The sequence below is a fragment of the Peromyscus maniculatus genome, chromosome 11 (genome assembly GCF_049852395.1).
Source record: "Peromyscus maniculatus bairdii isolate BWxNUB_F1_BW_parent chromosome 11, HU_Pman_BW_mat_3.1, whole genome shotgun sequence".
Classification (NCBI taxonomy): domain Eukaryota; kingdom Metazoa; phylum Chordata; class Mammalia; order Rodentia; family Cricetidae; genus Peromyscus; species Peromyscus maniculatus.
Window position 1 is genome coordinate 21,761,280 of NC_134862.1, and position 72,089 is coordinate 21,833,368.

The window sequence follows — 72,089 nt, forward strand, 5'->3', positions numbered from 1 at the left end:
TCTTCATGCAGATTTCTCATTTTTTAGGTTTATTTACAAAACAATTTGAAATGCTAGGTACTTTGAGGAAGGAAAGAGCTCACTCTTTTTAAGGCTTCCTTTACTTTATTTTATGTATATGGGTGCTTTGTCTGTTTGTACATCTGTGCACATGTGTGTACAATGTCCATAGAGACCGGAAGAGAGTGTTGTTGGATCACTTGGAACTGGAGTTACAGATGGTTGTTAGCTAGCATGTGGATGACAGGAACCAAACCCAAGTCCTCTGGAGAACAACAAGTGCTCTCAACTCCTGAGGCATCTCTCCAGGCCTAGGAAGGATTTGCCAAGACTGACTCCCTAGAGACAGAAAGAACCTTCAGATCAGTGGACTGGGTAACTGCTAGGACACAAGTAGGTCATGGCAGCCACGGTTATTAGTTCTTCCATTTTCCAGTGCAGTTCCCTCATCCAGCAGTGCTGACAGGAGGAACAGATGGAGTGATGCAGCTTTCTGGTGATGAGAGTGTTTGGTAAGGAAACTCTGGATACAGAGGCCATAGTCGGCCCTCTACTGATGCCCCAGACTCTCCATGATTTTATTGTGACCCATCTCCGCTTTCTGATTCTTGTTTTGTCTACTGCATCTTTTCCCCATCAAACACCTCAAGTTTTTTTCTTGAGCTGGGCAAATTGGAACTTGCCACTTCATGTAACTGCTGTTTATTTCTTTTGCATGTGTAGTACTTTGAAAAACACCCTATCATTAGCTCGAGGCTATTTCAACCTGGGCAACAGAGTGGGAAGATAGGCAGTTGGCTCAGTGGATATCTTAGATCTGCAGTTGAGTGCCAGTCTCAAATATAACCGAACTCATAAACTGTACTAAGATATTAAAACTGCTAGAGAAATAACACTGTAATGTAAGACTTAATAATTTTTAAAGGTGAGAAAGAGGCAGCATTGGTTTCTCAGTGGTAGAATTCTACACAGGAGGCCCAGGGTGGTTTCCCAGCCAATGCACTTCTGAATTTTCCTAAAACAAAAAAAAAAAAAAAAAAGGAAAGAAAAATAATTCACTGGAAAATATGACTAGTGAAATAAGTCAAGTAAGAATGTTACTCTTAGAATTTATGGGAAATAGTAGGAGTTGTAGATATAAAAGGAGGGATGAGGGTTGGGGAGATGGCACCACTGGATAAAGCACATTTCATGGGAGTGTGAAGATCTCCAGAACACACAGTGAGCTGGACACACAGCAGGTACATCCAGATGAGTTCTACTGCACAAGGGGAAATGGAAGAGAATCCCGGAAGCTCTCAGGGTAGCTAGTCTGGTGTATGCAGTGGGATTGTTGGTTGTTGCTACTTTAATCTTTTGGGAAAGGAGTGCTACCAAGCTCCCAAACAAATCACATGGAGGCTTATTCTTCCTTATTAATGCCCAGCCTTAACATGGCTTGTTTCTAGCCAGCTTTTCTTAAGTTAAATTATCCCATCTATCTTTTACCTCTGGGCTTTTACCTTTTTTTTTCTATTCTATATACCATTCTTTCTTTCTTATTTCATTGCTGGTTGTGCTGCTGGCCCCTGATGTCCTCCTCTCCTTCTCCTTTTCTTTCCTTTTCTTTTCCTTTTTCTTTTTTTGAGACAGGGTTTCTCTGTGTATCTTTGGAGCCTGTCCTGGAACTCACTCTGTAGCCCAGGCTGGCCTTGAACTCACAGAGATCCACCTGCCTCTGCCTCCCAAGTGCTGGGATTAAAGGCATGTGCCACTACCACCACCCAGCCTCCCTCTCCTTTTCTTGCTCCTTCAATCTTTCTTTCAAGATTTCTCCTTCTATTTATTCTCTCTGTCTGCCAGCCCCACCTATCCTTTCTCCTGTCTGGCTATTGGCCATTCAGCTTTTTATTAGACCAATCAGGAGTTTTCAACAGGCAAAGTAATATAGCTTCACAGATTTAAACAAATGCAACATAAAAGAATGAAACACATCTTTGTATCATTAAACAAATATTCCATAGCTTAAAAATATATAACATATCTTCAACTAATTCTCTGCAACACAGTGGATAACAACAAAAGATCCAGGCTCAGAACAGCAGGAGGGAGATGACCAACACTTGAAGTTGCCCTTTGATCTGCACGCTCGTGCACACACACGAGAGAGAGAGAGAGAGAGAGAGAGAGAGAGAGAGAGAGAGAGAGAGAGAGAGAGAAAGAGACAGATAAATGGACACCAGGAAGTAAATCTAAGAATTATGATGTTCCTGAAAAACAGACATGCCAAGAAACTTTACAAACAAAAGTTTGAGAAAGATATAAGGATGTGAACAGTGACCAAAATATTTTATATATAAAAGATAAAAATCGTATGGGCCTAAACATATTTTTACTTATTCTCTGAGAATTTCATACATGTTTAAAATAAATTTTGATCATACTCAGCCCACTTTCTCCCTTCAAGTTTTGTCTGACTACATCCACAGTTCAAAACATTTATTTTGTGTTGGATTTTGGAGAACAAAAAAAAAAGAAACCCTAGTTTTGAAGAGGAAACACATGTTTAAAACTTTTCACAGCCAAGTTGACTTTTGTGTACAAACCAATAGAAAATGATTCTCTTATATTTCTGTGTATGTAAATGTGGGTATGACTAACCCTAACACCTGTGCTGTAAATATCAGGGAAATTAAAACAAAATACGTGCTGTTTGAGTGGACTCTAATGTAGTAAAAGACTAAAAACCCCGCCAAGAAATTGGTCCAGTAAAAATAAATCCTCAGTTTACTCTCACAAGAAGAAACCCCTTATTTAGAATTTTTACCATCCCTAAAGTTGTCAGCAGCCACGACTCTTCCCATGAGCACCCATATTTTTTTTTAGATGTTTGCTCCATGTTTGAGATGAGTTTCACATTTCAGAATAATAGTGCAGCCACAAACTCTCTGAATTAGGGATGTGATAAGCCTAATACTTCTTGGGTTATTTGTGTGGCAGTGTTGGTGACCCCCATTCTATCAAACTATCAGTCACTCACTCCTTTCCCTCATTCTGAGATTTGGTCACTCTTATTATTCACATTGAACAGGTGGCAAACTGAAGTTCAGAGAGTCAATAACTTGACCAAGATCATGCAGGAAGCAAATGTTTGAGTCTAGATTTGGACCAGGTTGGCCGTTACTCAGTTTATAACCACTACTCTATGCATCCTACTAAGCAAAAATCAAGGCTGCACGGAGTCATTCATTTTCATCTCTTTATTTTAACTGTTTGACCTGTGAGAACTCAGAACTTACCCTCAAATTTTGGGTGTAGGAGTAGAATCTGGGGTTAGAGTGCCAGTGTTTTTGAAGCTCAGTATGGAACATTCAGGAAAGTGCAGAGTACCATTGTGATGGCCGGTTTCAGGGCTGCAGTTGAAGTACTGCAGTGCATCAGACAGAGAATAGCACAGGCCTTTGTGACAAGGTCGGATCAGTGTGTCTGCTGGAGCGTGGTGGTACAGTGGTACCTGGCAATCTCAAGGGAGAGGAGAAGTTCCCAAGAAAATTTATGAGACAATAATACACTTAAATGGAAGCACATACAGTCTCTCCCACTCTTAAATTTCTAAGGCAGGCTGAGGCCAAGCCCCTAAGGGTATTCATCCAGTTTGATGAGGGATTACACATGCAAAGATCAGCCTATCCCCTAGACTTACCCAATATTGGAGGGAAATAGTAACAGAAGGAAATCAACAGAGTTTATAGATGAAACAAAGGACTTAGAAATATAAAAGTGGCAGTCATAACATTCACTAAGGATTCATTCTTACTATGAATTTTATTAGCACAGATGGACAGTGGCCTGAGCAGCATAACAGAATGGGCTGAAGTGTAAGCTGAATGAGTGCTCAATGGACATCTATAAAACACAGAGCAGGAAGCTAAGTAAATAGAAATGGAAAGAAATCAGAAATGGTAGCCAGGCATTGTCGTTCATGCCTCTAATCCCAAGGCTTAGAAGCTAACACAGAAGGGTCACGGTAAGTTTGAGGCTAGTCTGAGCTACATAGTGAAACCCTGTCTCAAAAAAAATGTTAAGTCATTTAAGATATATAACCATCCATTATAGAGCATTTCAGGAATAAGGGAAGAAGGAACTGAGGGCAAGTAAGAAAAATATATCTGCATGGCTGGAGGCTGAGCTCAGTGGTAAGAACATTTGCCCAGAACTGGCCTATCAGGAACCCACACTTCCATACTGTGGCAAAATCACACAGATCAAAGAAAAAGAAAAAGCTAGATTCTAAAAGCATTGATGGTTAAGAGAAATAATTCATAAAAGAGAATGAAAATCAGGATTTTCTTTGGTCCTATAAGACTCAGAACAGTATTTGGAAGTTCATGTTCAGGGCTGGAGAGATGGCAAGGAGGCTGAGTGCTCTGGCTGCCCTTCAGGAGGACCCAGGTCTGATCCTGGCCCCCACATGGCAGGCCACAACTGTCTGTAACTCCAGGCCCGGGGAATCCAGTGACCTCTTCTGGCCTCTGAGGGAACTACATGCACATGCTATGCAGCTATACATGCAGGCAAAACAACCACACACACAAAGCAAAGCAAAACAAAAGCCAAACTCAAAACTAACATGTTTGCCATATAAACTGTCGTTCAAGGTCGAAGGCACCAAGGAAGGCCTCTGAGCTAACTATTTGCTAACCCTAACTTTCCAAAGTATCTAGAAGTTTTATTTTAAAAATATAAAAGTTATGAAAAAAGAAGAAACATGCAGTAATGATGAAAAGAGCAGCTATGATTTTAAATTGGTAGAATTAACAATTACAAGGAAGGAATTACAAGTAATTAACAATTACAATGATATGATCTGGACATGAGAGGTGACGTATGGGCAGTATTAATGGTGTGCAGGAAATGAGAGAGCAAAGAGAAGGAAGAATAACCTTTGGGGTTATTGTTCTATTTTGAGAGGCAACAGGAAAATAATTTAGCCCTGGAAATTAATGGAAAATGACGTGCAGGATTTGTTCTACACTATGGATAACCATCTAAAGAACTGAGATAATTTCCCAAGTCATTAGAAAAAGAATACTGGAAACACTTCAAGTTAGAGAGACTGAAAAAGAAGGATGCACGCAGACATGCCGTGGTCAGTGCATTCGCTCGGCACTGGCTTAGGAAGTGAGGTGAGCTGGGCAGCTAAAAGACGAGCTGCGTGAAAACGACAAGGATCCAGCAACCAAGTGTGCACAGGAGACGATGAGTTAGTCAGGGTCCTCCAGGGAAAAGGACCAAGAGGACGAAGACAGAGATGCACAGATAGTTATAGAAAAAATGCCCTGTGCAGAATTGCTCCAGAAGTCCCATGAACTGAAGAGCCGGCTAAGCACCTCTGCCATAGGCCTGCAGCTGCACACAGTACTCCCACTGCCACACCTCTGTTCCTACAGCCGCACACAGTACTCCCACTGCCACACCTCTGTTCCTACAGCTGCACACAGTACTCCCACTGCCACACCTCTGTTCCTACAGCCGCACACAGTACTCCCACTGCCACACCTCTGTTCCTACAGCTGCACACAGTACTCCCACTGCCACACCTCTGTTCCTACAGCTGCACACAGTACTCCCACTGCCACACCTCTGTTCCTACAGCCGCACACAGTACTCCCACTGCCACACCTCTGTTCTTACAGCTGCACACAGTGCTCCCACTGCCACACCTCTGCCATAGGCCTGCAGCTGCACACGGTGCTCCCACTGCCACACCTGTCATAGGCTTACAGCTGCACACAGTACTCCCACTGCCACACCTGTCATAGGCTTACAGCTGCACACAGTGCTCCCACTGCCACACCTCTGTTCCTACAGCTGCACACAGTACTCCCACTGCCACACCTCTGTTCTTACAGCTGCACACAGTACTCCCACTGCGACTCTTTTGCTGAAGTTTCTGCAATCAGTTTTTTGAAGTTCATCTGATAAATTTGGGTCAAAAAGTATGTTCTCTAAATCACTGACAGTTCAGCATTCCTCTATGGGCTTCTTCTTTCAAGGACATGTGTTGGGATGTAGAATCCTTGGTTTAGAGTTTCTTGAAATATATTGTTCCACAGAGGGGTTGGGGGTGTAGTTCAATTAGTGGAGGGCTTGCCTAGCATGCATGAGTGCCAGACTCGATCCCCAGAACCCCATAAAGCAGACCTGGTATATATATATATATATCTGCAGCCCCAGCACGTGCACCCACACAACACAAGGATAATATTCATAATATTCATGTATTCCATTGATTTACATTTTGCACTCAAGAATTCTAAAGTCACTTTTCTGCACTTTAAAATGGACGATCCTCCCTTTCGTCCTTTCTTTGGAAATGTTGAAGAACCAGCCTCCTGTGATTATCTTAGTCTTCATCACTTACTGTCAGGTTTCCAGGTACATATCCCTAGGCAATTTCAACATGTAGAGTCAAGATTTTTTTTTGAAATACTTTTTGGATCACAGGTTTAAATAAAATTTCTACACCACTATTTATTCTTGTTTTTCAGAGACTACAATTGCACATTTTTAGACTTCCTGGCCTTCTCTATTTCCATTTTATCTGGCCTTTTCACTCCATGTTTTGTTTTTGTTCACTAGGCTATTTTATGTCTTCTCTATGCCCCCTATGGCAACTTGTTTAGTCTCATTTCTGGGAAGAATTAGTTATTTCTATAATTTTGTTTCCTGGTTCAAGACAACTATAATTATATACTTTTCTTTTTATTGTTATTTTGTTATCCACATCTATTCCAAATCACGGTTGAGGGATCTCCCACATCCCCAGTCCTTGTCAGATGTCACTCAGTAGTGCTGGGCTGTGGGCTTGCCTCCGTGGTCCACTTGCTGGGCAGGTTCCCAGAAGCTGAGAAGTGCTGGTTCTGCTTCCCTCCTGCCAGTTTTCAGAACCCATTTCAGACTTCATTATTCACTGTCACATTTTCCCAGGGCCATATTCTCAGGCTATTTCAATGTCTCCATTTAGCATTTATTTTATTTTTGAATTTTTAACAGATTTTAAAAGCACCCTTGCCTGTGTGTTCTAAACTATGTAAAATATTCAGACTGAAAGTGATGTACATATTATGAAAGTGATGGGTGCTCTATTTTGTTTTTCTTGGTTCAAGACTGCCCTCTTCTGTTTGTACAGATAAGTGCAGTTTTAGAAAGGATGCCTTCAGCAGAGTTAAGCACCAGAATGTGTGAGGTTCAGAGTTCAATCTTTTGTGCCAATTCTATCTATCATATCTATCTATCTATCTATCTATCTATCTATCATCTATCTATCTATCTATCTATCTATCTATCTATCTATCTATCTATCTATCTATCTATCTATCTATCATGTATGTATGCATCCATCCATCCATCCATCTATCTATCTATATAAATATATATTGTTGCAGGGTACAGACACAGAGACCAGCCAGGACAACCAAAGTTCAAATTTAGAGTCGGTATTAAGCCAGCCAGGGACTATCTGGAGAGAAGCACAGTCTCATGGATCATATGTGAATGCCTTTTACAGTGATCCTTTAAAGGAAAAGAACACAGAAAAATCACGTCCTGGCTGGCAGTTGCAGGGGGAAGTAAAGCTAGCCAGCAGTTTAACGGAGAAAAGCCTGAGCTAGGGCATCTCTACCCCGAGATTCTAGAACAGGGTTGGTATTTTCCCACAGGACTTTTCATAGCAAGGGTAGAAAAGTCTTGTGGGTCAGTTAAACCAAAGAAGGCTCTAGCTGAACAATATGGAGGAATCTTAGTCCCACCTCCACATTTATACAAACTGTGTGTGTGTGTGTGTGTGTGTGTGTGTGTGTGTGTGTTTCCTCAGTACTGCTGTTGTTATTGAAGTATGTCAACTGAGATTTGAAATTAAAAGCTTCAGTTCTGTCACAGGAATAAATATTGATAAAGGGACATTAAGATGCCATTTGATAATTTTATAATTGTTTTTAAAAAATCCTTATGAATAAGTTGTGAATTTAACAAGAGAGAATTACTCAAAATGGTTAGTTAGCTATCCCTTGCAAAAGATTACTCATCAGCAATAATTTTACAAATTCAATCCTTCAATTAATTCATAACACACATTCTATTAGAAACTGTTGTGAATTTAATGATAAAAGACCCTTGAGTCAGGTCCATTGCTGTACTTTAGTGGCTCTTACTGTGGATCTAACACAGAGTGGATGCTCAAAATTTGTTGAGTAAATTCCCAGTCTGATTCATAAGATTGAAAAAACAAAACAAAACAAAACTGTAAAGTGCTTGCCAATGAATCTAATCAAGCTTTTGGTATGAGTGTCTTAATCATGTTCTGCTGCTGTGAAGAGCCACGCTGACCAAGGCAGTTCTTACAAAGGCAAACATTTAGTTGGGGCTTGCTTAGAGTTTAGAGGTTTCGTCTGTTATTAGCACGACAGGAAGCATAGCAGCACGCAGGCAGATGTGGTGCTGGAGAGGGCTTGAGAGTTCTATATCTGGATCCACAGGCAGCAGGGAGAGAGAAACTCTGGGCTTGGAATGGGCTTTTTGAAACCTCAAAGCCCACTACCAGTGACACACTTCTTCCAACAAGGCCACACCTCCTAATCCTTACAAATAGTGCCACTCCCTATGAGCCTATGGGGCCGTTTTCATTCACACCTATTGGTGAAATTATTATGGCCACTCCACGTAGTCAAAAGGATATTTATTTAATGGCGTAACTCACAAATTAAGGGATAGGTAGGTCGCAGGGTCTGGGGAAGGTGTATTGCAGTCCAGTGGTGTTCTCTGGAGCTCTGCTCGGTCCACCTCCACTGTTCAGCGTCCCAGCACCAAGAGAGTGCTCGCCCATCCAGCTCTTGGGTCTCCAGGCGCCTCCCCTGGCCCCGCCTCGTAGGCGTGACAGTTGCCAGAGTCTCAATGGGGGTTGGAACTTCCAGATCCAAGCTGGAATGGCTACTCACTACATCTCCCCCTTTTTGTCTAAATAAGAAGTTTCTAAACTAATACAAGACTATATACAAAGGAATGGTTATCAAATATTGTCCAGGAATAATGAGGGATAATGACCTAGATAAGATGGAACTACAACCAATGCAAACAATATCAAGCAAGAAACACATACTAAAATCCAGAGAAGTATAGAGCATAGGTAAATGGCATGTTATAAAGATCATTCCAAAAAGTGTCCTATCTAAAGAACCTGAATCTAATACTTAATATGTTCTACATGAGATATTATATATACTAAGTTGTAACGATAACTGCTAGTCTTCAATCCCATCAAAGACCTGAGAAGGAACATAATGGTACCTGAGAAATGGTAGATGGATGCAAGCAACTTTCGGGAATCTTGCAAGAGTAGACTGAGACAGCTGGCAGCCTGGACAGTAACCTAATGTTTCTCAGCATTGTTGGCGCATTCAAATTGGCTATAGGCCTAGAGTATCTGACAGACCATTTTCAGAAGCAGGAATTCTGAAAGACCATCTTACCCTGTCTTGGCAAAGTACAGTGGTCACTTTCCTTGTGTCCCGCTTGTTCAGAAAGGACAGCATTGCATTTTTACTGTCAGCCATCAAGGCAAGGGCAGTTCTTTGCCCAGTAGGCCATTTTGTGCCAAAAAGACAAACTTCTAATGTCTTAGAAGCCCAACATTCTCTCGGGATCAAATTGGTGCAGCCAGGAGCAATTGTGTCTCACGTCAACAGAATTCTAAGTTATTTAAATGCCATATTCTCTAGGTCTGTGAAATGTTTGAAGATTACCTGTCCATTTGACCTATGTATCTGTAAATCTGGATAACCTAACTAACATAGCTATAGAGATGACAGGCATAGGTGACTGACGATAAATCTATAAGTCTTATCTACCAAAATAACCTAAGGACTACGGTTTCATGTAAACAAGGTAAACAGTCTATAAGCAAACGTATGGTGAAGAATGATGACTTCAAAATTGTGACAATACACAAGATATTTATAACAGAGGTAGGAATATATAGTGCAATATGCAATATGACAATAATCTTAAATATATATCAATATACTGAATATCCTAAACAGAAGTAAAACATACATAAAGTATGACAGATATAAATTTACATTTGTATCAATATAGAAATATTTCAAATAAGAGTAGAAATATATGTACATTATAACAAATATAGTTCTGTATTTGTATCAATATACAAATTATCTTAAACAGGAATATAAAAATAGTTTACATTTGTATCAACATATAAGAATCCATAACAGTACAAATTACAGTGCAAATTATCTAAGGTTGCTATTTTACTAAATTTGTTTACTAGTCTATACAATGATCTACCATCATATCTTATACCTATCCATTTCATTTTTTCTCCCCCCCCTTTTTTTAGAATACTGAGTCTAATATTTTCTTGCACCCCCAACCCTATAACTATCATCCATAACCCTGAGAATTATGAAACCTAAGGGAGAAGGGGCATCGTTTTCTTAGAATTGCTTCCTGCTGTTTAGGGGGTGATGCTATCTCTGTTGGGTACTGTGAGAAAGCTCAGATAGTTAAATCTCAGTTAGACTAACTGTAGGTTCTGCAGCAAGTTTTAGAGTAATGGGTAAGATTGTCTGAAATTCTGGCAAGAAGTGTAGTATGATGATGATTACCATGGCATCATTCTGGATTGGGTAGAGTTGTTGTTGTTGGGACCCCATCTTCCTTCTGGAGACTTCTGAGATTGCTACTGGAAAAACTTACTTGTTATCAAAAATGGGAGGTTTGGATTTAAAGAGAACATAGCATGTAAGAAAGGATTCTGAGAAATCAAGAGTAAGCATGGAGAGAATTAGAATTTAGAAGACAATGGTCCCTTTTTATTGGTTTCCTTCTGTCTCACACCAGAGGGCTCTTCTGATATGGGACTGAAGAATCTCTCAAACTTTTCTTTTAGCAATATGCTTGGGTCCAGAGAAGGAGTGAGCCAATTCCATCTCCAAAGCCAGCTTGGCTTATAATTGAGTTGGGACCACAACTTTTCTAGATTGATAGAGAAATAGATGTTAGACAGTGAGATTTTACTGTGTGTAGATTGGTACCAATAGATTCTTTCTTTCTGCTGTAAACATCTGGATATCCAAGGCCTTATGATTTTTGGAAGATGGGTATTTCCATTATCCTGGAAAGACAAAAACAGAACCCTATCCCACCCTTTGATTGTTAAATTTTTCTTACAACTTGTAGAGATGTCACATTGGTGGATGATCTTTTACTTCTCTTCATCAAGGGGTTTTTCCTGTTTGAATCAAATTTTTATTAATTTTGTTGATATCCATAGCTTTTCTTCTCCTGCAGAAACAGAAGCAAAACCCCTTCCCCAATGTAGAACATATCCAGGTTTCCATTCTGAGGTCAGCACATCTATGAAATAAACTGGTTGGTTTAGCTCAGGAGTTTTGTCTGTCATCCATTGTCTCTCCGCAGCTGTTTTTCCTTTCTCATCAGCATTGAGAAAATTCAAGGTTAGTAAAGCACTATGCAGTCTATTTCTAGGAGTCATTGTTACCTGTTACTGTTTATTTAGCATATCCTTTAAAGTTCAATTGGATCTTTCTATGACTGCTTGGCCTATGGGATTGTGTGGTATACCTGTAACATGCTTTATATTGTAATAAGCAAAGAATTGTCTCATTTTATTGGAAACATATGCTGGGGCATTGTCTGTCTTAATTTGTACAGGTATTCCCATGATAACTTCTAATAGGTGTGTCATCACAGAATCAGACTTTTTAGAACTCATAGGAGTTGCCCATTGAAATCCTGAATAGGTATCAATGGTATGATGTACATACTTTAATCTTCCAAATTCTGCAAAATGAAACACATCTATCTGCCAAATTTTATTTCTGTGTATACCTTTCGGATTGCTCCCTGCAGGTAATGGAGTTTGGTTATAGATGGAACAAGTAGGACGTTTTTTCTCAATATCCTTAGCCTGTTGCCAAGTGATGGAGAAATCCTTCTTCAAACCTTTGCTATTTACATGGTATTTCTTATGACATTCTGAGGCTTCTAGCACATGATCAATCTCATCATTACCTTGTGCTAGAGGTCCTGGCAGACATGTATGGGATCTGATATGTGTTATATATATAGGATGTTCCCTTTTTCTGATGATTTCCTGCAATTGTATGAATAATGAAGTTAATTATGTATTATCAGGAATAAATTCAGCCGTTTCAATATATAAAAGAACTCTCTCTGCATATTGAGAATCAGTGACTATATTGAGGGGTTCTGTGAAGTCCATCAGTACCATAAGAATGGCATATAGTTCTGCCTTTTGTACAGAACTATATGGACTTTGTACCACTTTACTTAAGTCTCCTGATTATATCCTGCTTTCCCTGCCTCTTTTGCTGGTCTTGGGGCTAATCCAGGGAACTGAGATCGGACTAGCTCCTCCCTTTTTCGGGAATGGAATCGTGTAGGCGTTCCCTGGTTATATGGAACTTTGCAGGAGGGTTTAGGTACCCGCCAGCTAGGGAGGAGAGGGCTGGAGCCGCCTAGGCCTTTGGAATTTGCCCCACGTGAGCGTCAGATATTGGTGAAATTATTATGGCCACTCCACGTAGTTAAAAGGATATTTATTTAACAGCGTAACTCACAAATTAAGGGATAGGTAGGTCACAGGGTCTGGGGAAGGTGTATCGCAATCCAGCGGTGTTCTCTGGAGCTCTGCTGGGTCCATCTCCACCATTCAGCATCCCAGCACCAAGAGAGTGCTTGCCCATCCAGCTTTCGGGTCTCCAGGACCTCCTCTGGCCGCGCCTCGTAGGTGTGACAGTTGCCAGAGTCTCAATGGGGGTTGGAACTTCCAGATCCAAGCTGGAATTGCTACCCACTACACACACCACCACAGTGAGGAATAACATTAATATGGAGCCATTAGAATACGTATGTTTAGTTGGACGTGGTGGTGCATGCTGGAACCTCAGTCAGCCCTCAGGAGGCTTGAGATAGACAGATTGCAAAGTGGAGGACAGCCTGAGCTATGCAGAGAGAGCTTGTTTTAAAATACAAAACCAAAAGTAAAATGAAATTTCAAGTATGGTTTAAACACTATTACAATGTGCAGAGATTGTAGCCATTACTCAGGTAAAAAGACAAAACATCCCTCCAAAATGTCCTCTTTGTGCCTTTTCTAGTTATGTCTTTCCTCCTTGACTTGTAGCATTCTAGTTTAGCTTTGCTGCCTTGGAATTTCAGATAAATACAATCATGTTCTAGGACTCCTTTATACTTAGCTACTTTAAAAAATACTGTCTGTGAATCAATCCACTTTACTTTCTGCAGTTTTCTACAATGTGAACAGATCACAGTTAATTTTTAAAATACTGTTGATGCACATTTGGCTTCCTGGTATCTGGCTATTTTGAATAAGGCTGCTGTAAACCCTTGCATACATTCTTGGTGCCCTGCATGCATTTAACTGTATGCATACTTTACGTGGAATTGCCAGGTCATGGGGTACATATGTTCAATTTCAAAAGTATCTTCTGTTTAATGAAAGCGTTTAAATTGTATACAGCACAATCTGCTAATCTTGAGTATTATTGCCGGTGCTTTTGTGTGTCTTACTGTAGCCCAGTAATCTATTGATAATGGAAATTTCCATATGGTGTCTGGGAGTGTAGTCAAGATTTCTTTTTCCCCATTGGGTATCTGATGGACTCAGTATAATTTGTTGGGAAGTCCCTTCTTTCCTCATTGCCCTGCGGCAACAGCTTAAGTCAAATGTGAACATATGACTGTTCCAGCCCCACCCCTCCCTACACCAGACAGGCTTAGTTATTTAATAACAGGTCTCCTATTTGATAGGATAGCTCATCTCTCCTCCTTCTTACCCTTGAAGGGTTGCTTGACTACTCTTGGCCTCTTTCTAGTTCCTGTAAATTTGGTATCAGTTTGCCAATCTTTTGAGAAATAAACCCTGGAATTGTGACTGAGACTGCAGTGACAAGTCTGGAGAAAATGGACATCTTTAAGATACAGAATTTTCCAAACCACAAGCTGAGCACATGCTTCCACTTACTTAGTCTGCTTTACTCCTTTAAAATTGTTTGTATTTTTTTCTGTTAAAGTTTTGTACAGCTTTTGTATTACTTAGCATATGTTGATTTTTGAATTTTGTTTCACAAGTCGACAGATAAAATTGTGTGTGCTGTGTATGTTTTGGTGAGTGTGTATTGTAATGACTATGTCTAGGTTCTTAGCTACACATTACTTTTTTTCCTTTTTTTTTTTTTGAGAAAGTTTCTTTCAGTGTAGTGTAGTCAGGCTAGCCTAGACTCCTCCTGCAGCCTCAATTTTCTGAGTGTTGGGATTACAGGTATGTGTCATCATATCCAGCATTCAATAGACTTTTGATGTTCTTTAAATTGAATATTAACATTTTCTAATATATGTTGTCAGTATATTTGATTTTTATATTAATCTTGCTTTAAGTAATTTTTCTATATTTGCTCTTTATATGTTTGTTCAATTCTTTGGTGAATATAATTGTATTTTTTCTTTTGAACTATTTAGCTAATTAATCGATCAATTAATTAACATCCCTATTGTACTTCTGAGGGCCTCTGATTCAATTTTGAATGGATGCAGTGATGGTGTGCACAGCTTTTACATATCTTTTTATTGTGTATATAAATAGTATTTGTTGTCCACCAGGATCACAGTTCTTTTATTTTAGATTCTGTGTCTCAACCCTAAGTAATTCAAAGGAAAACATTTACAGTAATCAATGTTTTCATTATGATCACACTTAAGTAAAATTACAATGATACACACAAAATCTTACATTTTAGAAAAATTTTAAGTCATATATAACCTTAGTTTCCTTGTTCTGATCACAAGGAGAAAACTCTTTTCTTTCTCTATGTTTCTGTCTCCCTATAAGTGCTTCCAAGGGACATGAAAGTTGACAAACTCCTTGCACAATGTGAAAAAAAGTTGACATATTAATTTAAAAGAACCCAAATCTATATCCAAAGAGAAATTTTTATAGGTCTTGTATAGGTCTTGTTGAATTAATAATTTATGTAAAGGAAAATATATGTAAGAACCACTGAAGAATTTTGTAAATTTTGCAGAAGCAGTGGGGTGTTGGGACTAGGTATAAAAGCATTTGTCTTAGGTCAAGTACATTAGAAGCAAAGCCAAAGATACTTATTTTTGTTCTTGCATTTTTTTCAGAGGGAGGAGATGCTTTGAGAAAAGACAGTTGAGGCAAGGGGAAGCATTAATTGTTAGTATGTTTCCACTAGAGATTTGATTTTTTGATACCACAGGTCAAGTCTAGAATGAAGATTACATGGCAGTCCCGCCCGATGAGGACGATGAGGTACTTTTGTTCCCATGTAAACTCTGTTATCCAGTTTCACACATGGGTATGGTGGGTCCTAGTCATTTTACCCCCATTTCCCTTCTTCATCCCCCACTAAACCCTTCTTCCACAAGTCTCCCTCTGTTTTCATGTCTTCTTTTTGTGTGTGAGCCACTGAACTAGAACCGCTGTGTGAGCCTGGGTGGGAGACTGTTTGCTGCAGCATGAGCACTAGTTGCTGTGCCATTCTTCTCCCATTAGCCACTAACTAGCAGTGGTCTCTCAGGAAGAGGTGAGGTCTCAGACTTCTCTCCTACTCACGGTGACATGTTGATGGGGCCAATCTTGTGAAGGTCTTTTGCAGATAACCACAACTGCAGTGAGTTCATGGCTGCAATGTCCATAGCAGGCCCAAGATACTGTTTTGCTGCACATCTCCCCATCCTCTGGTTCTTATGTTATTTCTATCTCACCTGCCCAATGTTTCCTGAGCCTTGGAAAGGGGTGATATAGACACCTCATTTAGGGTCAAGAATGCCACAATCATTTATTCTCGGCACTTTGACAGTTAAGAAATTCTTGTATTAATCACAACCCCCTGAAATAAGTATCTTAGATGAAGGCTGAATATCACTAGCCTCAGGTGGTGATCAGGAATCGGATGGGAACCATCTTTTTATATCTGTTTTCTATGGAGCCATGACTGGATAGATAGATATCATTCAGATGAGAATCACTGACCCAAGTAAAGGGCAGATGTACAGGTTGGGAAAGGAATCTGGTTGAGACACAGCAGCTTCTAGAACAGCATTATAGACTTGAAGAACAGTGATGTAAGTAAGTATAAGTAATAGACAAGTAGACTCTGTAACAGAGCAGTGAGGTATGGGAGAGGATAGAGAATCCAGGGTAGCCTGCTCCAGGGCTTGCCTATTTCATCATTTTACTCACTGGCACCAACATTTTCTTTTCTAAGGCTGTTCTGAAACCAGAAAGAAGAGACTGATAATGTAGAAGAAATGGAAAGAATCTCACGATTGGGGATTATGACAATACTGGGAATATGGAATGGGAATGTGTAAGCAGATAGAGTCATTTCAGTGTCCACTAGTTTATTATAGGAGCAGGTTCCTGTTGATGGCGATGGTCAATGTATGACTGTGAGTGGGCCACTAAAGGAGAGCCAAGAAGGGCAGGAAGATGTCATGAAGACGCATAGAATCCGAGGAGTGGTGGGAGCCATTAGAATGGACAGAGAGGTCAAGTGCAGGGGACCAGGGGGACCTACTATTTGGGAAAGGGTAGTACAAGCAAGATAGTCAAAGTGTCCACAAGGGTGCATTGAAGTTAAATGAAGAGAGAGTGGCTGGGGAGTAGCAAGAGTGGGATGGAGCCATCATGGTCACTGGATATGAATGGCTATTCCCAGAGAAGGCCGTGAAATGGCTGCTCTAAGGGGAAGCCAAGTTCCCCCGTAGAAGCAGAGGAAATGTTTCTTAATAGGAGCAGAGGGCAGTTGGGAGTATCTACACAGTGGACAACAGAGAAAAGGTTGCAGAATAAAAGTGGACAGGCATATTAAAGCATGAAATAGTATTGCAGACCTGTAACGTTACTGTATCATTGACATTAGGGTTAACTATAACTAATTAAAAACCCCTAACATTTCCATTTGACTGATGTCAGGGGTAACTATAATTAAACGCTGATTCTTTCTAAACTTTACTTAATTTGCATATTTCTAGTGACAATTTAAAAAGAAGCTAATTAATAACTGCTTTGAAAATGTTTTAAAGGCCATAATAATTTTTTTAAGAAATAAAAAAAGTCAACTGTGAATACTGAGATGGGTCTGTACATGAGCTATGCCTTGAGGATGCATCTCTCAGAAGGTCCTTCAAGTTTGCTGGAGCTACATCGCCATCCCAGGATGAGTTGCTCAGCAACAATGAAAAACCCTCACACCTTTGACTAAGACTGAAGCTGAGTCTAGTCTTCAATGTTTCTCTTATTCTTTTGATGAACTGGTAATGCCAGTTGGGATGTTCCAGGGTTGGCAAAACTGGACTTTGGAGGTACAGTTTCCTACTGAGCTTTCCCCACTTCATAGATTGTTTTCCTGAACCACATGGGGTTGTTGAATATTCATGAAGTATTTAGCATTAAGCACAGTGTCTGGTGCATGGTAGACTCAATAACTGTTTATTGAATGCATTCTGATGGGATTTCTCTTAATTAGTGGACAATTATTTGGGAACAGTGATGGTTGTGTGTGTGTGTATGTGTGTGTGTGTGTGTGTGTGGTGTTTGTGTGTGTGTATGCACCTGAGTGCATGCATATGCCTGATAGTTTGAAGTTGCCTGCCTAGTTTTTTTCTCTTTTTTTTTTCTAGTTCATGCCTTGTGTAATTATGTTCTTTAATCTTATTTGCATTTGGCACCACAAAATAATAAATAGGCTTCATAGAGTGAACGGCTTGTCAGGGCCAAACACAGTTGTTCTGTGGTAAATAAAGCATGCTTTAACTGGTGTCTTCATTAGGCTACATAAACAAGTGGTGCCCAGCCTTGTCTGTGAATCCATCCTAACCACCACCCGGGTGATTAAAAGCTTTAATGCTGGCTCTCACCACAGAGAGGCTTACTCTTTCTAGGTCAGGGCTGGGGCAGAGATGCTTAAGTCCCTCAGAAGAGTTTGATGTATTTCTAAGGCACAAAACTGCTACTCTACAGAGTCTTTCCTCCCTGCTATCATTTAAGAATGAAAGGCCTCTCCTGGCTTGGTCCCCTGGCTCACAGCCATAATTCCCTTGACCTGGCCATTGCAATTCTATCCTGTAGTCCTGATCTGAACATCTGTTTTCAATCTTGTTTTGTTCTCTGGTGGATTTGAATGTCTTTATGCTTGGTTTCTAATCAGAATGTCCAAAGGAGCTTGAAGAAGCTCACTTCCTGTGTATCTGAAGCATACATTATTTGGGTTAAAGTTGAAAAGGCAGTTGGTGATAACTTTAAGTACATGACTTCAAGGCCACAAGGAAAATAGAAGGAATTAAGCTGTCAGTTTTCTCATAAACCTTGTGTGATATTTTTATTAGGGAAATTGTCATTGAGAAACCAAAGGCTGTTTCACTGGAAAGACGAACTGTAATGACGAGGGAGAGGCAGAGAGAGCTATAAATTAAGGACCTCAGCTACTCACTTTACATAGCTTCCTAGTCGCTTGTCCAGCCACTTCTGTACCTTCACAAGCCAGGTAAGTTCTTCCTCAGATCCAGCCTAAGAGCCTGTGTTTTGAGACTAATGATGCTTGAAATAAATATATTTTATTGAGCATAGACGCTTTTTGAGGTGATTTTATTTATTTCATGGCCCAAATGGTCAACGCTGTTTAACTTCTCCATCTTGTTTGATAGTGAGTTAAATCTTTTTATTTCTGAGTAAGGACTTCCTCTAAAGAAACTGAGGCTGAACCTCTTACAGTAAATGTGGGCTGGTGGGATTTCATAGCAGGGATTAGACCTAGAGTATGAGGGCTGTCAGGTTTATTCACTTTATTTTGCTTTGGGTTTCTTTCAAAGACTGTGAAATAAATGCTGAAGAAAACAGTGTATAATTGTACTCTACTTCTTGACTTCCGGTGAATATTAACTGCTCTTTGAAAATTATTTTTTAATTAATAACAGTAAGATTAGCTCATTGAATAAACCCAAAATAATGCGAAAAAAGAAAAGCACAAGAAAAAAACTACACCCACTTAATAATCCATGTCTGGGATGTTCCACTGCCCTTTAGGAGAAAATTCAGTCCATAGTATACTTTTTGTGAGGTTAAGAATCAGGGGTTAGGGGACTTAATATGTTCTGCTATTCTGGATTGGATTTGGATCTGTTGAGAAATGGGAAATGTCAAATTGAATGTGAGGCCAGTGAGGATTCCTGTGCTTGGAGAACTCTCTTACTACAATGTGGGCAGCTGGGTGAGCCGCACACCAGCAGGTCAAGGGTGGGTCTGTTCAGAGAACTTATTATAAGATGTGGAGGTGGGAAGCAGATTCTGACTACGGATAAACAGGATAAACAAGAGGAGAAAACCATTAAGGCATTACCCTACCTCCTGGGGAGACAAAAACTGAAAACTACTGGATGAAGCTAGACCTCCAGCTGACGAATGTCTCCTGCTGTGGGAGCAGAGGCAGGGGGCCAGGCTGCAGTTCTGAGAGGGTCTAAAGTCTCAGTGTTCTGGATAAATGAAAGAAGGTGTGACCACAGCATCAGGCAGCCAGTCCAGATGATATGTTGATTGTTATTGCTGTTCTAGATAGCTTGGAAACCATCATGGACTCACTAGGCACCGCAACTGCACAGTTTGGGTTTGATCTTTTCAAAGAGCTGGATAAAAGAAACGATGGCAACGTCTTCTTTTCCCCCGTGGGCATCTCAACAGCCATTGGCATGATCCTCCTGGGGACCCGAGGAGCCACTGCCTCTGAGTTACAGAAGGTGGGGAGCTTCCTTTGCCTTTCAGGGTTTAAGCCTCTAGTGTTAAAAATGTGCTCATCTTGACCTGGCCAGAAAACAGATGATGAAGCTGTGGAGAGGGTTCAGGTCTGTCAGGGAAGGCCTCTTCCCTCTGATACCATGGTCCTATTTTCTCTGTGATGCTTGGATTCCTTTCAGTGGGAGTGTGATGAGTAGCCTTGTCAAAAGCCATTATTCTCATAGTTAAAGATAGACTATGAAAGACCAAAGCCTCTCTCATCAGCAATGTAATTTCTATTTGGTCTACCTGACATATCGAAGATGAAGACCTAAGTGAGTCCATGACTAGATTCCTCTGAAGAGATCAGTGAGCAACCTAGACATTTCCCTGATTTGTCAAGGAGATGATGTTGCCTGTATACCCTTGAAAAGACTTTAGTGCCAGCCTTCCCTTGGCTATGGGAAATTTATCTCCATTCTGACAATAATGACAATGTTTTCTCTCTACCAGGTACTTTATTCTGAAAAAGGCACAGGAAGCTCCAGAATAAAGTCTGCAGAAAAGGAGGTGGGTCACATTTTACCTCCTTTAGTGTGACTACATTTTAGGTGTAAGATCGATGTAGAGGAGTCCCAGGGAAAGCATAAGGAGTAACACACCTCATCTACTATCAGGAGGAGGTAACACACCTCATTTACTATCAGGCAGTAGTCACTGGAGCCAAATAATATTTCTAGGCATATTAGTTCATGTTCTGCTGCTATAACAAAGTACTAGAGTCTGAAAGCTTTATAAATAAGAGCCTACTTATTAAGTACATTGTTTTGGAGGTTGAGAGTCCCAGATTGTCTTTATGTATTTGGTTTCCATAGAGAGTCTTCTAGAATGCATTATAATGTAGAGGATTAAGGGGATGAACACTGGTGACACACAGAAGAGGAAAAGCTTGTGGGCTGGTCTTGCTTTGTAAAATGTACCCTCACAAGTACTAACTTACTTTGGGAGATTACCATTAATCTCCTCTGAGGGAAGTGCCTTTGGTGATCTAATCACCTTCCCTACTAGGTCCCTTAAGTGTCTCACCACCTCTTAACATCGTTATACTGGGGTTATACTCTTAGAACATAAACTCCTAGGAGAAAAACCACCTCCAATCACAGCATTTGGACTGTATACAAACAGTAAATTCTCAATAACAAGAAGAGATCACAACTTTAACAGACAAGTCACCATGAATGCTGGCACATCAAAAGGTTTTGATAATAGCTTTGGAGTTATGGAGAACTGGGTTAAGTTTTGGCCTGGGCATGTCAGAACTATGGGACTTTGGCAAGTAATTTGCTTTCTTTAGTCCTTTGTGACATTTCTGATAGAATCATCTAGATCATACATTTAACTCACCTAGCACTGGTGGGAGCAGTGAACAATATTATTGCTAAACTGAATTAATATCTTGCCCCTCCTGCTAATATTTCCTTAAATACTATCAGCACAGGAGCGTTGGCCATCTTCCAGGTCTAGTGTTATGGTATCTCTTGCTTGGTCTTACCAAATACAGGGTGGGATGGGGTCCATTAGGTCCATTAGCATCTGGAGGTGATCAGGGCTCTCAGAAGGGCACAATTGCTCTGACAGTAACCACAACCCAGTACTTCTCATAAAGTCATGCTTTCAACCTCCCAACATCATAAGCTGTTCACTTCTAATCCCACAATGCTAGGTTATCTGGGTGGCTCAGTTTCAGTTGTGGACTTGGGTTTCCTTCTCAGAGATTTTTAACTGAGTTAGGTCAGGTGGCTGCTCCCATGAGCACTCAACTGAGACATGTAGTGACTTCTAGAGTACTTCCCCCTTTTAGCACAATAGTCTTTTTAGCACAATAGAAGGAAGAACCTTCCTGAAGGTTACACAAGGAATCTTCCCTGGGACCGATGCCCTTATCCTGGGTGGAGCGCTTCATGACTGGGTGGAAGTCGCCTCTCAGCTTTGGGCAGGTATAATTTGCCCTCTTCTACCATGAACCAGTTCTGTCCCCCAGGAGTTTTTGGGAGCTGAAGAAATACAGAGTAAAGGTACTGACTGAGACAAGGATATTGGGGATGGAGCATATTCCAGAGGACTGCTAACCCAATATCCTTATTAATAAATGAATAAACAGATGAGCAAAGTCCAGTGACAGGCTTGATAAGCACTACTTGAGTATTCTGAACCTTTCTGTTCTGAAGTGGTACTAAAATCTCAAGACTATGTAGGAAGATAGAAGGAATAATGTAATGAGTACCTCTCCTAGTGTGAGAAAAATGTCCATTCCCATTCCTTGATGCACTCCTTAACTTCCCTGAACATAAACCTTCTCTCTTGAGAGTGGAGGCTCTGTTCTCCAGACGTAAGAATTCATTATCCCAATGCACTTCTTATTTTGTTACAAATGGCATCTTTTGCCATCATCCCTTGCAATGCGGTTAGTTTTGGACCAATATTGTAGTCCCAGTGGGTTCCATTTTACAGCTGTTTATTTATTTGTGTGTTAATGGGCCTTCCTTCCTTCTTTCCTTCTTATCGCAAATAATGTGCAAATTACCCCTTTACACAAGTCTTCTGGTTTGCCTGGGTTGTGGGTGGTGTTCAGTCAGGAGAGCACTTAAAATGCATCTGACTTGACTTGAGATATGCTCAATATTTACTATATTTCAGGGGCATAGTATGAAATATTCATATAGAAATCATTAATTCTATGTGTTGTATGTTGAAACAATATGATATCTAGCTTATATGAACATACGATTTTTCTTGTATTTATATACTGAAATGACATTCTAGGTATTTTGGATTAGGTAAAATATTTTTAAAATTAATTTTTCTTTATTTTTATTTGTCTTAAAACAGATTTTTTGGTTGTGAGCCTAGCCTTTAACGGCTGAGCCATCTCTCGGGAGGCAGAGACAGGCGGATCTCTGTGAGTTCGAGGCCAGCCTGGTCTCCAAAGCGAGTTCCAGGAAAAGGCGCAAAGCTACACAGAGAAACCCTGTCTCGAAAAAAAAAACCAAAAAAAAAAAAAAAAAAAAAAAAAACCAAAACAGATTTTTTGAACTATAATTCATGTATTCTGAAATTTACCTATTTCAGTTGTGTAATTCAGGGGTTCTTAGTAAGATTACAGAATTGTGTGACCATCACAATCACATTTAGAACATTTTTGTCACCCTAAAGGGATCCCCATAGCCATCGGTACTCATCCCCATCTCCCTTTTCCCTGCCTCCACTTAACGTTTCTCCTTCACCCTCAGGCCCTAGAAAGTTCTTACCGACTGTCTGTCTATACTAGACACTACTTAAAAAAATCCCTCTGTCTGAGTATAAACACATGTCCTTTGACCAGCCTTTCCCCCTTGATTTCTTTCCTCCTACGTACCCCACCTCTGGGAAACAGCATTTTATTCTCTCTTTCTGTGCGAACAGCAATTTTAGGTTCTCCACATGAGTGGGACAAGGTGGAATGTGTGCTTTTTTATGCCTGGCTTATTTCATGCAACATAGAATTCTCCTAGTTATTTCATGTCATCTCAAAGGACAAGATTTTTTTTTTTTTGGTTTTTCGAGACAGGGTTTCTCTGTGTAGCTTTGCGCCTTTCCTGGAACTCACTTGGTAGACCAGGCTGGCCTCGAACTCACAGAGATCCACCTGGCTCTGCCTCCCGAGTGCTGGGATTAAAGGCGTGCGCCACCACCGCCCGGTTTAATTTTTTTTTTTTTTTTTTTAGGACAAGATTTTTTAATGGCTGAATAGTGTCCAATTGTGTGTCTGTGAATGTGTGACATATTCTTTAGTTACTTACCTACTTTTTTAACCTTTCAAATGTAATTAGTGGGGAGCTTGTATTACATGTGAGGTTCACATCTGTGTACAAATGTTAATAAAAATTAATTGTTACCAAGTTGTTTGCTAAAAGGACTGTATCGACACTTATCATTATTAATAGTGATTATAGGTTTATTTCATAATTTCATGCAACTGTCCAAAGACATTAAAGCTTAAAATCCCATAGCCTTACAGCCCTGGGGCATCTGTGAGTCTATGTACTCTGTCTCTGTTTTTTTGTTTGTTTGTTTGTTTCTAATGGTGAGCATATGACTTTTCTATGTCATTGAAACGGGTTTCATTAGTAGAATTTCTAGTGGTAAATCTTTTATTTGTGCAATAATATACTTAGTCATGATATTTTAAAATTAAACACATTTGGTTTACTAATATTTTGTTAGTTTTAAAAATGATATAAATGATGTCAAAAATGTTTTACTTGCACATTTTTGTCCAGTTTTAGTATCAAAATAACACTAGACTCTTAAAATGAGCTTATTACATATTTTAAACATATACTATTTTATCAATTCTTCAAAAGTTTCACACATGTATACAGTGTGTTTGATCACATTCATCCTCCCCTCCCCAAGTCCTCTTAGGTTACCCCACCTCTTTGTCCCCCCCCAACATTCATATCATTTTAAATAAATTTAAATAAGCCACAGAGTCCCGTTTGTGCCGCCCACACACTCCCGAGTGTGGTGCCATCCCCTGGACCATTGTGAATCAATCAGCTGTCAACAGCTTCTGAGCTAGAGGCTGGGCCTCCTGAGCCCCTCCCATCTCTTTGCTGGAACTCTGACTGGCTTAACCTTGAATGGGTCTTGTGCAGGCAACCACAGCTATTGTAAGTTCATGAGTACGGAGGTCTTATCATGTCCTGAAGACACGTTTGTCATGGTCCTTCCCAACCTCTGGCTTTTAAAATCTTCTGTGATGGTCCCTAGGTCCCATTTATGACAGAACAAATATTCTTTGTACTTTGACCAGTGATTTTTTAAATTATGGATGCATTTAATTCAGAAAAGCATCTATTTATTGGGTAGAATTTGGGTTAAAACTATCTTGGCCATTGCATTTTCCCCCTTTTAAAAATGTGATTTAGGTTTTTATTTACTTAGGGGATTTCTTTTTTCTTTTCTTTTTTAAATGATTATTAAGAGATTTTCTATTCATTTTACATACCAACCACAGATTCCCATCTCCTCCCTGAACTGCTTAGTGGATTTCTTATTAAAGAGTTGTTTTGAAGCCTGGTGGTGGTGGCGCATGCCTTTAATCCCAGCACTCAGGAGGCAGAGTCATACGGATCTCTGTGAGTTTGAGGCCAGCCTGGTTTACAGAGTGAGATTCAGGACAGGCACCAAAGCTACACAGAGAAACCCTGTCTCAAAAACACCAAAAAAAAAAAAAAAAAAAAAAAAAAAAAAAAAAAAGAAAAAGAAAAAAAGAAAAAGAAAAAGAAAAGAAAAGAAAAGAGTTGTTTTGACTCCTTTCTCATTTCCCTTTGTGTCTAGTCCATGGACAGAATATTTTAACCTTAATATAGTCTGGTATTTGAAATTGATGAACACCTAACATCTAATGCTCTACTCCTCATGTCTGCCTTCCCTTTATGTACCAACAACACAGCTTAACCTCTTTTTTAGATCATATATTCATAATATAGTTTTTATGCTTAAAAATTCCCTACCAGATTGAAAAGTGATTTATTTACTACAGGATTTTATGTTTTCTATATATTTTCTGTTATAAGACAGTTTTATATTTTCACATTTTCTATGGTTACTTATAATCTTTTCATTTCTACTTGAAAGGCTCCATTAAACACTTCTTATCAGGTCCTCTCCTTTTATTTAACTGGAAAAGTCTTAATTTCTCCTTTGCTTTTGACAGAAAGTTTTACTGGATATGGTATTCTTGGTGTATTCTTCTTTTCTTTACATTTTAAATAGCATACCAATCCCTTCATAACATTTTTTTTCCCCTGAGAAATGTCACTCTAATAGATGCTCCCTTGTATGTAACAATCGTTTGGTTACTCTCTAGGCTCCCTTTGTGTGACTTTGGACAGTTTGGTTATGGTGTGTGGCTTCAGAGGTCTTTGTAGCTTTGTCTTGGATGGAGATCTTTGAGTTTCTGAAGGTCTGTACTTGTTGAGAGCCAGGCTGATCGAGACTTTCTCAGAGGCCCAGATGGAAAGGAAATGAGCTCTGTCTCTTTCCTCCCTTCCCCCTTCCCCTCCCTCCCTCTCTCTCTTCCTTCTTTCTGTTCTTTTGTTGAGACAGGGTCTCACTATATATTCCTAGTTGACATGGAACTTCCTATGTAGACATGCTGGCTTTGAATTCACAGAGATCTGCCTGCGGAGATTAAAGACAAGCACCACAATGCCAAGCCTGGGATATACATTTCAATAAAATTGTTGGAGTGCACAGAATCTGCTAAACCAGCAAGTATACAAAAACACTTTTCTGGGGATGGTCTTCGAGGAGCTTGTGTGTGGGATGGAGCTGGAGATTGTGAGCTGCTACACAGGCATTTCTTGTGTCTACTTTGAGCACCACTACACGGTTCAGTGCACAGGTCCCTTGTTTGTGTCCCTCCTGTGGTTCCCCAGAAGTCAGAATGCTGGAAATACTTCACTCTTTTCTTTCTCTCTTCTCCCTGGGGCCTCATCAGGAGTGGGCTCACCTCTGCAGTCTCCATGCTGTGCTGTTGGAAGGTGCTGTGGTGAGTGAGTTCCAAGGATTTTCCTGCTGGTTTCAGGGAACTCTGCTTTACACTCACTTAAGGGTTACAGGGACCTTTGAACTGGTTTGGAAAACTTCCCAAGGTGGCTTTGTTACCATGAAGTCTCTTTGTGGGGAGGCTTGGACCGCCTATCCTGCCATATTGCAGGTGTCGTTCCTTGATGGTTTCCTTAGTAACACTTTACATGTAGTGGATTTTGTCACACTGTGTGAACTCTGCTATATTTGAATGACTATATAGCTGTGTATAGAATTATAGGTCTATATTTTTTGGTAGTCATTGAAAGATTATTGTATCATATTCTAATATTACTATTGGCCACCTGGTTTAGATGACATCCTTGGTAGTGAGCTACCACTATTTTTTTCATTTAAAAAATTTTACCACTATTTGTCTAGTTATGGATTTCTTTTATTTACTATAACTTTGATTAGCTATAATTTCTAAATAAAAACCAGCACACTTTCAGGAGTCGTTTATCTTTTATCCACTATGTGTGTCCCAGAGACTGAGCTCATGTCATCAGGTTTGTTGGTGGCAAGCACCTTCTCCAGAACCACCTTGCAATCCTTTCAAGAGTTTTTTTTACATAAAATAAGATATAAAAATGGTTCTGCACCATAATTTCTAATATTCTGTTGATAAGCTCACAAAGGATTTCAGTTTTCTTTATCTAATTTAACTATTTTTTCTCCTCAAAACCCAGCATTCATGACTAATTAAAATTTTTTATTAGAAGAACTTATACTTTTCATTATTTGTGAAAATTCTCAGTCATTAAGTTTTTGAGTAACATAACTTCTCCATTTTCTTTGTAGTTGCCTTTTTAAAAATGCCAGAACTATTCTATTGCCCAGATTTCTTAATGTCAGGGATATTTTCATCATTTTTTGTCTTTGGAATTTGGAGGCAGTTGTTTAGAGTAATCTTCAGGTCACTAACTCAACACTAACAAACAGCACCAACTAGCTATCTAACCATGCAGTGAACTTTAATTTAAATGTTAATTAAATATTCATTTATAGGAGCTTTAGTTAATCTAAGCTGAAAAATATAGACAAGCATTTGTTTTTTAAACATGTTTTCTTCTCCCTTTTATTGAAAAGAGATTATTTTCTCATACAATATATCGTGATTACCATTTCCCCTCCCTCTACTCTTCTAAGTTCCTCTACATCTACCCTTCCATCTGGGTCCATCTCTTTCTGTGTCTTATTAGAGAAGAACAGGCTAAGAGATAATAACAAAATGTAACAAAATAAAATATAGTAAAATAAAATAGAATCACCACATCGAAGTTGGACAAAGCAAACCAACAAAAGGAAAAGAGTCCCAAGAGAAGGCACAAGAATCAGAGACCCATTTGTTCACACACCCAGGTGTAGTCAGAAGTTTTCCTATGTCCCGCCCGTTCTGCAGCCACTCAGACCCAAATAAACACACAGGGGCTTATATTAATTGTGAACTGTATGGCCATTAGCTCAGGCTTATTACTGACTAGCTCTTACACTTAAATTAACCCATATTTCTTATCTATGTTTAGCCATGTGGCTTAGTACATTTTCTCAGTTCTACCTTGTCATCTTGCTTCCTTGTGTCTGGCTGGTGACTCCTGACTTTTTTCCTCTTTCCAGTATTCTCCTTGGCTGCTCCCTGCCTCCCACCTATACTTCCCACCTGGCTACTGGCCAATCAGCATTTTATTTATCAACCAATCAGAGCAACACATATTCACAGCACACAGAACCACATCCCACAGCACCCAGGAGTCCCATAAAAATACCAAACTGAACTGAAAGCCATAATTTATATGCAGAGGACCTGGTGTAGACCTGTGTTGGCTCTGAGTTTGCTTTTCAGTCTCTGTGAGCTTGTATGAGCCTTGCTCAATTGATTCAGAGGGCCTTGTTCTCCTGTTGTCCTCCATCCTCTCTGCCTCTTACACTCTTTCCATCTCCTCTTCCTACGGTTGTCTAAGCTTTTAGAGGAGGGATTGGATGGAGACTTCCCATTTAGAGCTGAGTGTTTCAAAGACTCTCTCTTTGCATAATGGCCAGCCAAGGGTCTCTACATGTGTTCCCATCTGCTACAGAGAAGCTTCTCTGATAATGAATAAGGCACTGATCTATCAGTATAGCAGAATGCTATTAGGAGTCATTTTATTGTTCCTCTTTTAGATCAGTAGTATTTGGCTTTACCCTAGGTCTCTGGGCTATCTTGTCTCTGATTCTTGGTCACCCAAGTGTCAACTATGGGTCTATTTTGTGAGTGGGCCTTAAGTCAAATCAGACATGGTTTGGGTACTTCTACAAGTTCTGTGCCTCCATTGCCCTAGCATATCTTACAGGCAGTAGAGATTGTATGTAGGTCAAAGGTTTTGTGGTTGAGTTGGTGTTTACGTTTCTTTTTTTGGTAGCCTGCAGAGTATCTTCCCACACTAAGGACACTAGAATACAGGGGTGAAGTTTCCATGTAGACACCAGCTTGACTTCTCCACATTCAATGATTTGTGTGGTTGTTGTCCTTGGCAATTGGGCCCAATGTCAGTTTGCAGAGAGCACTCCATTGTCTTGGCAACAGTCTATATTGTTTGGGAATTTCCATAGGATGCCCTTAGCCAAGAACTAAACTGAATGCAGCCCAGTCCTGCTACTGGAAGCCTTGTTTGGTGACAAGTTATGGCCAGTTGGGACTCTGTCTCCTCCATTATTGCAGACCTCATTAGGATAGCCTTCATGTATTTTAGGAAGTTTCCACTGTAATAGGTTCTCATAGTATCCCTCAAATGCTCCTCAATTCAGTCTGTCTCTCCCTGCATTCCCTCCCACAACCCTATCTCTCCCATCTCCACCTGATCCTCCTGTTCCTGTCCACACACATCCCCAGTCTACTTGTAAAATCTTCTCTATTTTCCCCTCTCAGGGAGATCCATGTGTCCCCCCTATCCTTTTCTTCTGTACATAACCTCTCTCAGTCTATGGAGTAGAGGATTATAGGTTCTTTATCCTTTATTTAATGACTAATATTCACATATAAGTGAATACATGCCATATTTATCTTTCTGGATCTAGGTTACCTCACTTGGGGTGAATTTTCCAGTTACATCCATTTGCATGCAAATTTCATGATGTCATTTTAAAAACAGCTGAGAAATACTTTATTGTGTAAATGTACTTTGTTTTCTTTATCTATGTTTCAGTTGAGAGACATCTAAGCTGTTTCCAGGTTCTTGCTATTATGAATAGTGTTGGTATGAACATAGTTGAGCATGTGTCCTTATGGTATGATTGAGCATTCCTTGAGTATATACCCAAGAGTGGTATAGCTGAGTCTTGAGTTAGATCAATTCCCAATTTTCTGAGGAACTATTGATTTCCATAGTGTCTGTACAAGTTTCTACTCCCACCAACAATGGAAGAGTGTTTCCCTTCTCTATTTAGACCTTACAATTTTTTTTAAAGACTATTTTCCCCATTCATTCTACATATCAACCACAGATCCCCCTCCCATCCCTCCTCCCACTGCCCGCCCAGGAGCTTCTCAACCCACCCTCCATCCCCTCCTCTAAAGGGTGAGGGCTAGACCTTACAGTTTTTAATTGGATTATTTAGTTTGCTGATATCTAGTTTCTTACGTTCTTCATATACTTTGTATATTGGCCCTCTATTGGATGTGGAGTTGGTGAAAATCTCTTCTCATTCTATAGGTTGCCATTTTGTCTGATTGATGGTGTCCTTTGCCTTACAGAAGCTTCAGTTTCATGAGGTTCCACTTATTGTTTATCTTAGTGCTTGTTCTATTGGTGTTCTGTTCAGGAAGTTTTCTTCTGTACCAATGTGTTCAAGGCTATTTCCCACTTTCTCTTCTATTCCATCCAGCTTATCTGGATTTATCTTGAGGTTTTTGATGCACTTGAACTTGATTTTTGTGCAGGGTGATAGATGTGGATCTATTTGCATTCTTTACACACAGCCATCCAGTTTTTACTAGTATCTTTTTGTTGAAGATGATGTCATTTTAACATGTTTTTAAGGATGGACATTGTCTAGAAACATTTTCCTGCATGGGAGAGCTGATGTGAACATCTAAATGTTTGTGTATGTGTTGTGGCTGTTTGCTGTGTTCCCATGAGTGTGATTTGGGGCTTATTTGTTCACAATGTATAATTTTGGAACATGATCTTATACTTGGTTGATGATCTTGGGGATACAGTGAAGCCTGTGGTGTATTGATGATCTTCAGGACACAGTGAAGCTTGTAATGTAGTCAGTTTTGTGATGAAGATACCTTTTTACTTCTGGAATAGGATCTTGGGATTTTACCAACTCCAGGCCATTACCAAGATAGTATAAACTAAAACCCCAAACCTGTTTGAAAACAGGGTTTTCTTCTTTTGCATTATTTGTAGATCAGCTTAGTCACAAATGACTCATTTGGAAATTAACGCACATTAAACTCTTAATTCCCAAAGGGTGTGATGCATCTGACCTGTTTACTGCATGCCCCTACTAACCCAAACAGCCAGAAGCTCATTGCTAGCCACTTAAAGTCTCCTAACAGCAAGGAGGCAGCAAAGGTCAGCTCCATAGATAGCGCCAGAATAGTGAGGACGTACGCTTTCAATTCAATTCAATTCAATTCAATTCAATTCAATTCAATTCAATTCAATTCAATTCAGTTCAATTCAATTCAACCCATGTATTCAAACAGTCATTAATTATTTGCAAAAGTTAGCTATCTATTATTTTTTCTGGTACTGTGGTAGGCAGTTGGGGCATGATAAATGAAAATAAGAGGCACAATAGAGAATTAAATAAACATTTAGACATCACATTGTACAAGAAAATGGCTTTTCAGTTCTCATGTGGAATCAGGAACAGACCACTCATTTCAAAACTAAACAGCCTCTCTCCACATCGTCTGTGAATTAAAAAACTGGAGCCCACTCACCAGGTCATGAGACAATGTTCTGCTCTGTTCTAACGAAGTGTTCTTGCTCACTCAGCTTTGCCACACAATGCCCACAGCACACAACCAGAAAGCTGGTGTACCCCACAGAAGATACCCAGAAGATTTTGATCTTTTTTTCAAAAACAGTGACAAATATCACTTTAGTTCAATTTGCAGCTCTGATAAATTGCTTACTCTGTGAAGAGTCACTTTTATTATTCACCATTTGAAACAGAAATATCCAAGTGTTAGTGGAGAGGAATTATCTGGGGGATCAATTACATTTCTCAAGTGTTTAGAGTCTGTGGGTAGATAAGAACCAAACTGTGAAACAGTCTTACATTGAGACCCAAATATATAGCTGGGTCAGAAAAGAAAGATCTGTGGGACTGAGGCTGCTGGAGATTTCTTCGTGAAGCTCAGATTGGGCATGACTTGTATTTGGGTTTGTAGAAAGCCAGATGACACACAGGACCAATGGACATTTCTATTTTTCTCTCAAATTTGCTCATCAGAGGGACCCTAGCTACACCCTTTTGGAAGGAAACCTAGGCTTGCTTTTGCCAAGATAACTCACTGAGTTTTTGTCTTGATTTTGAAGATTGAGAAGACAGAAGAAATATATAATCAATTCCAAAAGCTTTTGACTGAAATAAGCAAATTCCCTAATGATTATGAATTGAAAATAAGCAACAGGCTGTTTGGAGAGAAAACATACCTCTTCCTTCAAGTAAGTTCTGCTTTGTCTGCCACACGCATGTGTGCTAGCAACAAGTAGCCAATATCCCTTTTAGGACTCAGTCCTGGGGCCATGCTGCCAAGTTGGCTGCTTGTCGCGGCCCTGTTTTTCTGGTCTCTCTGGCCTGCTCTCCAGACATGCAGCTGCTCTCTGAGACCAGGGAGCCTGTCCCCAGCCTCTGCTTTGATTGCATTGCACCTGCATGACAGTGGAGTGAGAACCGTTTTCCCAGGACCTAAAAATTCAAATTTTGACAGTGACTTTCCTAATGAACAGACACATTTATAAAGAGGTGTTTGTACTTGATACATAAGTTCCTCAATCTCTTTCTATTTCTTCCTTATCTCTCCTAAAGAAATACATAGATTATGTTGAAAAATATTACCATGCATCTCTGGAGCCTGTTGATTTTGTAAATGCTGCAGATGAGAGTCGAAAGAAGATTAATTCCTGGGTTGAAAGCCAAACAAATGGTAGAGTATGGATGGGTTTTTCACCAAAAAGCATTTTTTGATTACCAGCTATGACCAAAGCCTTGGGCTTGAGGCTGCATAGATGCCAGGTGGATGAGCTTCGGGAAGAGCTAAAGATGGGTACAGGCAAGGCTGGGCATAAAGTTGGAGAGGGTACTGCAGGGGATGGGATGGCCTTAGCATCTGTGCAGAGAAGCAATGATGGGGAATTGTTTGCACAGGCTGCGAATCACACTACCTTTGCAGTTCCAAGGCTGGTATCATGCTTGTCTTTAGCTTATTCTTTGTATAATAGACTTTCTCTCTGAGTCTGGAGCCCTAAGTGCATATGGCATAGAGAGTTTCTACTCTGTTTGTTAGGTGAGGCACACATAGCTCTTCCACCAAGACCTGTCTGCTACCTACAGCTAGGGTCACTAAGGCTTCTTTCCCACTTGAGCATCTTGTAGGGATGATTAAATCTTCAGACACTTCCACAGTAAAGATTTGAGGACTATCTCCCCATCCTTATCTTTTATTGTTTTAAAGCAATGTGTACTGTAACTGCTTTTCACACAATGGTTTCTTTCTTTTTTTTTTTCTTTTTAAAGTTTATTTATTATGTATATAGTGTTCTGCCTGCATGTATGCCTGCACTCCAGAAGAGGGCATCAGATCTCATTACAGATGGTTGTGAGCCACCATGTGGTTGCTGGGAATTGAACTCAGGACCTCTGGAAGAGCAGTCAGTGCTCTTAACCTCTGAGCCATCTCTCCAGCCCCCCATCCTTATCTTATTATTTTCTATGACAAATAAATTATATTAGAAATATTAGAGAAATATTAAGATGGAAATACTCTTTGGGGAGAAATAGGTAATATCTACTGTTTTCTATTACCACTATTAATGAAATTTGCTGTGACAGTGAATATTTGTATTTTATCTACAGAAAGAAATAAAACAATGAGAAAACAAGGGTTTTTTGAAAGGTTGGCTGAACAGAATTTTTCAGTATTTAGTGTAGTGTGAACTGAACAAGAATTAAAAATGCAAGTTTCTGGGACTGAGGAGATCCTTGAGCAACATGAATACCAGAGTTCAGATCTCCAGAGCCTATATAAGCACTGAGCACAGTGGTGTGTGTGTGTAACTAGCACTGGGAGGTGGGGTATCACAGGCTGGAGAGAGGTGGACACTTGCTGGCCAGCTAGCCTGCTTGAACTGGTGAGTTCCTGGTTCAGGGAACATCTTTGCGATTGAGGAAGACGATTTGATGTCAGACTTTGGGGTGCATAGGTGAGCACTCCTCTCTTACATGCACTTTTAATTCTGTTTCTTATAAATAATTTCTGAATCACAGGTGAGGACTTTGTTGGATAGACAAGAGTAATAGCTAAAACAGAGTGCTTAAGACATACCAGGTAGTGATTACAGGTCCATACATATTAAACCACTTATTCATTTCAACAAACTCATGAGGCATGTTATATTTCTATTTTATAGATGTGGAAACTGAGGCACACATAGTGTAGATAAGTTGCCTAAGATTCCTTAGTTGATAATAAATACAACGGCATGGTAACAGAGACAATCTGAGAATTTCCCTGCCGAATCTTCCAGCAAATCCTTGGTGAACAAGGCTCCTCGAGGGTTAACAAGATGTTGACTTGGCTGCAGTGTTAATGTTTATCCAAGGCCACCTGAATCCATACCCGCCACACACATAGTTTGTGATTTGCAAGACAGACCAATCTTTTCTGTTCCTCTGTTTTCAGAAAAAGTCAAGAACCTGTTTCCAGAAGGCTCTTTTAACAGCTCCACCAAGCTGGTGCTCATTAATACAGTTTATTTTAAAGGCTTGTGGGACAAGGAGTTTGAGAAAGAACATACCAAGGAGGAGGAGTTCTGGCTGAATAAGGTATGGTCCTTTATCTACATGGTCAGCTTACGCCTGACATGTGCAATCTAAAGTCATTTGGCAAAATGCTTGTTCAGTAACTCAGGGCTCTGGCACCACTTAGGTTGTATTATTTTCACGGGTTACTTGGGCGCCGTGTGATTTTGGTCTTGATGTTTTTGTCTGTCTGTCTGTCGCAGAACACAAGTAAACCTGTGCAGATGATGAGCCAGTGCAGCTCCTGCAGCTTCACCCTCTTAGAGGACCTGCAGGCCAAAATTGTGGGGATTCCGTATAAAAACAACGATCTCAGCATGTTTGTGCTTCTGCCTGATGATATAGACGGTCTGGAGAAGGTAAACCTTGGCATCTCCTGTCTGATACCATTTTTAACATTCCGTATTGCATCCCTTGTACCTGAGGAGCCTGGGAACAGGGCTTCTGAACAGAATTTGAAGGCTGGCTGTGCCATGTGAGGAGTATTTCTCACTCTGCAGTGGCTACCAGCTAATCTCCATTGAGAAATAGACTTATTGAGAATAACTGGAACACAATTGTGGTGAGATGAGCTAAATGAATATTTTAAGTTGTATCGGGATGGTTCTAAAGAGTCCCTACCATTCTGAGGAGTCATTAATATCTATGAACTCTTTGCCTGGAAAATCATGTATGCATGCGTACAGAGCTTTTGCATGCAATTCAGCAAAGCTCTTGGATTTTGCATTTCTTCTTTTGATCATTATTCTTTACTTAGGCCCACCCACTTTCTTTTCAAAATGATGAGGCTAGCGTTTTGTATTCTGACACCAGGAATGTGTAGCTTCAAATACTTATTCTTAAAGTTGTTTCCCAACAATAAATCTTCACAACTTCCTTGTTCCTCAACATTCTCATCTATGAAACTGGCCTCTGTGAGACTTGCTACGTGGCATTTTCCTGTGACTAGGGAAGTGCAGCCTAGTATATGTGGAGGGCATAGAAGGCACTCAGTAAATTATAAATTGGAAATATTTTGGAACAACATGAAACATGTATTGGAACATTACACACACACACACACACACACACACACACACACACACACACACACACACACACACACCCTGATACAAAAACCTCTTTCTGGACGTCACTGAAACGAAGTGATTCAGAAGGAGAAAACTGACTTCCTTGGTCAAATCAGCAGTTCCAACATTGACTACAGTAGGGTGCCTAGTTTGAAATTCATAGTAATTGTTAATTTCTATTTGCAGAATTTATCAGCATATATTAGAATGCTTCATACATATTAGATGTCTGCAAGGGGAATGGATAATGTTGACTGTTGTATAACACATAGCAACTTGACTCAGTGTTATCTAACTTTATCAGTTTATGAGAGACACTTGGTGTGAAGTTAAATACATATAAAATAGATATCCACTGTGAACACATATATTTATACATATATAGAAACTAGAAGAGAGCAGGAATTGAAATGCAGAATTTGAAATATCTTGTTTTTAGTTTGAAAAATCCACTTCTTGCTATGTATAGATAATATAACAGGGGAAAATACACTAGAGAATATAAGACAACAGTCTTTTAGGTAGACAACAGACTGAAATGGAAATTCTGCATTTGTTATTAAAAGTAATAATTTTTCTGGCTCGCTGGAGCCAGTGTGAGCTTTTAAAATGTTCCTGGATTTCCCTTTACAACTGTAGATAATCGATAAACTATCTCCTGAGAAGTTGGTAGAGTGGACCAGCCCCGGACACCTGGAGCAAAGAAAGGTGGACCTGCGCCTGCCCCGCATGCAGGTGGAGAAGAGCTACGAGCTGGAGGCCATGCTGGAAGCTATGGGCATGCGCACTGCCTTCAGAGAGTGTGGGGACTACTCAGGCATGTCTGCACGCTCCGGGCTGCACGTCCAGAAGTTCCTGCACAGATCCTTCATGGTGGTGACCGAGGAAGGAGTCGAGGCCGCTGCGGGCACTGGCATGGGCTTCACGGTCTCGTCAGCCGCAGGCTGCGAACTTGTGCACTGTAATCACCCGTTCTTGTTCTTCATCAGGCACAGAGAGTCCGATAGCATCCTCTTTTTTGGCAGGTTTTCTTCTCCCTGAGATGATCAAGGGAGGACATGGCTCCATCAGGCAGCGCTCGGGTTGACAGACCATGGGATTCATACACGTGCTTTAGAGGCGCTCCGACCTCAGGCGCAATGGCAGCCTAATTTGAGGCCGGTCAGCTCCAGCTCAGTTCGCCCCTGACTTCCCTTGAAGGTCCATCAGTACCAGGAACGTTTTTTGTTTTTTGTTTTTTCTGCACTGAGGGGAAAAATGCATTCTTTTCCCTCCTTTTTTTTTTTTTTTTTTTGATAAAGAGTATGGACTCTATGGGGAGCTATAGGTTCATCCACTTCTAGTATTTTGGCATATTATGACACACAAGTAAAATAAAATAATAATTTACTCAATTAATGTGTTTCTTTGTTTCCTTTCCTGATAGATACTGGGGACCTGTACTTAGGCAAGAGAATTTAGAAACTGTCAATGAAATACAAGTAAAACGCCAGGACAAATTAAACAACAGTGCTCAAGGCAGAGAGGTTCTCTTGTTTCCTCTTCATTCTGACAGTATATCCCCCATGTTCGTTTTTAGAATCATTTTGGTATTAGAAATAATTGCTAAGGTAAGTGTACCTGATCAGGCTTTGGAAAGCAGGTATTGGACTATCATTTAGAAGAGTGATCCTTTTCTTTCTATGCCTTCTTTAATTTTCCTGTTGGATTCTTGAGGGATGTCTACTGCCAGATGACATTTTCTTCTTAAAATTTTTTCTTTTATTTTTGAGATTATAATTTAGCATTTCTCCCTCCCAACCCTTCCATGTACCCCTTCTTACTCTCTTTCAAATCCATGGCGCCTTCTTCATTAATTGCTACATACATATATGTACATTTATCTACATATGCATTCTTAAATATAATCTGCTTGGTCTATATAATGTCACTCGTATGTATGTTTTCATGGTTGACACTTTGGTGTTGGGTAATCAGTTGGTGGGCTTCCCTGGGGAGCATTATTTCTCCCACTCTCCGCAATCCTTATTTGACTAGAGTTCTTTTTTTTTCTTCAATAAAAATGTCAGTCTCTTTAATTTTTTTTCATTTTGTGTTTTTCTTTTTTATTATTAAGAAATTTTCTATTTATTGACATACCAACCACGGATTCCCCTCTCCTCCCTCCTCCTGCCCCTGAGCCTTCCCCCCAGCCCACCTCCCATTCCCACCTCCTCCAAGGCAAGGCCTCCCATGGGGAGTCATCAGAGCCTGGTACATTCAGTTGAGGCTGATCCAAGCCCCTCCCCTTGCACCAAGGCTGTGTAAGGTGTCCCACCATAGGCACTGGGCTCCAAAAAGCCCGCTGATGCACCAGGGACGGATCCTGATCCCACTGCCAGAGGGGCCGCTAAACGGTTCAAGCTAAACACAACTGTAGTTCTTTAGGGCTGAAGTCTCGTGGGCTTCCCCAGTCCGCTTTGGCATGTTTATTGGTAACCAGACATTGTTTTCTTAGAGTTGCGGTTGAAACGCTTTGTGTACTTTGCATTTCAGGCAGGCTTCAGCTTTTTAGTAAGTTTTTAGTAAGATCACGTTGATGACTTATTTTAAACATTTTTCTTGGGCTATCATTACATGTTATGAATTCATTGATTTTTTTGGTCGGTTTTTAGGGTTGCTCATCCATCATTATAAGCCAGTTTTAGATTATTTCCTCAACCTAAAAAGCTGCCCTCGCCTCCAACCACAGGCAATCACTCTCTTCTCTGGCTTTGTAGCATCTTGTTTTCTATGTCTCACATAAGCAGACTCATGACAGAATTTATTTCATGCCTGGCTTCTTTCATCTAGTAGAATGGTTGTGTAGTTCATACTTTTGTAGTATATGCTGATTATTAATTTCCCACTATTGCTGAATAGTATTCTGTTTAATGGAAAAGATTCATTTTATTTATCCATTTGTCAGCCAATGATTTGCTTATTTCTACTTTTTGGCTATTATAAATATTACTACCATGAACATTCATATGAAGATGTTAGTATGCATATATGCTTTTTACTTCTCTTGAGTAGAATCTTGGGTTACACATAAGTTGTTTGGCTTTTGAATAAACCGCTAAACTGTTTCCCTGTGTCAGTATCATTTCACATTTCTATCTGGAGAGTATAAAGGTCCCAGTGTCTTCACATGTTTGCTGGCATCAGTTTTGTGTCTTGATAGTTGGAGTCTTTCCTTTGGATGTGAAATGTTCCATAGTGATTTTTTTTCTTGCATTTCTCTAATGATTAAGTAAGGTGAGCATTTCCCCCATGTACATTTTGCTATTTGTGTGACTTCTTTGTTGAAATGTATAATCAAATCATTTGGTTATTTTAAATGAGTAGCTTACCTTCATGTTTTATTATGGAGTTGATAAACTTCTCATACTCTGAATACAAGTTCTTTATCAAATATGTAATAGGTGAAGATCACCAAACCCTATGGTTTCTTATTAATGTCCTTTAAAATATATACTAGGTTGAAAAGATATAATTTAATATAAAATTATGTAAACAAATTCATTAATTTTAAATAATTTTAATATTCTAGAAAGAAACACATTGATAATTACTTACTATTTCTTTGTCATTAACTAATAGAAGCCATTATTCTATGTCTAGTCTATGGGTTTGTCTCTTCTGGACACATAATATGAGTGATATTGTGTAATAGATGGCCTTTTATTTGATCCTTTGTTACTTACTACAACAATTTAAGATTCAACCAAATTATTGTACATATCAACGCTTAGTTCCTTATTATGTTTAATATTTTGTACAGATGTATCAGATTTTGTCTAGCTGCTCATCAGTTAATAAACATTTATCTTTGAATTATTGGCCACTATGAATGACACTGATAGGGACATTTTGTGTATACTCCCCCCATGGACATATATTTTCATTTCTTTTGAACTATGCTGGGTCATATGTCATCTTATGTTTACCATTTTGAGGAAATTCTGAATTGCCCTACTTTATAATCCTGCAACCAAGTATAATAGATTTAATCTGGGCATGGTGGTGCACACCTTTAATCTTGGCATTGAGAAGGTCGAGGCATGGAAGAACTCTGAGAGCCGAGGCCAGCCTGATCTACAAGCAAGTTCCAGACAGTCAGATACTATTTAAAAAACAAAAACCACAAGCAAAAAGATTTAGTTTGTCTACATCTTTGTCAGTATTTATAATCTTTAAATTTTAACAAGTCTACTCTAGAAAGTGTAACATTGTATCTCACCATAGTTTCCCTCTTTCCTTCCTTCTTCTTTCCTTCTCTTTTTTCTTTCTTCCTTCCTTTTCTTCTCTTTCTTTCTTTCTTTCTTTCTTTCTTTCTTTCTTTCTTTCTTTCTTTCTTTCTTTCTCTCTCTCTCTCTCTCTCTCTCTCTCTTTCTGTCTTTCTTTCTTTCTTTCTTTCTTTCTTTCTTTCTTTCTTTCTTTCTTTCTTTCTTTCTTTCTTCCCTTCTTTCTTTCTTTCTTTCTTCCCTTCTTCCTTCCTTCCTTCCTTCCTTCCTTCCTTCCTTCCTTCCTTCCTTCCTTCCTTCCTTCCTTCCTTTCTTCCTATTTTTGAGACAGGGTTTCTCTACATATCACTGGCTGTCCTGGTACTCACTATGGACTGAGATTAAAAGCATGCATCCCCATGCCTGGCCTGAAGTTTGAAATGCGATCAGAGACTAGCTCATCAGTATTATTGTTTGAGATTACACCTTTGGTATCACATCTAAGGCCTGTTTCCCTAACCAAACAATGAAACACTTCTTTTTGTTTTATTCTAGAAGTTTTGGTTTTGGTTCTTCTATCTAGGTCCACAGTCCATTTGCAGTTTGTGTATGCGTGCCGTGGGGGGTTGGGGTGGATTAGGGCCTTAGCTTATTTTATTTATTGCATGTAGATGTTAAATTGTTCATTTTTAAAAGGGTAATCACATTGACATGGAATTTTCTTGGCATCTTCATTTTAAAAATCAATGGGTTAAAAGTATGAATTTTTGCTTCTGTGCTTTCAGGTCTGTCCCCTTGATTTATATTGCTATTTGTTGACAGCGAGTCTTCTAATCCATGAATGAGAAATAGCTCTTCATTTATTTAGCAGTTTCATTTCTTTGATAAATACTTACATCTGATAAATATGTATATTCAGCATACGTACCTTCTTCTGTTGAATGTGCCCTGACTTTCTAGTACTGTCAGGGGTGACATTTCCTTAATTTCACTCTCATTGTTTATTATTAACTTGTAGAATTATGACATTTTCACATATTGCTTTTATTCTTCCATGTTGATATACACATGCATTGTTATAATTAACTACTTGCTGGTTCCCAAGATTGAAAATTACTTTTCTAAATGCTCCTTATTATATCATTTTCTACCCCTGACTTATGAGGATTTTAATGAAGTTTTTGTGAAATACTTTTCCCTCTTTATTTATATGTACATTGCATATTAAATAAAGCACACATTCCTGGGAAAATACATTTGATCACAGTGTATAATCTTATTGGATTCAGTTAACTACTACCTGTTGGTGGATATTTGCATATGTGCTTGTAAGGGATAAATGTTCTACTTACATAAGGTCCTGAGTAATTGGGACCAGGCGTCTGCTCAGGCTAAACATGAGAAGGTGAAACCAGGTCTGCTGCTTCTTCCATTCACGTGACCACCTCTTTCCAGCATATTAAAAAGGCAGGGACGAAAGAGAGTAGTGATTCATCATCGTTATTAGTAATCAGCCTTTGTGAAGTAGAGTGACTCAATAGGGACAGGCCAATAAGTAAACAGGTGCAATAGGAGTGTTGCCAGCTACAGTTGCCATCCAGGGCTCCAACCAACGCTCCTGCAACAGCTACACATAAGGGGTCTCTTCACTCTACACACACACATTTATATTTGAGCTCCTTTCTTTGGGTTTTCAAGTGTCTTCAATGGATATGAACATCTCTGTAAGTTGTAAAAAGTAATATTGGGAAAACTCAAGTAACATAGTTGGGCAGCATACTATCTGATAAAAGCAGAGGGCTTCTTGTTGCACAGATGTGGGTACCAGCTGGTGCTCAGCTGGCAAGGCTGCTAATCATAGCAAGGCTCTCAACTGGTCTAATTAATCATTGTGGCAATTCTGCACAGAAATCTACTTTGGAAATGGGAATGGGTACTGGGTTCATGTGAAGATTATGGGAGAGAAGTTTTCTTTCCTTGGGGCTCCAGGTGGAACAAAGTAATGTTGACTAAAACTAGGTATGTTTTCCCTCACCATTGAAGAAGCTTTTCCTAACAGTCACTGTTACTGGGTATGAAAAGAACTACAGGAACATACAGTCTCCATAGATGAGTCTTCACCACATGGACATGTTCCGGGAGGTGGCTGAAGGTCACCTGCTTTGAGCAATTAATTGAAAGCAATTTCTCTTGTTGAAATTAGTGGTATGGATGGCAGAGATAACAATAGAGAATAAATGTCTTAGTTTATATTTTTACTGGGCATAAACCATCTACACCTGCATAGGGAATAAAATTAGCAAGTCATTTTAGAATTAAACTTCAAACATTTGCAAGTTAAGTGGTGTTTTCAAATGAAAATTCTTGCTTGCTTTTACTTGGGACAATTTAGATATTGGACACTTCACATCTTCCTCAAAGCAGTTTTGTTTGTTTTGGACTATGCTCAGATGATGAACATCAGATGTGGTGAGAATACAGGATGAATTTGGAGACAACCACTGAAGGAAATACACTACCTAGATGTTACTTTGTCTGTGAGATTTCCCAGAAGTTCCCCTCCCTGGTCCCTCATGTATACAGCTAGAATTGTTCCTTCTTCATTGGTGCGTAGTTCTTTGCTTACACATTTTTACCTCATGTAATACAGGCTAGTTAGTTGTATACTTATCCACTGACAAACTATTATGCTCTTGAGGCTAATAAACATGTCTTAGTCTTCATTTCCTAGTACTTGTACATGGTAAATATTATCAAATCACACTTCTGACACCTTTTGCTGACACCACAAAAAATAGCTTTGTTTAGAAAGGAGTTAGGGCAGTTGACTCAACTTTATGGATAACAATACGCTTGTGAAGGAACACAAACTCATCAAAATGAGCTCTGAGCTTCATGGAGTGAAATAAGACCCAAGGCGAATGAGAAGTACTCTTTCTGCAAGTTGATTTAAAACAATGTGTCTTGGCTTGGGTGGTGACCAGTTACACCCAACTTAGAAAAGTATTTGGGTCAAATGTAAATGACTGGCCATACTACATACTTTACAAGTTATATCCTTCTGAGAAATGGGCAGAGTAGTTGAAGAAATGGGGTGCTGTGGAATGGAGGTTTATGACTATAAGACATGATGAAGATATGCTTCCAAAGGAAGATTCCAGAAGCTCATTACTCACATATGATTTCTAATTCTATTCCTTACCATGTGCCATATCATCTAGTATGTCTCAGTTTTGACATCCATAAAATGCAAATTACTCAAAAAATAGCATGTAGAATAGTTTTTTAGATTAAATATCACTATTTAAATCATAAGTATTGTGATTTAAGTATGAAATATCTTCCATAGGGTCTTGTGTTTGAGCACTTGATCCCAACTAGTGGTGCTGCTTCGGGAGGTTGTGGAAGCTTGAGGAAGTGGGGCCTCTCTGGAGGAAGTAAGTCGCCTGTGGTGGACTGGGAGGACTACTTCCTGTCTGTAGTCCACCCCTCCCTGACGTCTCAGTGTGACATTCCTGCTGCTGTGCCTCCGTGCTGCAGTGGACAGTGCTCCCAAACTGTAAGGCAAGACAAACTCTCCTTTCTACAATTTATTTTAACAGGTATTTTATCTGAGTAACAATAAAGTTAACATACAAAAGGGCTTAAGATAATGCCTCCAAATTGACAAATGCTCAATGAATATCAATTGCTGCCTTTCTCTTTCATGTTCTTGCTTGGAATCTCCACCATCTCCTTTGCTCTGTTATTGGCTATAATAATTGAGTTTAGTAATTCTATTAGTTTGACTTCCAGAAAGAAAACAAAATCACTCAAGGTGTTGAAAAAGAATTTAGACCATCAATATTTTATTTAGATTATCTTAGAGTTGAAAACACAGTACACCAGGTTACCAAACACCCCCACCTACTACCGTCCCTTACTCATTATGCTGCATTTAGTGACATGTAAGAAAGTATCATTGCTGGAGCCCCACAGCAGGCAGAATTTTAGAATAGACTCTAGACTTTGGCTCTTGTTGTACATGCACCCCTTCTTCCAGTTACTCACCAGGTGGTATCTAGGCATTACTGAGTGGGGGTTTTGCAAAAGTAATTAACACCCTGAATTAATTGTTCTTAAAGAATCTGTCAAAGTGGGATACAATCTTCAATGACAGAGGCTCTTTAAATATGGTTTAGACATCAGAAAATTTGACATGAATGGAGTTCCCTTACTAGCTTTGAAGAGAACACCATGCCCACCATGGAGGTGGGCGTGGCTCTTGCTGCTTTCATCACTATAGTGAAAAATTGGAATCAATCCAGCTGTTCATCAACAGATGAATGATAACAAAAGTTTGAATGTGTACACACATAATATATATACTTTCTTAATGGTGTTTTTTGAAAAATAGTTTTAAATTTTGTGAAGTCTACCTTATTAATTTTTTGTTTTACAATGTCTACTTTTCCAGGTCTGATCTAAGAATTTTTGTGCCCATTTCAACTTTACTGTGACTGTGCTTTGTTTGTAGAAGTTCCATAGTTTCACTTTTGCATTCAGCCCTAGGGTTCATTTTGTGGATTTTTGTGAAGGAAGGGTTAAGAATGACTGCCTTCAATGTGGACTTCCGGTGTCCTCAGTCTCTGCATTTGAAAGGAACTTACTTGGATGGACAGTTGCCTTGACACGGTGTGATGTGTAAAATGTGGGGCTATCTTTGGCATGTCTAATGCTTTTATTGGTCTCTGTTTTTCCAGTTCTACCTCATGTCTCATCATGACAGGTTATTCTAAAGTTGTTTGTCTTCTATCAGCGACCATTCAGGCCTTTGTTTATGAGTGTTGGCGTAGTATGTATCATTTCATGTTTTATTTGTGATTCACACTTTCCATCACATCTACAATGAAAATTTAAAGAGTCACATGCTTGGATTCAGTGATGTCTCTTGGAATTTGGGAAGATCCTAGCAACAAAGCTGGTGGGATGTGACTGCAGATGCCGCGCATGCGCCATGAGAGTGTGGAGAGGTTTTTATACACTGAGGACTTATGGGGAGAACAGACAGGCACAAGAATGTTTGAGAAGCCCAATAGGGTCAACTGATTTTGATTTCTACTAAGGCTAAAGGTTGGAACAAAGGTCGTTTCTGCTGTGATCAAGGCTTGCTCGTTTTGAATTTCCCTTGGCTGCCGAAAGAGGGAGCTCCAGTGCTTTCTTACCAACGTTATGGAAGCCAGGACGAAGAAAAGGTTGAGTTTGGAGCCTTTAGTAGTGGTGCATCAAAAAGTGGAATTGCCTGTGGGTCTCTGCATCTACTCCCATCAGTTGCTGAATGATGCTTCTCCGTTAACAACTGGGCTAAGCACCAATCTATGAGTATAGCAGAGTATCATTAGCGATTATTTCATTGAAGTTTTTCCTCCGGTCGTGTTTGGTTCCTGGGTATCCAGGCAGTACCAAGTGTAGGTTCCCTCTTGTGGCATGGGCCTCAGGTCGGACCAGTCATTAGTTGGCCGCTCCCACAAATACTGCACCACCATTATTCCAGCACATCTCACGGACAGGACAGATTGTAGGTCAAGGGTTTTGTGGCTGGGTTAGTGTCCCAGTCCCACTGCTGGAAGCCTTGCCTGGTAACAGAGGATGGTTGGTTCAGGCTCTGGGTCCCTGAGAGTCTTCGCTAGGGTCACTCTGGTAGATTCTAGGGACTTTCCACTGCACTAGGTTTCCATATTACCCGTATATCCTCCCAATTTCAGTCGTCTCTCGGTACTCTCTCCCTCCACTCCTACCTCTCCCACCCCCATGCCTTATCCCTCCTGTTCCCATCCCCACCTATCCCCAGTCTACACACAAAATCCATTTTATTTCCACTTCCTTGGGAAATCCATGCATCCTTCCTCAAGGCTTCCTTGTTACTTATAGCCTCTTTGGGTCTGTGGATCGTAGCATGATAAGCCTTTACTTAACAGCTAATGTCCACTTATAAGTGAATACATACAATGTTTATCTTTCTGAGTCTGGGTTACCTCACTTAGGGTGATTGTTGTTTCTAGTTCTATCTATTTGTCTACAAATTTCATGATGTCATTTTTTTGACAGCTGAGTAATTGTGTAAATGTACCACATTTTCTTTATCCATGTTTCAGTTGAGGGACATCTAGGTTATTTCTAGTTTCTGGCTATTATGAATAAAGCTGCTGTGAACATAGTTGAGCAAGTTTCCTTGTGGTATGATTTAGTATTCTTTGTGTATATGCCCAAGAGTGGTATAGCAGGGTCTTGAGGTAGATCAATTCCCAATTTTCCGAGAAAGCGCTGTATTGGTTTCCATAGTGGCTGTACAAGTTTGCACTCCCACTAGCATTGGAAGAGTGTTTCCATTCTCTGTTTAGACCTGTACAATTGTTAACTGGATTTTTTGGTTTGTTTATCTAGTTTCTTATGCCCTTCATATAGTTTGTGTATTGGATGTGGAGTTGGTGAAAATCTTTTCTCATTCTGTAGGCTGCCATTTTGTCCTATTGATGGTGTCCTTTGCCTTATAGAAGCTTTTCAGTTACATGAGGTTCCATTTATTGTTTATCCTAGTGCCTTGCTATTGGTGTTCTCTTCAGAAAGTTGTCTCCTGTGTCAATGTGTTCAAAGCTATTCTTCACTCTCTCTTCTATCAGGTTTAGTGTATCTGGATTTATGTTGGGGTCTTTGATCCACTTGGACTTGATTTTTGTGTAGGATGATGAATATGGATCTATTCGTATTCTTCTGCATGCAGACATCCAGTTAGGCCAGCATCATTTGTTGAAGATGCTTTTTTCATTGTATATTTCTGGCTTCTTTATAAAAAACCAGGTGTCCATAGGCAAATGGATTTACATCTAGGTCTTAGATTCAATTTCATTAATCAACTTGTCTATTTTTATGCCAATACCATTTGGTTTTTATTAGTATAGCTCTGTAGTACAGCTTGAAATCAGAAATGGTGCCAGGGGAACCCCATAAAAGAGGGAGAGGAAGGAGTGTAGGAGCAAGAGGGGTTGAGGACACTATGAGAACACAGCCCACAGAATCAATTAAGCAGGGCTCATGGGTGCTCACAGAGACTGAAATGACAAGTATGAATCCTGTATGGTCTGATCTAGGTACTCTGCATACGTGTTATGGTTGTGTAGCTGGGTGTTTTTGTGAGACTCCTTAACAGTGGGAATGAAGGGTGTCTCTGACTCTTTTGTCTGCTCTTGGAACCCTTTTCCTCCTACTTGGTTGCCTTAACCAGCCTTGATATGAGAATTTGTGCTTAGTCTTACTGTAATTTGTGATGCCACGTTCCATTGATATTCCTGGGAGTCCTGCTCTTTTCTGAAGGGAAATGGAGGATGAGTGGATTGGGGAAGAGATCAAGTATGTTGCGGGGGAGGGGGAGCTGGGAGGAATGAAGGGAGGGGAAACTAAGGTGTGGATGTAATGAATGAGAGAGGAATAAAAAATGGAGTCAGAGCAGCTGCACTGGGTTCTTGTTCGTAGGTACTGCAGTCTGACAACACACACCACGGTGGACATTTGCCGTGACCATTTCTCGGCTGTTTGCATTTCCTCTTCGTTCTTGGGCATTTTTCATTACTTTCAGTGTTCACTTTTATGCTCACCGTTGCCATAACTATGGTTGTTCAGGGCTTACAGCATGCATACTCAGCTTACTGCTCGCTATCATTAGATAAGACCTTTACTGTAAGACACCTTAGCTTACAGTAGTGTCCTTCAGCCTGGTGTTCTCTCTGCATGGGTTTCATTTCTACATTTATCACATATTCCATAGTAAGTACTTAATTCTTTTTGCTTCAGATAGTTACCTTTAAAAAATTGACCAAAATATCTTTTATTTGCCCACTTATTTAACATTTTGATTATTCTTCATTGTTTGGAAATATTTCAGCTTCTGTGTTTTTTTAATTTTATTTTTGTATCGTGTGACTAAGTTTTGGGAAAAATTCAATTCGCTTCCCTCTCAGAAGCGTGGGAATGACCTGAACTCTAAGGGTATTTAGGAGGGAATCATAAGGAATATGTCAATAATGTTGCTGATCTCAAAGAGATTGTAGTTGGTTCACTTAGAGGTTAAGGTGGGAGAGAGCATAGACTGGGGGATGAATGAGAAATACTTCCTGGAATAGGATTTTCACATTACTGAAAGCCATTGCCTTGTTCTGTGAACTGTCCTTTTCAACCCCACATCAGGCAGCTGTTTGAGGAGATATTGGTTCATTTGCGTTTTTCTCACATGATACCAAAAGCTCCTTTATAGAAATATGATAGTCCAGTTCATATAGTCACTTTATATTCCAGACGAAATCTAAAAAAGTCTGAGTGAGCTCATTTGTAAATTCTAAGTTAGACAACTCGCTGTAATTAACCCTTCTTCCAAAAATGTTATTTTATGAAACAATGTCCACAAGATTGCATCAATTTTACATAACTTTGCATTTCAGGAAGTCATGGTTTTTGATGTGGTCTTGAAGTCAATAGTTCATTCTCTGTTTTAAAACAAAATCAGGGAAGATGGCTCCTATGTGCCATGACAAGAACAGAGTTGAATGTTTCCCAGGTGAAGCTGCTCTTTCCTACTCAGGAGTTCACACCGCGAACACTCAGAACACTCAGCTGTGGAATTCCCATGAGGGTATTGTGCGATTTATGAACAAATAGAACCAATTTTACAAATATAGTCTAATTTTGAGCCATATTTGCTACTCCAAAGATTACTAAAACAAAGATCCCTAATATTAAAATATGCTTGATTGAAATAGCTACAAATGACTTGTATTTCCAAAATCAAAACAAAACAAAGAGCAAAATAAAACAAAACTTTTTGATGCTTATCAAGTTGTGCAGATTGCTGTGACTCTTCTTTAGAGTAAGCAGTATGTAAGATCTTATTCTCTTCTAAGCAAGTTTGTCCCTGACTCTGCAGGTTCTTACCACATGTGCAATTTTCAGAGCACTGAACATGAAGTTGGATTTCCACTGATTTTGAAAGTCAAAGTTTACCTGACCTGGGACCACCCGGGAGTGGGCAGGTCAGACCCTTTGTGACTGTGCAGATTTAGACAAGCCTAATTCTTTTCTGCAAGTCAGAGATTATGAGCTGTGGAAAGTGGGGCTCCTCTTTAAAGTTCCGAACACAGGATGGGTGGTGAAAAGATGAGGGAAGGATTAGAGAAGGCCAGCAGGTTTTTCCTGCTCTGACAACTTGCATTCAAAGTAGATCAAAAGAGATGACAGGTGTCTTTTTGTCAAAGCGCTGTGAGAACATTCTCATTTCCACACAGCCCTGAACATCAGGTAGACATCCTGGTTTCACCATTTCTGTCTACTCTGCTGGGGTGATGTAGTTTAAATATTCCTCCAGAGATAGATTCCATGTACCCACATGTGTACTGGTTATTATTTCTTCTTTGTAAAGACACAAACCATGTCACACTCTACAGACTCACTGACTCTTTTAACAACTTCATCTGATATTGTTAAAAGTTGAAACCATTGATTTTCTCTTATAGTCTTTTGGGTTCAATATTTCTAGTGATTCCTATTTAATTTAAGTTTGAATTTGAAATTTGGGTACCTCTATTTTAATTGCTGAAGAGTCAACCCCTTCTATTTTCATTTATTAAGAGCCCTTCCTGGTAAGGTACATACGTTAAATTTTGTCACATAATTTTCTAGGTTGTTAAGCTGAGCTGTAGAATGTTCTGTAGTGATGGGATTAGGATAGTAGAAGTGTTCAAAATTGCATGGTGTAAGGTACTACATGCTAGCCACAGCAACTAGTGAGGTAAGAAAATGTACTAATTTTGCTTAATGTAACTTCATCTAATTTATATGTGACTCTAGCTAGCTAATGATTATTACATTAGACAGTACAGATCTCTAGGGCTTTCCTGGGCTGCTGATATAGTAAATGATATTGTTTCTAATCTGTTTATCTTTGATAAAATTATTCTTTTACTTTGTAGTATTTTAAATATTCTTTGGGCTAGAGAATTGGCTTAGTGGTAGAGAACTTGTCTAATATGCAAGGGGCCTTGAGTTGAATCCCCAGCACTATAATAAACAATAAATCTGTAAAGTTTTCTTGTTATTAAAAAGAATAAAATAAGCATGTATAAAAATGTATCTGCATACCACCCCAGCTTAGAATTAGCTGATATGTTTTGAATATTTCCTTCCATATGATTAGCACATTTCCAACTTATATTCCTTATGTATGACTGGTCTCTTTAAAGTTGAAAATACAGTAAATAAGTTGAAAAAATCATTACTTTATTCTAATGTATTTTATAAAATCACAAAAATTAGAAGCATATGAAGAGCCCCAGATATCTCCTAAAGTCAAAGATATGTAGGTATTTATATTCATCAGTTTAAAGAGAATGTATGATTTACTTTATTAGCTCATTTAAAACAGGTCACAAACTCTGTTAGAGTAAAAGAAACTATATTAAAATATCCTCTCATCTTTTCATTGAACATTTTTCCCAGAGAATGTTTATATGGAGAAATCAGGTTTATATGGATATATAAGAAGCAAAAAATAGAGATGTTCTGCTTTAACCACTGCACTCTTAGTGATGATTCTGAGATGGCAACGAGAAACGAAGCCAGACAAACTGTTGTTTCCAGGCCTCCATGGACTTCCCCGGAAGCATGGCAGAGTGACAGCACCTAAGGGGAAGACATTCTGCCAAAGAAGAGGATGCTGTTGGTCTTGTTTTGCTTGATGAAGAATAGGAAAGGGTGATCACAAGAGAAATCTTCACTTATTAATGCTGATGTTAGAGCAACTTCTACCCCTGTGGCAGCTGCAGCTTCTGTCCCCTCTTCAGTCACCTCCACAAAGGACTTGTGTAAAACTTTAGACACCACGAGGCCTTCCTTGCTGCTCATGCCCGAGAAGTCGGCTTTCTGTGTGTTGAAGGCATCCACCATCCCCATGTGCTTCAATGGATCTGGGAGGTCATACTTCTGCTCCACTCTGAATCGTGGTAAGGATAAATACAACTCTATCATGTCCATATTCTGTGGGCTTGTCCACTCTATTAACTTATCAGCAGTGAGCTTATCTTCAAGCTATAAAAATAGAGGAAAAGAAATTGTCATGATTAACTGAAAGCCCGTAACTCACATGAACAATGAATGAAAGGGGAACCTTTAGCAATAAACATTAGAAACACTGTATTGTATAAATATAACAAATACTGATGATTCAGTATAGATATCATTTATTTAGATAATTTAAAATTAGATATCATTATCACCAATATTAAAAAGTAGAATCATTATTTTGTACAGAATTGACTATATATATTATTTTTTGCTACTAGCCACCTATGTAACTTTAAATAAATGTTTCTTTATATTTTCTTGACACCTATAGTTATTATATAATGCTCTAGGTTTTACATTTTTATTCAAAATATTTATAAACATTTTCTACATTGTGATTTATTTCTTTCAACAAATTTGACTTGTTCCTTCTTATTGGCATGGATATTAAATGTGTGTAACTGTACTTGATTACTAATTAGGCAAGCCTCCAAGTGTGTTTCAGGCTGTGTGTAGAGGAACACTTGTAATACAGGACGAAACACTGTATTTCCTTTAAAATATTTCATTGTTGTCATGTTTAATTATTTTCATTAGGGTCTTGTTTAATTTTGATAGCTTAGGAAGAAATCAGGCGACAGAAAGAAGAGTAGAGGACAGAAGCTTTACCTCCTTCAGACCATCGATTTCATCTGGTAGTAGAATAAACATGCTTAGCTCTTTGCTTTTGTATGGTATTTCCACAATCTTGGCCTGCACATCCTCCAGCAAGTTAAAGTTAAACTTGCTTCTTTGTTTCATCATCTGGACGGGTTTCCTAGTATTCTGTAACAAATCAATGTGTCAAACACATACCAAGGGAGACATAAGACAGCATAGATAATATTGTTGAGATACCAAACACATCAACATCCTTTGAAGAGATAACCCTGAAATTATGTGAAGTCAAAACAAAAGTTTCTTTAGTTGTTCCTACTTAACAAAGTTACAAGACTAAAACACATGACATATTTCATTTTGTACTTTCTGCAGCATCACTTGTATTTAAATTGAAATATCCACACATCACTATATGACATTATGTGAATAAAATACCAACCTTGTTCAGCCAAAAGTTTTCTTCTCCGGTATGCTTTTCATCAAATTTGTGATCCCATTGTCCTTTGAAATACACTGCATTCACCAGAACCAGTCTAGTGTCACTGCCCAGGCTCCCATCAGGAAATAAGTCTTTGATTTTTCCTGCCAGGGAAAGAACAAAATGTCTGTCATCAAAGTAGAAGGAACTTGTCTGGAGGATGCTTTACAAGAGTTCACCATTGCTCGCTTATCACTTGTTAACCCAAGTCATTACTTGAAGGACTCATTGACTTGTTCATAAGACATAGCCTTCCTCACAGTACCTTGTGTGTCTTGGGATGGACATATCAATTCTTGTCAGAGGAAAGACATTTAGGCTTTCTGTCTGGGTGATTATGGCCAGCTCACAGTGAATACTGACAAGCTGTTTGGATCTCCTCTGTCAGCTTACCTCTGCTCCTTCCTCTCTCTGTAACTTACGTTTTTCCCTTCATTTTAAGGTTCACTACCTAAAGTGTTATTTTACCCAAGGCCTGATTGTTCTTTTATACAAATGAGTATTCTATCATCTGAAGCACATTCCCGGTAATGTCAAACACTATTCCAGGTGTGTCCCCCTGTTCACTTTTATGTTGGACTGCTGCAGGCTTGACCCTTCAAGAGAGTGAGATATGTCTGCAGAGTGGAAACTTTGTTGAGATCTCTGCACTAGGTGGTGAAAAGGGTGATAAATCCTTTCAGGAGGTCAAGGATTTCAGGAGGTCATGAGCTGAGATGAGAAGTGCCTTGTTTTCATGACTGGCAAAAGAGAAAGGGACTTTCTCTGTCTTTTTCTCTTAGCTTTCCAGAATTGACTGTGACTTAAAAAATGGATATGATATCAAAACATGTCTGGGTGGAGACTTCAGGTTCTCAAAAATACCACTTAGTAAGCTAAATGTAAATGATTCTGTTTCCACTGATTGACTTTCTGCTTACTTCTCCATACTTCTTCCTGGCTCACTTCATATTTATGGAGACCATCCCACCATCTCTGGTACTTCGTCCAGTGACCCTCCTATACAATACCGTTTGTTTGGCTTTCCACCCAAGAATTAATCTTCTTTTGGCTTTCGTCTGCAGCATGTGCAAAGTCAAGTGATTCCACATTGGCATGGTAAAATTTCTTAATGTCTTCCAAAAATTCCTTTGATACATGAAGGAACCAAAAAGAATCAAGAACAATTTAGATATTCAAATTTCACTATTTGTGATGATACTAGAATCTGATAGCAGACCCTGGCCACATCTGTTGTTCTATGAACATGCAGATTTTTTTACTCAGGTAATTTTATGTAGGCACTGTGAGAACACATTGTGTGAAGGCTGGTGCAGGGATGTCACTGAAGGTCAACACCGTATGGTAAAAGGCCGGTGGACAAAAGGCTAGGACTTGCAAAGTTCCCAGTAGTCAAGAGAGTTGATTTACTCCTGAGGTAAGCTACCACTGAGTTCAACCACTGCATTTCTCATTTGATTACATCTTCAATGCAGGAAATGCTGTATGCCCTGGCACTTCCCAATTCTCCCCAGGATCTCCTCAAACTTGCCCATTCCAGAAACATTCCATTTGCCATAAATCTCCTGCCATAATCTCTATGATTGAGTCAGTGCTGGCTCATTACTAACATCTCATGACAAACTCTGCTGACGTTACATTCTCTCTCATGGGACAGTTCCCGAGCCCATGCTTGATACATGTACATCACTAGGGTCTTGGACAATCCAGTGGGTTGGATCTGTGACTATGGAGCTGGTTCTCCCTGGGCAAATGTTGCCTCCCCAAGTCTGCCTGGCCTCACTCTTACATATGGCCGTTCAGACATGTAGGACCTAGGGTGCAGATTAATGGTAAGCAAAGTCAGGTGCAACTTACCTGGAGAAATGGGAAATCCTCTGCTCCATAGATACTGTTGGCTGCCTTCAGATCATAAGCATCATTGCATTTGTTTAGTTGAGTCATAAGCTTTTGAAATTGGTGATGGAGATTTTCAGACTTTTCATCCTTCAATGTCAAAAAGGGTATTCATTGAGCCACTCTGCTAATATAAATACTAAACTCAAAATAAATACCCAAACACCTGCAATCCCAAAGACAATTTTTTGAATATTCTCTGATAGCTGTTGTATTTTAACTTAAATATTCCCACTTTACATTCATCTTCTTCCAGAAATGCCTTTCTTCTTTCTTTAACACATTCCAACATGCTGCCTTTTGAACTAAATATGCAGTGCTTTTAGGCTGTCTTGGCTTACGTTGTCTCAAGGTTGACATCCTCTGCGTATAATGTAGTATGTGCCCACTAGTCATTTAAGGACTGGACTATATGTCAGAATCTAAGTCAGAGTACAATCCAGATTAAAACAAAAAAGGTTCAGGAAATTTAATTACCATTTAAAGAGATGCTAGCTACAGAGCCAAAATTTGAATCTAAGTAACTTTGAATCAGGACACCTCTCTTTTTTAGCTAAGAGGTTACATGGGTAAGGCTCTAAACCCATATAGATATGATAACAATCATTTCCCAAAATGTACTTGAATATGTGCTTATTTCTCTTAATCTGATGGTTAAATTAAAATAAAATTTTTTTAAGTAACATTATTGTGATAATGGCAATTACTGTTATCTTACAATAACAATAGCTACCATTCATTATACTTTTGTATTTGTGACAGGCCAGACATTTCTGTAAGTGCTGTATATATTGAGTAATATTCCTTTTAAATCCCACTGTACTAGAATTCAGTCACAGTGATACTCTTTGTCCTCATCTCTTTTGTTTGGAAATTCCTTTACAGATTGATTTTTTAAAGTGTGAAATGAGCCGGGCAGTAGTGGTGCACACCTTTAATCCCAGCACTTGGGAGGCAGAGGCAGGTGGATCTTTGTGAGTTTGAGGCCAGCCTGGCCTACAGAGTGAGTTCCAGGAAAGGCGCAAAGCAACACAGAGAAACCCTGTCTCGAAAAACAAAACAAAACAAAACAAAACAAAACCAAAAACCAAAACAAACAAACAAACAAACAAGAAAACCTGTGAAATGTTCACTTTAAATTATATGTTAAATTATATGTTAGAAATCTGGACTCACATGACAGTCTGCAGATTTTTCTGTTGTCTTCTTCGTGGCTTCACTGAATTGAAGAACCTGAAAGAGAAGCAAGTGTGACAAGAAAACTTTGCTTAGAGTTCTGTCTAAATCCAATGAAACAAAATCAGAACAAAACCCTGAAAAACAAATAAGAAAATTAAAAATTAGAAAAAATTCCTCCAAATCTAAGTACAAGAGTTTGTAAGAAACACCAAAAGTTGATTCACTGGTCTTGTGAATAGATGTTCATCCACTCACTGCCCAGGGAACACCTCAGTTCACACCCCTCAGAGCTGAGCCAATCTATTGCTTCCATTGGTAGTCTCCACAGTTTATGTTCACAAGCAGCAGTCATCCTGGCCCAGCACCCAAAGGATGTCCAGGAAGTATCTGGACCATGTTTGGGAAGGGTGTGTCCCTCCCACAGTTCTGTGCTTATGGTCATGGCAGTGTCTACTCAACATCTGTTCTTCATCTCAGGGCTCTGTCTTTATCATCATCTGTCTGTGCACTGACAGAGGATGGAGAGACAAGTTCAAGCTGGTTGACAAAATGAAGTTTACACTTACCTTCTCGATTTGTTGTCTAGTGTTCCCTTTGGCTCCGAGCTGGAGCATTGCTAATGCTGTCATGATACTGACTGGGGAGTAGAAGATGTTGTCCTCTGTTTCTCTGAGCTGCCGGTACAGCTCAAGTGTGAAATTCGTAGTTGCTTCAGCAAACAGATGCATGGTGACCTTAAAGTCCTAGACCAAAATAAAGTCAGCACAAAGTTTAGAATGACTTCACTAAATGGACTGTCACTCTGCAATGAACAATTCTTAAAGGAAATGACATATCTGTATTATAAGATGCTGGCAAATAAATTTATTATTTTTCAAGTTTTCCACAATGTACATATACTACTTTCCTAATTAGAAGTCATGAAAACAGCATCTTTAAGACTTTTGCATACAACTAATAGGGAATCCTTTTATCTTTCTTTCCTCAACAGCTGTGCTAGGTTTGGGTCAAAAGGTTTATAATGAATTCCAAGATAAAGATTTCTGTAGCTAGTATCCAGTTAGCTGTCTAAAGTCACCTCTCAACTTTTCCTTTAAGATGCTGTAGTTGCCAGACACAGTCCTTAAATGCTTGGGAGAATACCTATGTTTACATGGAAATAAATTATTTAGATAAACAACAAATTAAGTGAAGGAGGCATTTAACTTTTATTTTTTGTGGCAGATCAAGAATAATACAATCAGGCAAAATATCACATACACATGAAATGAAAAACACCATTGTTACCCTCAAACACAATTCAAAGTTTAGCAGTATTGGCTGGAAGCACTTACTTGTGTTTCTGTAGGAAGAAGTGGGGAGGAAGAATATGAGCCTGTGTGTGGCTGATCTTGAGACCTGGAATATATACGTCTCTTCCTGCTGCCACTGCCTTGTCATTTCAGTGGTATTTCAAGTAAATCAACTTCAGATTTCGTAACCAGATTAGCTTTTCAGTTATGCAAATTTGTGAGAAAAGACTGGCTTAATATCTTACCAGATGTTTCCCCTTTCCACAGGACACACTACAGATCGACTTTTAACCGTTGTCAATTGCTGACTCATCAGAATTGCACATAGGTACTTTTCTAATAGCAATGACGTTACTTTAAAATTTCAGCCTTGCTATGTTCTCGACAACTCTTCAATTATTCCAGTAAAACTACCCTTATTTTAGGTTGTTGAATTGCCTTTATGGCACATCTCAGGTACCAAACAACTAAAAAGCTAACATTAGCTACTTTTTCTTCATGAAAGATTCATTAATTCTGTCAATTTCTCTAGTAATTACTCTATGCAAAGAGGAAAATAGTTCTAATGCTAGTCCAAAGAGATGCTGGAGAGTGTGGAGAACAAGGCTTTTTTTTTTCAATCTCTCCATGGTACTCTGCCTTGCCACAATTACTTCCTAAGCCTCCTGAAGCTTCCTTGGACTTTTCTGTTGCTTAAAGAATGTGAGAAAATTACTTATCTTGCATGGGCATTCTAGTAACTGGAAGAGCAGTTGAAACAAATGAGTCTGTTTGAACAGCAGCTTTCTTTCTAATGCTTTCTGTGAAAAGCAAACAGCAGAGTGATTTGTTCTTTCTGACTTATTGAGTTAGCTGAGTTGGTGAACACAGCCTCTCCCTTCACTTCACTGTTACTGCATCGATTCAGGCTCATGGATGTCAGGGTCAAATGCATTCAAGAAATTATTGGAGCACACTAAAGTGTATTACTAGGTTATTAATGTAAGATATCGCTCATTACTCCATGTAGATATTTACAGCGCTAAAACCCTCTCTTAAAACAACTGTCATTGTGTTTTACAGAGTCTAATATGCCGTGCTTTAATTTTCATTTGATTGTAGGAATTTTTAAATTTCCCTCTTGAATTTTTTGACAACTCAGTAATTGTTCAAAAATGTTTTATTCAGCATGCTTGTGTTTATATATTTTGTTTTATTCAGCATCCATGTGTTTACACATGTTCTATCTTTTTCTTGCTGTGGATCTCCAGTTTTGGTTGACCATTATCCAACAGAGTTTAGGAAGCTATTTCAGTATGCTTGCGTTATTAAGACTTGCTTTCTGACTTATTTTGGAGGAATTCAATGGTAATCACAAAATGTGCAATCTGCAACTGTTTTTGTAGATTTCTGTTAAATTCCATAAAGCAGTTCCAAAACTAGTAGAATAAAGAAATAACAAAGAACTGATCTAAAATTAATGAAGTAGAAACCGAAAGAACAATAAAAAGGGTCAATGTGACAAAGATCTGGTTCTTTGAAAAGATAAACAAGTTTGGCAAGCCCTTTGCCAAACTAGCCAAAGAAAGACAGAAGACTCAGTACAATTACAGAGAAGGAGGGTGTATTAAACAGATCCTGCTGAAGTCCAGATGATCACTGGGGAATGTCTGGAGAGCTTAGTGTCTTAGAATTTCTATTGTGATGAAACACTATGACCATAAGCAATGTGGGGAGGAATGGTTTATTTCACTTCCACATCTGTGTCATAGTCCTTTACTGAAGGGAGTTATGGTATGGGCGCCAGCAGGGTAAGAGCCTGGACCCAGGGCCTGATGCAGAGGCTGTGGAGAAGTGCTGCTTACTGTCTTACTTTCATGGTCAGGATGCTCCACTCCACAGCTCTGCTGTTCCTGGTCGTTACCCATGCCATCGGCATCTCCAAAATGCTGGGCTCTCTTGCTACCACTGGACTTCACTTTTACCAGTAGCCTCTCCTGTGATCTCTTCAGATTCTCTAATCCTGACACATGGTGCTGAGCCTCAACTTTTCTCCATGACCCCTTCAGTCATGGCCTTCTACTGTAACTGAGGCTGTTCCTTCACCCATGACCTCTCTCAGTGCCAAAGCTCAGTTGTTCTTCATGATACCTTCATGCCCTTAAAACTAGTACTAGCTGAATGATTCTTACATATTACTAAGTTTGGCTGCAAGCAGGAGATGCCGGAGAACTACATGGCCAAGATGTGAACTTGACTTCTACTTCTTAGTTTGTATTAACAATTCAAGCCAGATTTGATGGGAGATGACTGAAATCCCAACATTTGGCAGGTGGAGTCAGGAATTCAGTCTATATTGGACCACAGGGTGAATCTGAGGCCAGCCTGGGCAATGAGAGACCTTGTCTCAAGAAATATAGCAACTTACATGGATAAAAACTTTCAATGCAAGATATAAAACTTTCTCTTTTTTGCTATTTTATTTTATTTTTATTTTATAATTTAATTTTACATATCAGCCACGGATTTCCCTGTCCTCCTTCCTCCTGCCCCCCTCCCCCAACCCACCCCCCATTCCTATCTCCTCCAGGGCAAGGACTCCCCTGGGGATTCAGCTCAGCCTGGTAGATTCAGTCAAGGCAGGTCCAGTCCCCTCCTCCCTTCACCCAATTTTCAAATTACTAAATGAAAGCAGAGAAACCATTTGAAATTCTGGCCACTGGCAATGACTTTCTAAACAGGAATACAACTGCTCAGAGGTAATAAAAGGAACTGGAAAATGTATGAAACAAAAAAATTCTGAGCAACAAAAGAAATGATCACTGGAGTGAAAAAACAGCAATAAGATGGAAGGAAATGTTTACCAGCTAATATTGTGATAACGATTAATGTCCGGATTATATTAAGACCTCAAAACTTAAACATCAAAAAAACCAAATAATCCAATAAAGAAATGGGGAAGTGACGGGGGTATATAGTTCTCAAAAGAGCTTTAAATGGCTAATAAATATATTTAACAATGGCCAGCATAGAAATGCAAATCAAATCAAAATTAGATCTTAACTCCAGACTGTTTTCAAGGAAACAAAAACAAGTGGATGCTGGGCAGGGTTCAGGAAAGAAGGAATACTTGTATAATATTGGTGAGAATATAAATTAGTATGTAGATCCCCTCAAACCTAAAACTCAAGTTACCATGTGATCCTGCTATATTGCTCGTGGTTATACACATGAAGGAATCAAGGTAAGCTCACAGTAGAGAGACCTGAATACCCATGTTTACCATGGTACTATTCATGACAGCCAAGTGATGGAATCAGTCTAAGTATCTAATAATGAATAAATGGATAAAGAAAATGTGGTACATATATGTAATGGATGACTAGATATTAAGAATAATAAAATCGGGCTGGAGAGATGGCTCAGAAGTTAAGAGCACTGACTGCTCTTCCAGAGGTCCTGAGTTCAATTCCCAGCAACCACATGATAGCTCACAACCATCTGTAATGAGATCTGGTGCCCTCTTCTGGCCTGTAGACTTACAGGCAGGCAGAACACTGTATACATAAATAAATAAATCTTTAAAAAAAAAAAAGAATAATAAAATCATGTCTGTCTCAGAAACATGCAGGGAACTGGAAGTCATCATGTGAAGTGAAATAGACTCATAAAATTTCACACATTTTCAGAAAGAGGGAAAGAAGAGAGAGACAGAGAGTGGCAAAGACAGGGAGACAGACAGAGGGGGACAGACAGACACAGAGAGAAAGAGAGACAGAGAGAGAGAGGATGTAGGAGGGAATAAGAAAGGATAATTGTGATAGGAGAGTAAATATAATCAAGTACCATCTATTTATGTATCTATGTATGAAATGCAGTGGAATTCAGTATTTTGTACAAGTAACAAATACTAATAAATAGATAAATACAAGAGGAAATGAGAATAACAGGAAGAGGCAGGCTGTCCTGAATGCCACTGTGAAGTCCGTTTTCCCTGGAGTCCTGTTGTCTGTATATCATGGATTTCCTGTTGATAGATTAATATTAGTAATTGTTGGCCTTACTGAGATAGGGTAGACATTTGCTTACTTATATCTTACAAGTTAATAAAGTAGGTGCATTGGTCATTTCTCATTTCTCAGCTGACAAAACTGAAGCAAAGAGTGATTAAAATCTGGTTTTGTAGCTATGGAATTATTCATGAATAGTTTCACTACAGGACAGGTGATCAGGCTAACAAACCCGAATGTTCATCCACCACTGTATACCATGTAAAGCAGCCGTCATACTTGTAAGCAGCACAATTCCAAGAGTCAGGAATGGTCAAGTAGTTTGTCCCTGGACCTGTCCTCTATGAAGTCACATGAGACATGCTGGACTTACAGACATCCTGTGACAACTAGGAACATGGTTCATGGGAAAATGAGTGGGGTGGAAGCAGGATGCTTTGCTCTGAGTGTGGAGCCCAGGGCGACAATAAAACCCTGCCCAGCTGTATTAACCAGCTTTGCCACACCATAAAGCAGACTTAGCAGAGTCTACTCATGAAGTAAAGGGAAGTTTATTGTGATTCATACTTCTGGAAGTTCAGGTCCTATCCTGGGAATTCCATGTGTTTGGGCCCCTGGCAAGGGTAGGGCAGCACGGTATTGCAAACTGCTCACATCATGAACCAGGAAGCCGAAAAGATGAAGAGAAATGATGCTCTCTGGGAGGATGTAAGCCATGATCCAGAGACCGCCCAAAAGGTCAACATGTTAACGATCCATGGCACCTCATTACTACCATCACAGTGATCAGACTTACATACAGACCTTAGGGAATTTTCAGCCTTCAAATCATACTACCAGTCTTTGTTTCTCCAAAGTTTTCTATTAAGCTAGGATGCAGAAAACGTGAGAAACTTTCATATGGGAAGGAAATAGTCGTTTTCTTGGAACACTTTGTAGCCTGAATGGAGCCTGTGACCAGGAAGAAGCATTTTCACCGGGGTCTCTCAGCATCTCATTGGCTTCTTTGGACACACTCCTCTGAGACGTAATTCCTAGACCAGAAGTGTTGTCATTTTAGACTGTGTACTTTGGTGGGCTTTAGTATTTCACAAGGTTATGTGAACAACACAAGGTCATTCACAACAATTTTATCACTTCTGGAAAGAAATCCCTGTTTTATTCTTCCTGTTCTCTGGATGACAGAAAGCACTAATGTACCTCCTGCCTGAATGGATTCACTACTTCTAAACACTGTGTGATGGACGATGGTGATCTTTCATAGATATTTTTGTAGCGGGAATATCTTTGTTTTTTCTGTGATATACCTAAAAGCACAATTTCTGGGTAGACTGCTCAGCAGGCAAAGTGCTGGTTGCAGAAGTCTGCGGACAGAAGTGCAGATCCCAGCACCCATGTGAACGTGGGACCCTGTTGGGACGCTGTGATGTTAACCCCAGAACGTGGCAGTGGAGAGGGGTACAGGGACCTGCCAGTCTATCCAAATGGTGAGCTCTATGCTCAGTGAGAGACTGTCTCAAAAATCAATCTGGAAAGCAGTAAAGGAAGGCATCTCAGCCTTGACCTCTGGTCTATTCACATGCACCCACATGAGTAAGCACAACCTCAGAAGATCAGCAATGAGACTGCGGTCTAAGCATGCCACAACACTACAGGACCATCCATTCACAAAAAAGCTTTGAAGCAAGTGGATTGGACTTGGGGGACATAAAGAAGAAATATAGTAAGGTAAGGTTTTCAAAAGGAAACATTTTATCTTTTTGCTTATTCAAATCCCCAAATATGTTTTCAGATCTCATTTATCAATAAATATGTGTTAAATCCCTGAATTGGGGCATGGACTAACAAAGTGTACATTAACTAAAGGATTCATCCAAAAATAAAATAAGAGGAGGAGGAAGAAAACTACCCAATATGAGGCATTCCACACAGGAAGAATATGCTCTTAACCAAGGCGGTCTCCAACTACAGCTACAACCACAAGATAAAAGCAAGGCTTCCTCTGTGGATCAGGATTGGTTTACCTGAATACTAGAGAGAAAGTGGTCCAACTTTGCTAGAGGATAAAAAGACACAGTTCAGCCTGGAAACGGAGAAAAGAATAAAAAATATAAACTGAGAGAAACAGGCTTGGAGTATTCAGTTCATGGCAGAGACTGAATTAGAAGAAATAGTACTAATGGAGAATGATCAGCAGTTTTCTTAAACTTAGAGCTTGGTTAGTTGAAATGAGAGTCCACCCCATGCAATTGTTCTGCCCCTGGAGTGCTCCTGGGAACCACGGAAAGGATTGTGATCCTGATGCTGGCACAGAGGACTCAGCAACCCTCAGGCGCTTTTGCCTATGAAGAACTGCCAATTTGTGTTTACTGCTATTTCACAAGCTGGCTTCACTTACTGCGTGCTGGAATCTAGGGTTGCTTTAAACACACAGGAGTTGCACGTTCAGAATCATCCTTCATTGTGACAAACTGCTAGGCTGCCTGAGAAATGTTTCCTGGGTTGTTTGGAGACTTTCCAGTGAAAGGTGTGGAGCGTTCCCAGCACTGTCTGTTGCAAATCAGAGAACATTTTTTACGACTTCCTTCTTACAGGGAATGTGCTTGTGCCTGTCTACAGGAAGTGCTCAGTGGGCGAGGTCCTGGGGGCACTGGCAGCACACTTGTCAATCACTGCAGCCCTGAGGTCTCCAGACACTGATTGGGCGTGTGTGTAGACCAGCTCCTGCCAGATCTGTCTCAGAGGATGAAGTCGGCCGGTAAACTGCAAGGGAGTGAGAATTGGGCTCATCTGTGAATGTTTTGTGGCTGTAGGCTGAGCCCTGGTGACAAAGGAGAAGAACCTGTCTCCCAGGAAGATTTACACAGCTCTGACACCTTATCTATCTATAATATGCGCGTAGTTCTGACTTTTATGTAATCGTTCACATGTATTAGTGTCGTTGCTAAAGGAAAGGTGGAAAAAAAAACATTTCTCTTGCCAGTTCTAGCAAGACTGCAAATAAAATCATTTTTCTTTTACTGGTTTCAGCTTTCTGACTTCTTTACAAATACAGAGAACTAACGTGGCAGTTTCCACATCTAAGTGCCTGCTAACGTTTCCACTCACAACACCTGCACAACAGACTTTCAGCCAAATCCAGCGCTTTGTCCTCTCCGTATCCTGTAAATCCCTCCTTGATTTCTCTTGGTAGTCTCATTTTACTGCCAAGAATTACACGCATAGATACTCCGCCTTCAGTTCTCCTTCATCTTTGATTTACATGAAGTATGGATTTCCCCAGTGACTATGTTAATGTTTGTACACATTGCTGTCCATGTGCCATGGATCCAGGAAACACGATGTAATGTAGTTATTTCCTCTAAGTTGCAAAATTTCCTGCTGGGGGAAATTTTGAGAGACTCTCAGAAGACCCAGGAAACTAGTGGAATTTACAAGGCCCAGGAAGCTTATGAAATTTGCTAGATTTACAAGGCCCTTCCTCAAGGTTACATAATCTCTAAGCTGTTGCTGGGGATAGGAGACTATCTCTGGTGGAGGTGACTATAAGTTCAGAGCTGATTGTAAGTTGATGCAGCTTTTGTGAGTCTTCACCCATTCAGAATGGATTGCTCAGTGACTCGCTGTCTTTGAATTACCCACGCTACCATAACTCCAATAAGCTCACTGGTTCACCAAGATGGAATTGGCGGCTTAATTTCTTTGTTCTGGTAGTGCCCCATCTGGAATGAACACATATTTGTTCAACTATATCCAGGAAGTTGTGAACACATGAGGATCTATTTCATGCCCTCTGCCTTTGCTAGCTACTATTCCTTCCCTGACTTCATGTTCTCCTTGAATTTTCTGGCCATGTGAGTGTAGCCCCATGCACCCACTTACCACTGCCTGCATTCCATTCTGGTACCCACGCACTCACTTGCTCCTGTCCATCCTGTAACACCTCCCCCTCCTGTCCTAACACCTCTTATTGTTTTGAGTGATTTCAAAGCATTCATTTGACAATTAATGACAGCTCATTCTTATTGATTTTACATCTTCTTTCTATTTTATGTTTTTTCTCTTGTTAATTGTCTTTCTTTATTTCTTTTGTTGTGAGAATTCTGGTGTTTTCTTTTGTATTAAATATTCTGTTTAGATAAACCAATTGGGCCCATAAGACATATAGAGAACAGTTTATCTAACAATGTTATATAATATTGATCTTAAGTGACTGAAATATTCTAGTAATAGATCATTAGGCCACAAATAATAAAAATGAAGTTAAACTAGTTCTTGATTACAGTAAAATAAAACTATAAATTAACAACAGAAAGAAAGATAGAAATTCAAGACCATAAAAATTAAAAAATATATTACAAAGTTATTGCAATGCAAACAGTATGCTACTAGTATAGAGCAGCCATGAAATAGGTCAATTGAACAATATGGAAAACTAAGAAATAAATGTATATAAGCAAGTGATTTTTTCATTTTTCTTTATTAAGAAATTTTCTACTCACTCTACATACCACCCACAGATCCCCCCTCCTCCTCCCTCCCACCCTCCAGCACATCCTCCCAAGCCACCCCACATTCCCACATCCCCCAAATTGAGGTCTCCCTTGGGGAGTCAGCAGAGCCTGGCACACTGAGCCTAGGCAGGTCCAAGCCCCTTCCCAATGCACCAAGGCTGCGCAAGGCGTCACACCACAGGCACCGGGCTCCCAAAGCCTTCCCAAAGCAAGTGATTTTTTAACAAACCAGCAAGAATATACATTAGAGAAATGAAAAGCCTTCAATAAGTCATTGGGGAAAGGGGGATATCTATGAACAGATTATGATTAGATCTCCGTCCCTCACAACAGACAAACCAACTCCAACTGAATTAAAAATCTAAATGTGAGATGCCAAACTTTGAAATTTCTAGAAGAAAATATAGGGGAAGCAGTTCAAGACATTGCCTGGGCAAAGACATTTTGGATATAACTTTGGAGCACAGGAAACAAATACTTGACTAGTGAGATTATGTCAAACTACAGTAAAAAGCTGTGTTCAGCAAAGGGACAGTTGATGAAGTGAAAACACCATGAACTGAATGGGAGGAAATATTTACAAACTGTTCCCAACAAGGGATTAGAACCAGAATATGGAAGGGACTCAGCAGAGATGGGATGTTACATAGCTAAAAGGGAACTTCTCAAAAAGCAGCATGTGTAAAATTGCTAGCAGGTGTGTAAAAATGGTCAGCACCAGTAATCACTGAGGAAACGCAGACACCACATCTCTGCAGGTAGAAAGGATATTACCAAAGTAACATTTAAAAAAAGCACCCCATTCCTCATAAAATCTATTCTGGAATTTACTTCTCATTAGCTGTTACCCAATGAGAAAATTCTTTGTAATGACATACAAACGAGTAATTTAAGTTTTTTAAAATTACATTTATGTATTATGTACAATAAAAATTCATTTATGTGTGTATGTGTGTGTGTGTGTGTGTGTGTGAACACGCTCATTTATATGTGTGCAAATGTACAGCTGCCTGTTTGTGGAGGTCAGAGGACAGCTTTTGGAAACTGGTTCTCTCTATATGGCTTCCGGTGACTGAACTCAGGGCGTCAGATTTGGTGGCACGTGCCTTTACCTATTGAGACATCCCATCTGCTACAGAATTATTTTTTGTGTCTCATGTAAATGTGTTGTAAAGTAATTGTTTGTATAAACCACCACATTAAGTGAAATATCTCTGCAGCACTTCGTTATGGTTTTCAGTCGGAAGGGAACACACACACTGTTGGTGGATGCAAATTAGTACTATCATTGTGGTAAACAGTATGGAATTTCCCTAAAAATCCAGAAATAGAACTTCCATCTGACCTAGCATTTCCATTTCTGAGTATATATTCAGAGGAAATGAATCAGGATGATGAAGACATCAGTAATTTTCTGCAGCATTTTCATTATATGGAATCAAAGTACCCAGTCCATCAATGGATGAAAGGATAAAGAAGATAAATACTGTATAATAGCCATCCAACAGAATGCCATCCATCCTTAAAAGAACTAAAACCTATCATTTGCAACAACATAGGTGTGCCTGAAGATGTTAGGAGAAACAAGCCAGGCCCAGAAAGACAAAGACGTCATGGTCTCACTCCTAACTGGAATCCAAGTAATTGATCTCATAGAAGCTGATTTAGGCCAAAGCCTCTGGACAGTAGGATGGAGAAGGGGTGGTAAAAGGTTGATAAGTCATGGAGGAGCAAGAAGCTGTGGGTACTTGTGCACAGTACGGTGACTGAGGAAAACCATGTAGTGAACTTTTTCAAAAGACAGAAGAAAGGATTTTGAACAGTTTCACTATATAGTCATGATGACTATTTTAGGATTGATATATTTAATTTGATCTGAACATTATATACAGTAAAATGCATCAAATGTTATGTGACACCTCACTAATACAAACAACTTTTAGACTTTAATGTTTTAGGTAAAAATTAGTTTATCAGGCAATAAATTAATAATGATCAAGTTAAAACAATAGACAACATCGACATAAAAATCCACAATTAGGACCATGTAATATCCATTAGGCTGTTAGAAGCTGTCACAAAAGGCAGCCAGTAACAGCAGAGTGTGGATGTGACCACATGAACCCATGCACTGGGGAGGGGAGTATTGGTGTAGCAGATACAGGAATTCATGTAGTGTTGCCTCCAACACTGAAACAACCACCATTTTGATCTAGTAACTCCACTTCTGGAAACCCACAAAGGTTTTGAAGGCAGAAACTTAAAAATATAGGTGCGTACCAGTGTCCACAGGTGTGTTATATGTATTTGAAGAACAGGTGACCTAGCTGCGGTTTAGGCACACTCTGGAAGGAATATTATTCAGTCTTAAAAGGGATGGAGTTTCTGATAGAGGATAAAACAGGCAGGAATCCTGAAAACATTTTAAGTCAAGTAAGAAACCAAAGACAAGTCTTGTATGAGGCTGTGTAAATTGGAGTCCAGAGTAGGTAGATTGACAGAGCGATGGAAAGAAGACAAAACATTGTCATGGCTGAGGGTAGGAGAAGAGGGCGCCCTGCTACAGTTTCAGTTTGGGTCAGAGACTGACATGTTAATTCTCCACAGAGACAGACGGCGAGCCTGTACAGTCATCCTGCCTCCCACCCTGTCCTGAACCAGCCTCTGGCTTTCTGGAAATGGTCCTGTCCCGACCACACCTCTCCCAGGCCCTCCAGGGACAGCTTCTGTCTCCATTGCCATCAGCACGACTGCAGCCCCACCTTCACAGAATCCGTTCCTGAGCTCACTGGGTTGTAGTTTAGTCATTGCCAGGTTGGAGCCAAGGAGCACCACAAAGTCACACCATACAACAAACTCATGTGGGAGGTTTACTGGGGAAGGGGGCGGGGAGAAGGGTGTGCAGAGGTTGCCTTTGGAGACGCGAAGTGGAAGAAAGAGATATCTCAGAAACGGGCAGAGTTTGCTTTTACTTGGGTACTTAGCGCACGCACCTGCACCTAGGGAAAGCTCTGCAAACTGGTGTAGCTGAGGGCGTCTTCTGTCAGGACCCTGAGCTGGCCAGTAGATGCCTGAGTGCTAGCATTCCTCCTTTCTGTTTACGATAAAAAGGTGAGGAGGTAGGAGGGTGGCGCATGAGGGGATGAGAGAGCTGCATGAGACTGTTTCCTCCTGATCTGGGGGGAGGGTGGGCATTAGCATCTTTGGGCGTCATGAGAAAGCTGAGATGCTGGCCAAGTTCTGGAGTAGCTGGCTGTTTTACTTCTCTGTCTAGGCTCTGTGGAACCCTCTAGCGATGCTTGGACCTCGTAAGATGCTTAAGCAGAAGATAAATTTAAGTTTAGGGGGAAATTTTTTTTTCTTAGGTCCTGGTAGTTGAGGGAGGGGAGTCCCAAGGCCAGGAAAGGTGGGAACAGTACTTACCTGGAGTACATCTGCCCTGTGCCACCCTACTCTGTGGCGCCCAACCCTTACACATTCCTTTTCACTGTCCCCTCAGGGACCTCCCACTTCTCAGCCTGGATCTCAAGGACACCTTCTTCTCTGTCCCTCTCAGCACTCAGTCTCTAAACGTCTTTGCTTTCACCTGGACTGGCCCTGACACCCACCCCTCCACTCAGCTCACTTGGACTGTCCTACCCCAGGGGTTCCGGGACAGCCCACACCTATTTGGCCAGGCCCTGCCTTCCAGTCTCTCCTCAAATCTAAACCCATACAGTATGTAGATGACCTCCTCTGCAGCCTGTCCCTACAAATTAGCCAAACTAACACCTCTGCTCTTCTAAAGTTCTTGTCCAGCCAGAGCTATAGAGTCTCACCTTCCAAGGTCCAACTGTCCACTCCTCAGGTCACCTCTTTGGGACTAACCATTACCCTGACCCACAAAGCCATTATCTTGGATAGAAAACACCTAATCCAGTCTCTTGCGGTCCCCTCTACTAAAGAGGAGATTTCATCATACCTAGGAATAGGTGGCTTCTTCTTCTTCTTCTTCTTCTTCTTCTTCTTCTTCTTCTTCTTCTTCTTCTTCTTCTTCTTCTTCTTCTTCTTCTCCTCCTCCTCCTCCTCCTCCTCCTCCTCCTCCTCCTTCTCCTTCTCCTCCTCCTCCTCCTCCTCCTCCTCCTCCTCCTCCTCCTCATTCTCATTCTCATTCTTATTCTTATTCTTATTCTTAAGAGATTTTCTATTCATTTTACATACCAACCACAGATCTGATCCCCTTACCTCCCTTCTCCTGCCCCTTAGCCTTCCCCCACAACCCCACCCATTCCTACCTCCTCCCAGGCAACATTTCCCAATGGGAGTCAGCAGAGCCTGGCACACTCAACTGAGACAGGTTCAAGCCCCTCTGCCCTGCACCAAGGCTTTGCAAAGTGTCCCTCCATAGGCACTAGGCTCCAAAAACCTGACTCATGCACTAGGAACAGGTCCAGATCCTACCGCCTGGGGCCGCTAAACAGTTCAAGCTAAACAACTGTCTCACCTATCCAAAGGGCCTAGTCCAGTTCCATGAGGGCTCCTCAGGGAATAGTTGGCTTCTTACATTCCCAGATCCCCTCTTTTCCCTCCTTGCCTGCCTCCTACATGGACCCCTTCTCACTCCCATTGCTAAGCCCTTTCAGAAGCTCCAGCAGGCTCCTCTCTAGGCTCAAGCACTTCATCTCCCAGACTTAACCTGTCCCTTCTCCCTCTGTGTAACAGCAAAAGAGGGATATGTCCTTGGGGTCCTAGGCCATCAACTGGGATGACCTTCCTTTGCACCCGTAACATATCTGTCAAAAATACTAGACCTTACCACTCAGGGATGGGTACCCTGCATATACTTTTTAGCTGCTACTGAGCTCCTCATTCGTGAATCAAAAAAACTAACCTTTGGTCACCCACCACTATCTTCTCCTTTCACAACCTGTCCCATCTCTTAATATATATAGACTTACAAACTCTACCCACTTCCTGGGTTCCTTCTCTCCAGGTGGCACTAGCAGAAGATGCCGCACCCACTTTCCAATCTTGCCCACCCCTCAATGTCTCAAATCTTCTTCCTCAACCAACACTGACCCCTCCCCATCTCATTCCTGCACTGAAACTCTAGAGGAACTATTGCCTCATCCCTCACACATACAGAGGGCACACTGCCCAGACCATCTATACCTGGTACACAGATGGCAGCTCTTTTGTACGTGAGGGGGCCTGAAAAGCAGGCTATGCCACAGTGTCAGACACTGAGGTGGTTGAAGCACAGGCACTTCCTGCTCATGCCACTAACCAACAGGCTGAACTAATAGCTCTCATGCATGCCTTCCAATTGGCACACAAGAACAATCCCTAAATGTTTACACAGACTCCAAATATGCTTTTCTTATCCTCCTGTCCCACACTGCCATCTGGAAAGAGCATGGGCTACTTACAACAAAAGGGGGGTCTATAACTAACTCAGGTCAAATATGGCTGTGCTAAAAGCCTTCCATCTCCCTACAGCTATAGGGATTATTCACTGATAGTCTCACCAGACAGACAACTCCATCATCTCTGAGGGAAACAACCGAGCTGCCTCATCAGCTCGAGCTGCAGCCTTCGTAGGCCCAGACTCACCTCACCTGCTGCAGGGAATCCTTGCATTACAATCCACATCCCCACTGTTCCCCCCACACACTCGACAAATTCTGTCCTATTTACATCAGCTCTTTCATCCTAACAGCCAAGCTCTGTCTCACTTTGTCAAGGCTTACCTGCAGCCCACCCCTGAGGACTTGCATTTCTTAAGAATTACTACTGCTTCATGTAAAATCTGTCAAATGTCAGACCCCAACTGCAGATACTGCAGCCCCCCTTTTCCTACTCATCAGGCCAGAGGCTCCCTTCTGGGGACTGACTGGGAACTTAACTTTACCCACATGCTCACAACCAGATGAATTAAATATCTCATTGTCTTAGTGGACATATTCTCAGGCTGGGTTGAAGCATTCCTAATCATTAACAAAAAGACAGTCTCTGACCTCCTTCTTTGGGAGATCATTCTTGAATTTGGAATGCCCGCCTCCCTCCAGTCAGACAATGGTCTTGAATTCACCTCCCAGATTTCCCATCTAAAGCCCTTAGCATTCCTTGGCATTTCAGTATCCCATACCATCTCCAATTCTCAGGAAAGACAGATAGACCTAACCGCTCCTTAACAAACACCCTTGTTAAAATGTCACAGGACGCAAGATGGCAGCCACCACAGGCTCGGGAGTAAAAGTCCCTCGAAATTTCCGACTGTTGGAAGAGCTGGAAGAAGGCCAGAAAGGAGTAGGCGACGGCACAGTTAGCTGGGGTCTAGAGGACGACGAAGACATGACACTTACAAGATGGACAGGGATGATAATTGGGCCTCCAAGAACAATTTATGAAAACCGAATATACAGCCTTAAAATAGAATGTGGGCCTAAATACCCAGAAGCACCCCCATCTGTAAGATTTGTAACAAAAGTCAACATGAGCGGCGTGAGCAGTTCGAATGGAGTGGTGGATCCAAGGGCCACGGCAGTGCTGGCCAAGTGGCAGAATTCCCACAGCATCAAAGTCATCCTGCAGGAGCTGCGGCGCTTGATGATGTCAAAAGAGAACATGAAGCTACCACAGCCGCCAGAAGGACAGTGTTACAGCAATTAGTCACCAAGGCCCCGGCCTCCCCTCCCCAGTCCAACCTAAGTCTTCATTTCCCACAGTAGTGAATTTTCTAGATTCATCTTGTAGACCTCAAAGGACTGGAGAGAGAGCTCCACTGAGACTCCATCCTGGAACACTGCTCTGATACTAATTTCTTGTCCATTTGAAATACATAGGCTGTGCTGTGTAACATCTTCTGTTGAGTGTAACCGCTGGCTGCCTAGTTGAACTTCTGGGATCAAGAAGGTGTGTTGAAATCGGTTTCCTTTGGGAGCGGTGGGCACAGCTAACGCAACTGTGAACCGACACGTCACACAATCACCTGCTGCTGACACATGACCTGGGTCTGCCTCTGCCCGCCCCGCCCTCCTGCCACAGCCGTGTGGTGGCCCCTAGACTAGATGGGAAGGCTTCAGGTAGCAGCTGTGGGACTACTGCTGGGCTTTGGGGTGCTTTGGCCACACCCCTGCTTTCTTAAGTCTTAAGTGATGCCCCCTCCAAGCCATCGTCCCCCCCACTCCTCC

The 72,089-nt window shown here is 40.2% G+C and overlaps 3 protein-coding genes across 3 annotated transcripts in view; 2 read left to right on the forward strand and 1 right to left on the reverse strand.

Annotated features, from left to right (window-relative positions):
* Window positions 1-19,700: 19,700 nt before the first annotated feature.
* Window positions 19,701-36,974, forward strand: Serpinb13 (serpin family B member 13). The gene is made up of 7 exons (XM_006993691.2): window positions 19,701-19,878; window positions 20,369-20,425; window positions 32,026-32,154; window positions 32,519-32,636; window positions 34,392-34,534; window positions 34,714-34,869; window positions 36,220-36,974. Exons 1-7 carry the CDS (start codon window positions 19,714-19,716, stop codon window positions 36,619-36,621), a joined length of 1,170 nt encoding a protein of 389 aa, XP_006993753.1. The 5' UTR covers window positions 19,701-19,713; the 3' UTR covers window positions 36,622-36,974.
* Window positions 36,975-50,112: 13,138 nt separating this feature from the next.
* On the reverse strand, window positions 50,113-56,496 carry Serpinb4 (serpin family B member 4). Its single transcript, XM_006993693.3, has 8 exons — window positions 56,457-56,496; window positions 55,689-55,865; window positions 55,120-55,176; window positions 53,905-54,033; window positions 53,058-53,175; window positions 52,009-52,151; window positions 51,579-51,734; window positions 50,113-50,933 (listed from the first exon to the last, which is right to left on the reverse strand). The coding sequence occupies exons 2-8, from the start codon at window positions 55,848-55,850 to the stop codon at window positions 50,529-50,531; spliced, it is 1,170 nt and encodes a 389-aa protein (XP_006993755.1). The 5' UTR covers window positions 55,851-55,865; window positions 56,457-56,496; the 3' UTR covers window positions 50,113-50,528.
* A 12,476-nt stretch (window positions 56,497-68,972) lies between these two features.
* Window positions 68,973-72,089, forward strand: part of LOC102926464 (ubiquitin-conjugating enzyme E2 variant 1) — a 3,847-nt gene continuing 730 nt past the window's right edge. Inside the window, exon 1 of the mRNA XM_006993694.4 lies at window positions 68,973-72,089. This exon is cut by the window's right edge and continues 730 nt beyond it. Coding sequence (XP_006993756.1) covers window positions 71,125-71,568 — 444 coding nt within the window. The 5' untranslated portion in view covers window positions 68,973-71,124 and the 3' untranslated portion in view covers window positions 71,569-72,089.

Excerpts from the sequence above, each read along its gene's own strand:
- Serpinb13 (XM_006993691.2), top strand. The coding sequence starts at position 19,714 with ATGGACTCACTAGGCACCGCAACTGCACAGTTTGGGTTTGATCTTTTC. Across the intron at positions 19,879-20,368 it reads CTGCCTCTGAGTTACAGAAG|GTACTTTATTCTGAAAAAGG; the intron begins GTGGGGAGCTTC and ends TCTCTCTACCAG. Across the intron at positions 32,155-32,518 it reads AAACATACCTCTTCCTTCAA|AAATACATAGATTATGTTGA; the intron begins GTAAGTTCTGCT and ends TCTCTCCTAAAG.
- Serpinb4 (XM_006993693.3), bottom strand. The coding sequence starts at position 55,850 with ATGCATCTGTTTGCTGAAGCAACTACGAATTTCACACTTGAGCTGTAC. Across the intron at positions 54,034-55,119 it reads AAAAATCTGCAGACTGTCAT|GATGAAAAGTCTGAAAATCT; the intron begins GTGAGTCCAGAT and ends TTGACATTGAAG. Across the intron at positions 53,176-53,904 it reads AGGATTTCCCATTTCTCCAG|GAATTTTTGGAAGACATTAA; the intron begins GTAAGTTGCACC and ends CATGTATCAAAG.